Source organism: Bufo gargarizans, chromosome 3, assembly GCF_014858855.1.
Source record: "Bufo gargarizans isolate SCDJY-AF-19 chromosome 3, ASM1485885v1, whole genome shotgun sequence".
NCBI classification, from domain to species: Eukaryota; Metazoa; Chordata; class Amphibia; order Anura; family Bufonidae; genus Bufo; species Bufo gargarizans.
Genome location: NC_058082.1, coordinates 546,852,436 through 546,924,524, shown reverse-complemented (window position 1 = coordinate 546,924,524; position 72,089 = coordinate 546,852,436). Strand labels below are relative to the sequence as shown.

Below are 72,089 nucleotides of genomic sequence, written 5' to 3'. Positions count from 1 at the left end.
ACAACAGAAGTTAAACTAACTGGGCTATAATTACCTGTAGAGGACCTAGATCCCTTTTTTTAATATGGGCACCACATTTGCCTTGCACCAGTCACATGGCACTGTACCAGTACCTAGAAAATGTTTTAAAAGTATAAACAAGGGCATAGCAGTGACTCAACTGAGCTGTTTAACAACTCACGAAGTCTATTTCACATTTACGTTATTTAACTTAGCTTGGGCCATATCAACAGTTAGCCAGTTGAGTATATTACTGGGTGCACCAACATCCCTGGCACCACCGATCAGCTCATTTCTCTTATTCTGTTTAGTAACTCTGCCTTTTCCTTATCTTCAACCCCCCACTGTTATTTAGAAGACCTACCTGCTCAGAACTTGGTTTTTTATCATTTATGTATTTAAATTATTTTTTTGTATTTGTTTTGCCACATTCAATTCATTTTGTATTTTTGCAGATTTTATCTCCTTTTTACAGATTTTATTTTGCCCTTTGTGAACTTTAAAGGCTAGCATCTCAGATTTGTATTTTTTTAGATGTCCTTTTTTGTAATTTATTGACCTTTTTTTACAGTGGCTATAAAGGGGGGGGGGGGGGGTTCAGTAATTTTATCTGTGTATACTGTTACCAAAAGGAATACATTTTTAGTGCAATAACTCAATATGGATTTAACCGTTAAGCTACCAGCGCTGTACATGTACGGCGCTGGTACGATGTGTACAGCAGAGACCTGCGGCTAATTACCGTGACTGGCAATAATGCCGATTGTGGTAATTAAATGCTTTAGATGCCATGATCAAGTGAGATCATGGCACCTAAATGCTCTTCCTACCTATGCCCCGTGTGTTCAATCCGGGCATACTGTAGGTAGTTGCACTGAATACTGTTAGCCGTGATAAGTAGACTAACAGTATTCAAACTGAAAATCTTATTTTGGCCACCAGATGGCAAGCCAGGATAAGAAATGAGAAAAAGTGAGCAAAATAAGCTAATTATAAATTCCTGATAAAGAAAATAAAAAATGTAATAAGCATAAATAGGAGGCGCATAAAATAATCACAAAAAATGTATAAAAATTTTTAAAAATATATTTAAAAAATCACCCCTTTCTGTATAATAAAAAACTAAATACCTAAATAACAACAAATAGAAACATCATGGGTATCACCGCGACAAAAAATGCCCATTCTATTAAAAAAGGAAAAAAATGTCGAATGGCGTAACGGAAAAAAAGGTTCAAAATTGCCAATTTGTCATTTTTTCATTGCTTCTCTTACCCCAAAAAAGTAATAAAATGTGATAAAAAATTCATGCATACTCCAAAATGGTATCAATTAAAAGTACAGATTGTTCCGCAAAAAATGAGCCCCTAAACAGTATAAAAAAGTTATGGGGGTCAGAATATGGTGATATACACATTTTTTCAAAGTTTTAATTTCTTTTTACACTATTTAGACATATGGAACCTATACATATGGGGTATCATTGTAATCGCACTGACCCAGAGAATGGAGGGCATAGGTCAGTTTTGCCATAAACAAAACGCTGTGTGAACAAAACCCGTACAAAGGTGGAGGGATTGCATTTTTTTTCCAATTCCACCCCATTTGGAATTTATTTACCGCTCCACATAACATTTTATGCCATAAGTAATGGTGGCATTAGAAAGTACAACTTGTCCCGCAAAAAATAAGCCCTCATACAGCTATGTTTTCCCCTTTGCAGTTGAAGCAGAACCATGATCCCAGTCAATGTCTGCGAAGTTAATATCTCCTATTATAACCAATGCACCAGCCTCTTCATCCCACTCTATTTGCTTATACAGTTGAGCTTCTGTCTCCTCTGCAATGTTAGGGGGTCTATATAATATACCAAATATTTTTTTTTTGGTGTTTATATCCCTTTGTAATTCCACCCATAAGGTTTTAACATCGCCCCCTCCCCCCCACAATTGCCTCTTTCACACTGTTCTTCATATCACTCCTCGCATACAGGCACACTCCACTGCCTTTACTATTAACTCTAAATAGTGTAAAACCCTCAATATTTACAGCCCACTCATGCGAAGTGTCCAACCATGTCTCAGTCACGCCATACCAGAGCCTCTGACTCCACTATTTTGCTTGCTAGACTTCTGGCATTTGTGAAAATATGTTTTAAATTATTATCCGCAAAGTGAATATCTGTGATTTTTTTGGGGTACCTTGGTTGATATTGTTGGTATGTTACAAGCAGCTCTATTTTTCATTGGTATACAGTTCTGCCCAGTCTTCTTCCAACTTTCCTCACAAACCCCAGCCCCCACTAAATACCCACTGTCCCCTCCTATATCTCACTCTCTATTTACACAAACTACTCCCTTATTAGTATGACATCACTCACTTCCCTTAGATCCTAGTTTAAAAGCTCCTCCAGCCGTCTAAACATTCTTTCCCCCAGAGCAGCTGCACCCTCTCCATTAAGGTGGAGTTCCTACTGTAAAGCCTGTAGTCAACAAAGACGTCAGCCCAGTTCTCCATAAACCTGAACACTTCCTTCCTGCACCAGCTTCTGGGCCTCTTATTTAACACCCTAAGCTCCCGTTGTCTCTCTGGTAATGACTATGGCACTGGTAGTATTTCTAAAAAACATTACCTTGGAGGCCCTGGACTTCTCTCCTAGTTCCCTAAAATAATTTTTAAGGACCTTCCTTCTCCCCCTGACTTTGTCATTGGTACCAAAGTGTCATCTGTCTTCCCAAGCCCCAACCAGACAGATGACCCTTCCTATCTGCCTAATAATATAGTCCCTACCACCAGCACCTATATGACCTTCGCTGTACTTCTTTTCCCATCCTTCCTACAGCAGTCTGCAGCGAATTTTGTGACATTTGAAGGAAAATAAGTAAGCAGGCACACTCTAATTTGGGTCAATATATTAATTTATTTAAATATATAGTGGATGTAGGATATATTAAAATTGGTCGATAAAATAAGGCAAAGGAGTGGCATATAGTATGAAAATACGTAATGAGGAATAAAATTGGGCTAACTGTCCTTTTTGGTAGGTAAAGAGTAATGGATGTCGAGATGGGTAGGTTGTTATTAAATGGTTACCAGCTAGTATTAGGAATGTTGAAATAAAAATAGGAATAAAAATGAAAATGAAAGTGTGCGCTAAAAAAATTGTCCTTTTTTAAAAAATCGTCTTTTCATGAAATAGCAATCTCAAGAATAATGCGTTTTGTTCTTTATATAGGATAGTAATATTCTTTTGTGGTGGTAGCCTCTGAATAAGAGATAAATAATAAATGCTGCGCCTTGTGACTCCTTATATTGTTCCCGCTGTTAAATCGAGAGTACGTGATGCAGCTTTTTTATATGTAAATAGATCAGTTAGTTGTCATAGGGCCGCAGGCATATACATTAATACATTGTAGCAGTAAATAAATGTTATGCTTATTAAGCGGATGCTGTGGGAGGAAGGGGTGCTCTGTGCCTAAGTGCGGCGTCCTGCACTGTCTTTGGCTACAGAGATCACTTACCATTCACCCGACGTTGCTGTCTTTGGTCCTCTGGCGTTGATCAGTTCTCCCTGGGCGGCTGTCTTGAATCCAGGAGTCGGCGGTGTATCTCGTGCTGTCAAGGACGCCGGGAGGCGTGGTTCACACGTCTGTAAGGTGACGTGTGTAGTCACGTGATCGCGATCTTTCCCGGCTTGTGCTAAATGGTCCCGGCCTATTCTGAATGCTCTTCTAGCTTCGTTCCAAGTGATGGGTATTCCGACAATCCTCTACAGGGAGAACTGATCAACGCCAGAGGACCAAAGACAGCAACTTCGGGTGAAGGGTAAGTGATCTCTGTAGCCAAAGACAGTGCGGGACGCCGCACTTAGGCACAGAGCACCCCTTCCTCCCACAGCATCCGCTTAATAAGCATAACATTTATTTACTGCTACAATGTATTAATGTATATGGCTGCGGCCCTATGACAAGTAACTGATCTATTTACATATAAAAAAGCTGCATCACGTACTCTCGATTTAACAGCGGGAACAATATAAGGAGTCACAAGGCGCAGCATTTCTTATTTATCTCTTATTCAGAGGCTACCACCACAAAAGAATATTACTATCCTATATAAAGAACAAAACGCATTATTCTTGAGACTGCTATTTCATGAAAAGACGATTTTTTATAAAAGGACAATTTTTTAGCGCATCTTTTAGCGCACACTTTCATTTTCATTCCTATTTTCATTTCAACATTCCTAATACTAGCTGGTAAGCATTTAATAACAACCTACCCATCTCGACATCCATTACTCTTTACCTACCAAAAAGGACAGTTAGCCCAATTTTATTCCTCATTACGTATTTTCATACTATATGCCACACCTTTGCCTTATTTTATCGACCAATTTTAATATATCCTACATCCACTATATATTTAAATAAATTAATATATTGACCCAAATTAGAGTGTGCCTGCTTACTTATTTTCCTTCAAATAATCCACTCCTGACTGGGTGAGTCAGTTCTAGATCATTTGCCTGAGCAGTAGAGCCGTCTATTCCACCTGATTTTTGTGACATATTTGAAAATGTCAATCAACATCTTGTGACTTCAGAATAAGATAGAAATGGCTGAGCTGGAATAATGTGCACCAAATATCTGCAACTAGACTAATCATAAATGGAGACAAGAATTGGCTAAAACAAGAACAGGACACAAAAAGTCCAATTTCTGTCATCATGATGGTGACTAGAGCAAAGCAGAAAATATTTTTTTTTTGTTGCTCATTTATGGTAAATGAGGAGCACTTAATGTGCTCTAGCAAACCTGGCACATTATCAGCCACATTTTAGACACAAACCTATTCATACTACTGCTCCACTATTACTCATACACAGCCCAGATTACAATATCTTATATTTCCTTCCACGTACAGTTAGTTCAGTGACACTTACTAAACATGGAACCTCCACACACTCAGGACTTTATCTCTAGTCAGTGTTTTTTCCTCAGTAAGTGGGTGATCCAAGAAAATTCCCTTGGTGAATTCAAGCTTTCTGACCAATACTTGGGTCTTTTATACCCCTTTTGGTGGCTATAAGTATCTGCCCCTCCTTTTACCCTCAGAGACGCTGATGATTGGTCAAACTTTTCCTCATCACATCAGATGGTCCTTCATTTACACATTGTATTTGCAGGGTAGAGACCTATTGTTCACACTCCTATTCAGCATCTGTAAGAGATTCCTGGGATACTCCGAGACCTTTTCATATGACAATCAGTGTAAACAATGAGCATTTTACATCCTGATGAGATACATTCCATCCAGACCTACAACCACATCTCCATCTATAATTTTCATATATATGAAATATTCCATATTATGTCCTGTAGAACAGGTTATAAGACTTTTATTTTGCAAAGGACATTATTTCTTACAGATCTCATCTAGAAGAAAAAGGACTCTAAATGGAATTAACTATCTATGACAACTGTATATGGGTATTAATTGTTAATAAGGGTTTCAGGCTGATATGTTAAACAACCATCCATAGAAAGTCAAGTTCTATTTAAAAAATAAATAGTTAGAAAAAATATACCTTTTTCATTTCCAAACCATATTTTTGTAAAAAAGAAAGAAAAGTACAATACAAAATTAATATTGCTAATACATAATGAACCATAGAATAAAATGATTACATTTTCATTCCTGCCCGGTGAACTGTCTGAAAAAATACCAAAATACTGTTGTTTTTTAACTCCAACAGTAAAAGAATGCTATAGAACGTGATAAAAAGTAATGAGAGCTGCAACTGGTCCTACATAACTGGTGCTACATAAACAAGTTCTGATATAGCTCTATCTACAGAAAAACAAAAATATTGTTAGGTCTTTGAAAGGAGCAATAGAATTTTTAAAATTATTTTACATATAAAATATATACTGTGGATATAAAAAGTCTACACACCCCTGTTAAAATGTCAGGTTTATGTGATGTAAAAAAATGAAACAAAGATAAATCATTTCAGAACTTTTTCCACCTTTAATGTGACCTATAAACTGTACAACTCAATTGAATAAACAAACTGAAATCTTTTAGGTAGAGGTAAGAAAAAATATAAAAATAAAATAATGTGCTTGCATAAACCTGAAGGTTTTGTGCCAATATTGACTATTGCTATTTGGATCTGTTCATAATTCCCTCTAGCTTAATTAAGGCCCCAGTTCCAGCTAAAGAAAAACAGCCCCAAAGCATGATGCTGCCACCACCATGCTTCACTGTGGGGATGGTCTTCTTTTGGTGATTTTTGGATTGAAACACCTTTATTACAATCAGTCGTCATACATACATACGTTAGTACTGTGTCGCAGCACAGGCCATGAATCAGTACATAATAAATTACTTACAATCGTCTTTGCGAGCATGGCATTGTTATGTAAAGCACAGGCTACCCTACACTATACATCGCAATGAATGCTACACTAGCATACCTATTCAATCACAAAACCTCCCAACAAAAGCATTTAGACAGTGATGAGGGAAGAGGAAGTGGGAAGGAGGGGGTAGGGAGGGGGAATCACATGCCCAAAGCTTTATTGAGAGGACAAATACAAACGGGGGGAGAGGGGGGGGAAGGAGAGGGGTTTAGTCCTCTTCTTCTTCGTCAACGTCCGAGATGTTGTAGTCCCGCAACAGACTATGGATAAGTCTGCGGCAGTCCAGGACGGACTTGTTCTCCCTCCTGAGGATGAGCCGGTTCCTAGCAAACCAAATAGCGTCCTTAAAACAGTTCATAAGGCGCCAGGCCTCCTGGATGGCTCCAACAGTATGAATCCCAGGAAATAGTCCATACAGCACCGAAGTGCATTGCAGGCTGTTCCTGGGTACAGAGTCTTTGAGTTCATGTTCCAGGGCGTCCAACAGGCGCTGTGCAAAGGGGCACTCCCAAAACAGGTGATAAGATGTTTCCTCCACGAAAGGGCACCTGGGGCAGTACCTGGTTTTGCACAGATTGCGGGCATGCATGAATGACCGGATGGGCAGTCCGCCCTGAATGGCCATCCATGACAAGTCCTTATGCCCGTTGGTCAACCTGTTTGACGACACATTAGTCCAAACTGTCTCTACGGTGTCGTCCTGGATCCCTGGAATTGACTCCACCATGTCCTTTGCTCTGATGAGTTTGTGGATAGTTTTTGGCTTCCACAAGTTGGGTTTGAGGCCCTCCAGCTGGTGTTCCCTCACAAACCTAACGACGTCCCCGTAGAACCAGGGAGCGTGCCAGTTGTAAGGGATGGAGCTGTCCCACTTGTCCCAGCCCAGACCCCTCCAGAGGGGCAGGAGGAAAAAGCGAGACATAGCCTTGCCCGCAGAGCCGTTAGCAGTTCTCAGAGTCCGACGAACGCTGTCACAAACAAAGGCGATCCGCAGTAAAGTGGGCAGGTCCGGTATGCCCTTTCCGCCCTTGCGGGGCTCTTTGTACATGATGGCTCGTTTCACTCTGTCCATCTTAGATCCCCAGATGAAGCGAAACACTGTCCTGGTGATGGCCCTGGAAACGGTGGCAAGAGGGGGCCATGCCTGTGCGGTGAATTGGAGCACAGGCAAAACTTCATTACGCAGGACGAGTGCTTTCCCTTCAATCGTGAGGTGTCTAAGGCTCCACAGTCCGATTCTTTGGTTGACTTTGGCCAAGCGTTCTTCCCAAGACTTGAGGGCTGCGCCTTCCTTCCCGAACCAGACTCCCAGAATTTTGATGAAGCCCGATTTGATGGTAAATGGGAAGGGGGCAGAAGAGGCCAGTTGCCAGTCCCCGAAGAGCATGGCTTCTGACTTGCCGCAGTTGACTTTGGCCCCTGAAGCTTGTCCGAACTCCTCGCAGGTCTGGACGAGTGCAGTCACCGAACGCCGGTCAGCGCAGAAGACGGTCACGTCGTCCATGTACAGCGAGCACTTGACCTCGTAGTGTCCAGGTCCTGGTGCGGTGATCCCTCTGATCTCTCCATTCTGCCGGATAGACTCCGCGAAGGATTCTATAACACAAACAAAAAGGAGAGGTGAAAGAGGGCAGCCTTGTCCTGACCCCGAGAGGACAGGGAAGGGGTCAGTCTTCCAAGCCGTTCACCAACACCGTGCTGCAAATAGTCAAAGGTACATTAGGTCAACAAAAGAACAGAACCTCCTGCCTAGACCTAGCCTGCGCAGCGCCTTGCCCATAAACTCATGAGAGACCCGGTCGAATGCCTTCTCCTGGTCCAGGCTGACCAGGGCGGCATGAACACGGCGGTCCTGGATGTAGTGCACCGTGTCTCTCACAAGAGCGAGGCTGTCTGCGATCCTGCGGCCGGGAATGCCGCAGGTCTGGTCCGGGTGGACGATTCCGCCGATGACGACCTTCAGCCGGTTGGCCAGTACCTTGGCGAGGATCTTGTAGTCCACGTTCAGGAGAGAGATGGGACGCCAGTTTTTCAGGTCACATCTCTCCCCCTTCCGCTTATACAGGATCGTGATCATTCCTTCCCTCAAGGATGGGGGCATTGTACCCTCCACCACCATCTCCTCATAGAGTTCCAACAGGTCCGGACAGATCAGGTCCCCCAGCGCTACATAGAGCTCCTGCTGGGAGGCCATCACTGCCCGGGGTCCTGCCGGACCTAAAGGATCTAGCGGCAGAGAGCACCTCCCCCACCGTCAGAGGGTCATCCATGGCCTCCGCACCTGCCGGATCAAGATGGTTAGTGATACCTGACAGGAATTTATCGGCGGCCTTCTGGTCGGTGTTCCTCAGGGAGTAGAGGTCGCTGTAGTAGTCTGTGACGACTCCCATTACTTCCTCCTTCCCCGAACGCATGTTGCCGTCTTTGTCTCGAAGTTCGTTCAGGGGCGTGTGGCCGGCGTGGAGTTTCCTGAAAAAGAACGAGTTACACTTCTCATCCTTATCCAGGTTTTCCACTTTGGAACGGAAGACGATTAGCTTGGATTCCTCCTCAAAGTGCCTTTTCAAGCTCTTTTTGGCCCCCTCCAGCTCCTCTCTAACGCTCCAGCCGCACCGGTGAAGGTCTTGCAGGGACCGCAGCTCACGCTGCAGCGCTCTGAAGGCCCTCTTCTTCTCACACGCCTGGTGTTGTTGCTTGGCCTGAAAGAAACAACGAAACTGGACTTTAACATACTCCCACCAGTCACTAGTCTGTTTGAACAAGCACTTGACATTCCGCCAGGCTATGTAGACCTCCCTAAGTTCCGCAAGCACATCCTCGCGATTCAGCAGGGCGCAGTTCAGTTTCCAGGACCCTCGGCCGGGGGGAACCCGGTGCCTAGGGTGCACTGGACCTGAATGGCCCTGTGATCGGAGAAGAAGCAAGGGACCATAGAGTGCCTACACCTGCCTGACTGCCCGAGAGGTAAACACAAAGTCGATCCGAGAACGAAGTGAGCCATTGGGTCGGCTCCACGTGTAATTAATGGAGCCTTTCCCCATGGAGCCCACAACGTCCTGCAGACGCGCCTCGGTCACCATCTCAATGAGCAGTTTGGAAAGTGACATCAAGCTTGCTTGACGTCCCGGAGCTGCGTCCGTCCTCCTCGATCGGGCAGTTGAAAGTCCCCGGCCATCACTACGGTCCTAGTGGTGGCGAGTTGCAGTCGGAGGGCCTGGAAGAGCTCCAGTCGCTCACCCTTGTCAGGGGAGGCGTACACGTTGATGAGCCTAACCGGCTCTCCCGCCCAGGAGCCGTCTACGACAAGTAGTCTGCCGCAGACGAGCTCCTGGACGGAGTCAAGTGTGAACGCGTTTCCCCTGAGGAGGATGGCAACCCCGGCCGACTTACAGTCGCCACCACCGGACCAGTAGGAGGGGCCGTGGGACCACTCCCTGGCCAGATGGTTGTGTGACCTAGAGGGGGGCAAAGAACACTCCTGTAACATAAACACGTCAGCGACCTGTGCAGTAAGAAAGGTTAATACCGTCTGGCGTCTGAACCTGTCCCTGATGCTCCTAACATTGATGGTAAAAAGGTTAAAATTCGCCATCATGTGAGAGAAAGAAAGAGGTTAGCGGAAACGATACATCTTAGTTACCACTCCGGTCGTCCGGCGGCTTCTCGGTTTCTTGTCCGCTGTCTGGGGGTTGCCCCTGCAACAGCGCAAAGTTGGCTACGATCTCCTCTAGGGTTATCTGTAGCCGTATCGGGTCGGCGGTTGCTCCATTGGCCACTATTTCCTCCACCTCGGTCTCATCGAGGCTAACGGGGGGTGGAGGGTTTGCTGTTGGGGGTCCTCGTTGGTGGCCACCGGTTCTTCCGTCTGCTGCTCTGTTTCCTCTTTGTCGGGTGAGGCCCCGTCCTCTACCTCGACCATCTTCTTTTTGGAGTGGTCAGCGATGGGGCTGTCCCTCTCCTTCTCTTCCCTTTCCTGACCTCTGGGGAGACAAGAGGGGGAAAATCCTCCAAAGAGAGGGCTGCAGCAGCTGGAGGAGGGGTTAGTGCTGCTGCAGTGGTGACAATGGGGCGGGTTGGGCTTGGGGCGGTGGGGGGTGCCACTGAGGTAATGGGCAGTTGGATAAGGGAATCCTCAGTGGTGGTGACGACGGGGCGGGAGGGGGGCCGGGAGAGGGGGGAGGGGCGGGAGCGTGGCCTAGGGCAGGTGTCTGCTTACCCTCCTTCTGTTTGGACTCCTTCACTTTGGGTCTTGTTGCTGCCGGAGGTGCGGCTGCGGTGGGTTTCCCGCTGGCCGGTGCTCCAGCTGCGACCGCTGCCCAGGTGCGTTCTCTTTGTGGGCAGTCTTTGTAGATGTGTGAAGCCAGTCCGCACAGGTTGCATGCCGTCTTCTTAGGGCAGTCCCGGGTTTCGTGCCCTGCCACACGACAGATCCAGCAGGCCGCTTCCTTGCAGTCACTCAGCCTATGCCCCTTCTTGCCACATTTCCTGCAGGTCTGCGGCATGTCGGTGTAATAGATGAGCGCCTGGGAGTTGCCTAGCGAGAAGGTCGGGGGCAGGTGTTGCACTCCGTCCGGGTCTGTGGGGTCCCTGTTCAGACGGACGATGACTGACCACTTGCCGGTCCAGAAGCCGTTTCCGTCGAGGATGTGGGTGGGGTCCCTCATCATGGTGCAGAAACGCTTCAGATAGGTCACGATATCCTTGCCTGGGATGTGTGGGTTCCGCACGGCGACGGTTACTCTCCTTTCTTCTCTCTGGACTGGGCAGCTGCCCACAAAGCGTCGAAACGGGGAGTCCGGCTGTGCAGCTTTCACCTATCTCCCTGTACCTCTTGCAGATGGCCACGGAAGCGAAGGTTATCCAGAACACCCCAGCGAAGAGGGAGTGAATGCTCGTCACTTCCGGTTTGGCAAATCCCTGCTCCAGGACCATCTTCTTGCCAAACACATCTTGGCTGAGGTCCGGCGCTCTCCCGTCCACTTCCTTTAGCTTCAGGACGACCGTCTGCCTCATCCAGGGCTCCAGAGGAGGGGAGCCGGGACCGGGCTTCTGGCCTTCCTGTTGCTTCCGAGGGGTGGTCGCCACCGGGTCTGCAGCCGATGAAGTGGAGGCTGAAGGGTCCTGGAGGGCCTCTGCCGTGGCCTTCCTTCGTTCTTGCGGTCTTCTTAGTCTTCTTCTTGGAAGGCTGGCGGTTGAGGTTGAGGCCATGGCTTCCTTCCTTCTTCCTGCCTTCGTCTCCCAGGAACGTCTTCTTGCTGGGCAGAGCTTCTTCCGGGGAAGGGCGGAGCTTCTTCCGGGGGAGGGCTTCGCCTTTTCCTCGTCGGGGTTCCCCGAGGCCGGAGTCTTCAGGCCGGAGTCTTCAGTCCTCGTCGTCGGGGTTCCTCGTCGAGTCTTTCGCAAAGTCTTCTCCTGAATCACAGTCGGAGAAGTTCTTCCAGGCGCCGTATTCGGGCTGTCGAGATCCAAGTAAGTACTGTCTAACATCGTACACCAAGACTATTAAGCCACAGGCCAAGAGGAGGTCGGAGACCAGAGCACTCTTGTTCCCTGGGGAATAGCCCTACACCCAATAGCAGCAGTGAGCTGAAGCTGAATTAAATCAACGATGCTCAAAGGCAGAGTGCAGGGGGTACCCACAAGGACCTGGGCCGGCAAAAAAAGGCAGACTGATAAGAACAGATACTACACTTGATCTTAGCCAAAAGGCCGAGAAGCAGTCTTCTTTTGGTGATGTGCAGTGTTGTTTTGGGCCAAACATATCTTTTGGAATTATGGCCAAAAAGTTCAAATTTGGTTTCATCAGACCATAACACCTTTTTCCACATGCTTTTAGGAGACTTTAGATGTGTTTTTGCAAAATGTAGCCTGGCTTGGATGTTTTTCTTTGTAAGAAAAGGCTTTTGTCTTGCCACTCTACCCCTGAAATTTATTTGGGGTTAATCAGAGGCACTTTAAATAATGGCAGGTGTGTGCTGACTCATATCTAACATAATTTTGAATGTGATTGCTTAATTCTGAGCACAGATATATCCCCAGTTATAAGAGGGTTTGCACTCTTATGCAACCACATTATTTTAGTTTTTTTTTTTTTTCCCTTCACCCAAAATATTTCAGTTTTTTTCCAATTGAGTGGTACAGTTTATAGGTCACATTAAAGGTGGAAAAAGTTCTGAAATGATTTATCTTTGTCTATTTTTTCTTACAGCACAGAAACCTGACATTTTAACAGGGGTGTGTAGACTTTTTATATCCACTGTATATAAAATAGCAACAATATATGTGTTATTTTTGTTTCAAACTGACCCACTAAAAAAAATAATTGGAGGACATTTATCAATATTTTTTAAATATTAACTTGATAATCCGCCTATTTCTCTTTATTTGCAACATTTTAACACCAATAGCACCAAAATGAGACTTTTTTTCACACTGAAATACGCTATTTCAGCCACCCCCGGCCCGACCACACTTGCGACTTTTGAAACATTTTTGCAACATTTTCTGTGGTAAATCGCGACTTTTGTCTTAGACTCTGGACTTTTTTTGTTATTGTTTTGACTAAGCCCTGCTGTTTAGCTAATTTATTTCAACATGTTTCAATCCTATCTCTAGTTTTCACTATAGGTTGGTTTTTATTTTCATAAATGCAAATTTTTGACATAGAAGTGACTTTTTACACAAAACACCACCACATAAGTTGGCTTAATTGTCCGCAGCAATTTGAGCCATTTCTGGCGATAAAAGAATCATACATTTGATAGCCACGCCCACTTTGATATTTATAACTCATGTCTGGCGTGATGCATTCTTTATGGTGAAAATTGTGGAAAAAACTGTTGATATATTTGGCACTATGCCATTCTTTTTGCCACATTTTATGCCATAATTCTGGCACAACATGTTTAATAAATGTTCCCCATTATATCACTAGTACAGCATGGGGGACTCAGTAAAATCAACCCCCCCCCCCTCTAAAATGGTAAAATTGTTGTATTTTAAGCTGTCCTTTCAAAAAATGTAAAAGTAATATAAGTTATGGAAACTAAAACACTAGATAAATTATCTTTGTGAAATACATAGTTAGGGAAATTTTTTTTTTTTACACATATGTATAAATAACAGAGATAAGATTTTGAAAAAAACGCATAAAAGTATTTAGGAAAAAATCGCACCTGCGTTTTTTCAGAAAATGATGTAGATGTTCTATAAGTTGCACTATAAGTTCATTCATAATTATATGAAATATTATTTAAGATCTTTTAAGAGAGTCACCTTTGAAAAATCTGTATTTATGGATATATCTGATATACATTTTTTCCCCTTATATCACACCGGGTTATACATGCAATTGGGTGAAACAAGTTGTCAGATCCATTCCAGACTTTTTATTTTGCTTAATCATGGAGGATTTGGGGTATAAAAAGGGGTTTATTCCCCTCTGCGGGCTACCACTGAGAAAGGGGCTAGGAAAAGACTACGAAACGCGTCTGGTTTCAAAAGACCCGCACATCAGCTGATGGACGTCCTAACTCTAACAACTTAAATCGATGCTTTTACCCTGATGAACTTTCCTGGCATATAGCGAATATTCCTGACCCTTACAGTGAGAGAGTTACATCCAAAACTTCTATACCGAAGAAACTCTACACGGAGGGCTACATTGGTCACACTGCTCCTGCTGAAACCGTCACTAACAGGTACAGCCGAATCTGACTCCATCAGCCACGTGGGACGCCACCGTGTGCTATAGTCAGACGGCAATCGCAAGTGTGTCTTTTCGTTTTGCCATACAGGGGACATTAACTGAATATTGTTATAATCGATAAAATAATCGAAAGTAAATATCGGATTTCAGTCCGGACAATTATTCGAAGATCTATTCGATTTAAATTTATTCTTATACTGCCGATTATCTTAACATCGAATTGTCACCAATCTTACATTCAATCAGGACACATTTTCCTATCAAAGTTGCACAAAGTATTTCGTTTTCATGCCATTGCATATCTAGACATTTATGCTCTCAATTCGAATGATCTTAACATTGGAAAAAAATTTATTGTAAAATTTTTATTGTTTATTTTATTGTGTATTTTTGATATATTTTTATTCTTTTGGATCTATATATTGGTGTAATCAATGTAATATATTTTTGAATAGTCCTTGTGTGGTCCATTGGGAGAGTGCTCAGCCTTCCTATTTACACTTGATAAATATATCACATGATAGACCCCGTCCAATAAACACCATAAAAAAAAAAGAAAAAAAGCAATTTTTGTCACAAAACGTGCAACACCAAGCGATCACAAAGGTGTATATCAAACAAAATGGTACTAATAAAACTGTCACCTCATTTTGCAAAAAATGAGACCCTAAATAGGAAAATCGGTCAAAAAAGAAAAATATATATAGTTCTTAGAACATTGAGACACTAAAACATAATTTATTTATTTTAAATATGCTATTATTGTGTTAAAGTGAAATTAATAAAAAAATGTACATATTAGGTATTGCCGCATACGTAATAACCTGCTCGATAAAAATATCACATGATCTAACCCCTGAGGGGAACACCGTAAAAAAAATATACTGTGCCAAAAAAGCCATTTTTGTCACATTACATCACAAAAAGTGCAACAGCAAGCGATCAAACCCCCAAAATAGTACCAATCAAACCGTCACCTCATCCCTCAAAAAATGATACCCTATTTAAGACAATTGCCCAAAAAATAAAAAAGCTATGGCTCTCAGACTATGGAGACACTAAAACATCATTTTTTGGGTTTTAGAAATGCTATTATTGTGTAAAACTTAAATAAATAACGAAAAGGTATACATATTAGGTATTGCCACGTCCGTAACTATCTGCTCTATAAAACTGTTACATGACCTAACCCCTCAGATAAATGCTGTAAACATAAATAAATAAAAACTGTTCCAAAACAGCCAATTTTTTGGTCATAATGAATGTAATAATGAATAATAATGAGTGTAATAATTAATAATCAAAAAATCCTATGTACCCAAAAATTATACCAATAAAAATATCAACTCTTTCTGCAAAAAAAGAGCCCCTGCACAAGACGATCGGCAAAAAAATAAAAAACATATGGCGCTCAGAAAATGGATACACAAAAACATAATTTATTTTTCAAAAATGCTTTATTATGTAAAACTAACAAACAAACGATGAAAGTCTACGCTGTCAGATTAAACTGTGCCTGTACTGTATGGGTGCATCAGGGGGGCTTTAAATGGGACATGGTGTCTAAAACCAGTCCAGCGAAATCGGCCTTCTAAAAATCATACAGCGTTCCTTTCCTTCTGCGCCGTGCGCCCTTACATCAGTTTATGACCACATGTGGGGTGTTTCTGTAAACCTCAGAATCAGGTAATAAATATTGAGTTTTGTTTGGCTGTTAACCCTCAATGTGTTAAAGAGAAAATCTGCCAAAAAAGTGAAATTTAGAAATTTCATCCCCATTTTCCTTTTATTCTTGTGCAACACATAAAGGGTTAAAAAAAAGTTTGTAAAATCAGTTTTCAGTAACTTGAGGGGTGTAGTTTCTACAATAGGGTCATTTATGGGTGTTTTCCACTTTGTAAGCCCCACAAAGTGACTTCAGACCTGAACTGGTCCTTAAAAAGTGGGTTTTGGAAATTTTCATAAAAATTTTAAGAATTGCTTCTGAAATCTTCTAACGTCCTAAAAAATAAAATGACATTTGCAAAATGATGCCAACATAAAGTAGACATATGGGAAATGTTAGGTAATAAATATTTTATTAGGTATGACTTTCTGTTTTAGAAGCTGAGAAATTGAAATTTTAAAAATTGTGAATTTTTCAAACTTTTTGGTAAATTTGGGATTTTTTTCAATAATAAGGGTGAAATATAATGACTCAAATTTATGACTATCATGAAGTACAATATATCATGAGAAAACAATCTCAGAATGGCTTGGATAAATAAAAGTGTTCCAAAGCAATTACCACATAAAGTGACACATGTCAGATTTGTAAATTTTAACCTGGACACTGGGGAATCAATGACCCTTGGTCATGAAAGTGTTAAAGACGCACTTGGTTTTGGCTAAAAATTTATTATGGAATTCACTGAACTGACGCATGCCCACGGCGGATCTGCAAAAAACTGATTCTGGTCGCTTGTTCTCCACGTTTTATGGAACATCCGGACCACAATTAAACAGTCTTATCCTGGTCCGTGATACGGACAAATATTGGACGTGTTCTAATTTTTTTGCAGGGCCGCAGAATGGATGTGTGGGTGTGGAGAGCCCAATTGAAGTGAATTAATCTGCATCCGATCCCCAAATAGAGTAGTTATCATGAGGACTCAAACCACGGAAGTGTACATGAGGCTTTAGGCCAATTTCATCCATATTTTTTTTATCTAATTATATGTTTTCTGCAACATGTTGTTGGCAAAAAAGCTGAGTCCAAATGTTTCCTACACTATAATAAATAATAATGAAGTACACTACATTTCTTGTGATGTCCATGATGTCGCTTCCAGAATGCAGCATGCTCTAGATTTGGCTTTTTTGTGGTGTCATACCACTGGCTTCTCTTTAAAAAAAAACTGCCCAGTCAAACTGTTAAAAGTGTGTGACAAAGAAAATCCCACTAAAGAAATGCTTCTAAAAAAGTATGAATTTCATGTTTTTTTTTCTAAGTTCGCAAAAACAACTCCCAAAAATGGTGAGAAATAAAGTGCAAATGTAATAGTGCTCAGTCCTGTGGAATAGCTTGTAAATGCTATTTCTGTTTTTGCTTTATTTTTCACTAAACCCCTGAAATGTTATCTGGGCCAGCAAAATAATCATCTGAATGACTGGAGTAGTAGTCATTGTGAGTCTAATGTCCAGGTGAGGATCTCTCACTATTGTTGTATGGACAATCACACGTCTCAGTAAAAGTGGTAGACAATACACAAGGCGCGGCCTCATCTACACATTACAGGGCAGCGATGGAGGCATATCCATGGAACTTTTTTGCTTCAGTTTCACTCAATGACAAAAAGTAATCCACAATACATCTTCTTTGGACAATCATAAAAAATTAAACACAAGCAAAAATAAACAATCCCCTACCATCTGCCAGAACTTTGGCCCACCGGAGCATTATGAGGAGAGAACAATTACCCACCTAGCAATCTGAAGAATATTATTTTTTATTATTATTTGATAGTATTAAAGGGTTTATCCTGATAAATATAATGATGACCTTTCCTCAGGATAGGTCATCATTATGAGATCGGTGAGGTCTGACTTCTAGCACCCCCACCAATCAGCTGTTACAGGGACCCTCCATGCTCACTGGAGCTCTGGTGAGCTCTGACTCCCGGCATCTCTCAAAGCACGGCACCATACCTAGTACGGAGGCTGTGATTAGTAAAGCAGCTTAGCCCATTCACTTCAATGGGGCTGAGCTATAGCTAGGCCATGTGACCGATGTAAGGTGCCATCACATGGCCTAGGAAGCTGATCATCAAGGGTCCCGGGTATCGGACTCCGGCCGATCAGATATTGATGACCTATCCAGAGCATAGGTCATCAATACTAATTACTGAATAACCATTTATTGGATAAATTGACGTCACAATATTATGTATTTCTATAATAACTCTAGACCAGTAGGTATGAAGCCTGGGGCACCACCACACCATATGGATCTGACCTATATTAACACTTTTACATCTAGGACTAGAATACTCTTTAGCTGGAAAGATATTATCTAACAGTCTAGGAGTATGATGTACATTATAGAGCAAAAATATTGTATTTCTCTGGTTATATTATTCTGTGATATTCTAGGAATTATTTGCAGGGCATTCAACCATAGATCCTGGGAGATCAGAACTGACATTTTTTTCCGCATATCTGTAATATTTTCCACCATATTGCCCATATTTCTCTTGTCCATCCAAAAATAAAACTTTGTCAATAATATTTTCTAGATTTACTATTAACCGATGTATCAAATAACCCATGTTGTTCCAATCCAAAAAGTCTGATTGTGTTAAAAACGAATGTTGTACCTGTAGATACCATAAGAAACACTTATCACCCAACACTAATTCATCTGTGAAAATGACTAAAACCCTGATGTCACTAATACTATGCCCTGTATCTTCCAGAAATCAGCAGACTGTGATAAACCAGCTTCATATCTATCATTTTCCCATCATAATATAAGTCTATGTACTAGCATAACTAATCCGTCTGGTTTCTGTTATGCAGGAGGGAAAATAAAGTCCTCTGCCCCAAAGTGTCCAACCCGATCCTAGATTTATTTTACCTCCCCAAATCAAATCTTATGTTTCTCTTTCATTCCCCCCCCCCCAAAATCCCTGGACTGTTATCTGGAAGGGGGGGAGTCGTCATCTGAATGACTGGAGTAGTGGGGATCTCTCACTATTGCTATGTGGACAATCACACGTCTCTATGAATGAGGTAGACGATACACAAGGTGCAGCCTCATCTACACATTCCATGGGAGCGATGGAGGCATATCTTTGGAACTTTTATTTCAGTTTCACTCAATGATAGTTTTATTTCTTTATCATTTATTAGATTTCATGGTCATTTAAATCATCCAGAATAGGTCATCGGTATCAGATCGGCTGGGGGTAGATTCCAGGTATCCCAGCCGATCAGCTGTTTAGCTGTTTGAAGAGGGGGTGGTTATCCTTGCGTGAACCGCTTCCTCTTATTACACTGTACTTCATCTCGGAAGTGCAGTGTATTAGAAGTTTTACAATTGTCAAAGGTGACCCATTTACACATGTTGAGACACAGCAAATTTAATTATTTCCAAATGGTCACTAGGACCAATGATTGTCTCTTAGTTACATGTGCTACTTGTAATCTTAAATAAAACGTAACATTTATTACTTAAATAAATTCGGCAATTCCTTGGCATCCTCAGGGGTTTCGGGCAGTCTGAGTATGCCAAGGAATTAGCAAAACATGTTGGGGGCAGCCTGTGAAGAGTTTTTAGACAAAGTGGGAATGTGAGATGTGAGATACGATAAATTATACTAACTGCATTGATTAGGGGAGCCTGCAGTATAGTCTCCTAGTTAGTGCTGCACCACTGCTATACCTAGTAGACAGATAACAACATTTCACTAATTTGTCTGTTACATATTCGGGTGAATTTCACAAATTTTTTATTATAGGGTCCCTGCAGCAAGTTTTGGTATTCTGCCTCTGTATCTATAAATCATTCCAACTACTTGAATGTGTCCATAATAATAAACTGAGTAGCTTCTTAAATATTCTACAGTTTTTTTTATGAACTTAGGCTGGTTGAGGTGCTGTAAACAATGTTTTGAACTTTTGAATTCCAGGCTCCATATCTCATGATCCACTACATCTTCGAACGTGAGACTACCACCATTTTATAGACAATCATATTGGCTATCTCATACATAAATTGGACTTGCAATTATTTAGCATATGATAGCTATGCAGAATCTTGTACTGCTGGGAACACTATGTTGTCTTTTTAATACCCATAGTTCTTGACTGTGCCAAGTAATTTGTCTTGTAGGGTACTCACATAGAGCTGAGCATTGAGACCATTGATCCTGGTCACATTTAGCTATAAAATACACCCCAATATCATCAGGCTTCCTCCACTAAACTTGACAGTTCCTTCAATTTCTGAAGCTTTTAGCCCCCTTTTCCCTTGTTTCTTCCAGACCCATTTGCACGCATCACAGCCCAGTCTATTGACTTTTGTCTCATTGCTTAAGTACCTGTTTTACATTTTCTACTGCCAGCTGTTGGTACTATTTTGGAAACTTGAGCCGCTGCATCTTATGACGATATTGAAGTCAAGGCTTCTTCACCTTTTTTCTGGCCACCATTCCAGACTTGTGTAATGTATGTTGCATGGTGCTTGCATGGACATCTGTGATCTCACTGTTCTGAAGCATACGAGCCACCTCTACTGTAGTGTTTGTTGTGCCAGAACTGATAGACCTTGTGATGAGCCGACTTGTTGACACACTTCATTTCATATTCTTCTAACCGTCATGGCACTCACATGATGAAAGATAGTACTTTTCATGGCCGGATACCGCTATAGATGAGCTGGATGATGCTGTCTCTTTTTTCTTGGGAAATCTTCTTCATGGCTACTCCTGAATTCGAACCAGTGACTTTTTGCTCGGGAATCAACCTAATAACACACTGAGTTATTAGGGAATGTGAAAACGGGTTGTAATTTGTAGTATACAAAAAGTCCTCGGACTGGCCTGGGGACGATTCACTTGTACCATGTGGGCCAGTCAGAGTCTGACTGTGAGCACAGCAGAAACATATATAATGAAACAATGATCATAAATTATTTTGTTCTTCAAGTTGATCAGTTGTTATGAAGCATCATATATTTTTAATGACTAAAGACTATAAAATGGACTCAAAGGTGTAAGTGAATAAGTACAGTCAGATAAAATCCAAGCAGATGACCAGAAGAGGTCTACATTCTCAGAACTCATGATGAAGCAACAGATATCTGAGAGCCCAGTGAGGACAGCCTGAAAGTGTATATCATGGTGATGGCCACAGGTGAATTACATAGCAGACAGTGTGGACCTTCTAGTCATTGTGTCATACCAAAAAAAAGTATTAAAAAAAAAATTAAGTGTGATATAACATCTATAATTTGGCTGATAGAACAAACAGAAAAATAGAAATGTCTGTGAATGTAATAATTGCTACTAAATTAACTTCATGGAACAAGAACATTTATACATGATTGTGTGGTCAAGTCTCTGTCAGTAAATTATATTGTTTAGAACTGAAAAGTGTAAGCCTGACAACCTTAAAAAAAAACAAATACTCATGTAAAGTTGTCATACAGGGTTTATTCCTCTTCAAGTCATTCATTTACTAGTTGGAATCTGTAAGAAATATGAACCTTTGAATATTGAAAGTCTTCTGATCTATTATACTAGATGTAATATGAAGTATTTCATATACAGTCATGTGAAAAAATTAGGACACCCTTTGAAAGCATGTGGTTTTTTGTAACATTTTTAATAAAAGGTTATTTCATCTCCGTTTCAACAATACAGAGAGATTAAAGTAATCCGACTAAACAAAGAAAACTGAAGAAAAGTCTTTTCAAGATCTTCTGTAAATGTCATTCTACAAAAATGCCTATTCTAACTGAGGAAAAAGATAGGACACCCTTGCCCCTAATAGCGAGTGTTACCTCCTTTGGCTGAAATAACTGCAGTGAGACGGTTCTTGTAGCCATCTACCAGTCTTCGACATCGGTCTGAGGAAATTTTACCCCACTCCTCAATGCAGAACTTTTTCAGCTGTGAGATGTTTGAGGGGTTTCTTGCACGTACAGCCCTTTTCAAGTCACCCCACAGCAACTCAATGGGATTCAAATCTGGACTTTGACTTGGCCATTCCAGGACTCTCCATTTCTTCTTTTTCAGCCAATCTTTGGTTGATTTACTAGTATGTTTTGGGTCATTGTCATGTTGCATGGTCCAGTTCCGCTTCAGCTTTAATTTTCTAACTGATGGTCTCACATGTTCTTCAAGCACCTTCTGATACACAGTAGAATTCATCGTGGATTCTATGATGGTGAGCTGACCAGGTCCTGCTGCAGCAAAGCAGCCCCAAACCATGACACTTCCACCTCCATGCTTCACAGTTGGTATGAGGTTCTTTTCTTGGAATGCTGTGTTTGGTTTACGCCAAACATGTCCTCTGCTGTTGTGTCCAAATAATTCAATTTTGGACTCATCTGTCCAAAGAACATTATTCCAGAAGTCCTGGTCTTTGTCAACTTTATCTCTGGCAAATGTCAGTCTGGCCTTGATGTTTCTCTTGGAAAGCAAAGGTTTCCTCCTTGCACACCTCCCATGCAAGTTAAACTTGTACAGTCTCTTTCTGATTGTAGAGGCATGTACTTCTACATCAACAGTAGCCAGAGCCTGCTGTAGTTCTCGAGATGACACTTTAGGGTTTTTGGAGACCTCTTTTAGCATCTTGCGGTCTGCTCTTGGGGTGAACTTGCTGGGGCGACCAGTCCTGGGCATGTTGGCAGTTGTTTTGAAAGCCCTCCACTTGTAGACTATCTTCCGGACAGTGGAATGGCTGATTTCAAAATCTTTTGAGATCTTTTTAAATCCCTTCCCAGACTCATAGGCTGCTACAATCTTTTTTCTGAAGTCCTCTGACAGCTCTTTTGCTCTCACCATGGTGCTCACTCTCACTTCAACAGTCAGGAGCACACCAAACTAAATGTCTGAGGTTTAAATAGGGCAAGCCTCATTCAACATGCAGAGTAACGATCTACTAATTATGTGCACCTGGTGTGATATACCTGTGTGAGATCTGAGCCAATTTAAGAGGGAATACATGTGAGGGTGTCCTATCTTTTTCCTCAGTTAGAATAGGCATTTTTGTAGAATGACATTTACAGAAGATCTTGAAAAGACTTTTCTTCAGTTTTCTTTGTTTAGTTGGATTACTTTAATCTCTCTGTATTGTTGAAACGGAGATGAAATAACCTTTTATTAAAAATGTTACAAAAAACCACATGCTTTCAAAGGGTGTCCTAATTTTTTCACATGACTGTATGTGAATTATAGATGGAGAGTCATGTGATAATATGTCTGGATGGAATGTATCTCATCAGGATGTAAAATGCTCATTGTTTACACTGATTTTCATATGAAAAGGTCTCTGAGTATCCCAGGAATCTCTTACAGATGCTAAATAGGAGTGTGAACAATAGGTCTCCACCCTGCAAATACAATGTGTAAATGAAGGACCATCTCAGGAGGCTAGAAAATGCTAAACTGGTTGATGAGGATTAGGCACCATTATTCTGCCATTGCATATGGTAATGAGAGAAGCCGCATCTGATGATAAAAGATTGCATTGATTATGAAAGTGAGACTGGGCGTCTCCTAAGGGGAAGAGGAGGAGCTGATAGCTATAGCCACCCAAGGGGTATAAAACACCAAGCATGGCCCAAAAAGCTGGAATTCACCAAGGGAATATACTCAGATCACTGACTTGCTGAGGAGAAGACACTGAGTGTCAAGTCCTGAATCTGTGTGTAGAGTGCATGCCTGGTAAGTGTCAATGAACTGACTGTAAGTGGAAGGAATCATAAGATATTGTAATCTGTGCTGTGTATAAGAAACAGTGGGGCAGAAGTATTAACAGGTTTGTGTCTAAAATGTGGCTAATAATGTGCCAGGTTTGTTAGAGTATATGAAGTGCACCTCATTTACCAGCCTGATCGCCAAAAATAATTATTTTGTGCTCTGCTCGACTCACCGAGTCTCAAACAGTAGGAAGGAATTGTGCTGTTTTTGTCCTATAAATTTTTTCTAGTAAATTATTGTCTCCATTTATGAACATTTTAGTTGCAGATATTTGGTGCACATTATTTAATCTTCAGTCTGCTATAAATGTAGTCATTTTTATCTTGTTCTGAAATCTCGAAAGGTTGGTTAACATTTGCAAATCTGTCACAACATTCTCTGCAGACTCGTCCTGTTAGCCGCTATAACCACTTTGGTTTGATTTGATTTTACTGCACACATTTCTTTGCCATATACACATTTAGTTCCAGATTTCATTTTAAAATCTTTGGGGAAAAAATTAAAAATAGTAGGACACACAAGCTTTTTTCTTTTTGCTTCTGGTGCATTTATTATTTAGGTGACATTTTTTTCTTGCTTGTTCCTTTTAAAAGTAAGGCATGCTGAAGTAATTATTATTTTTGTGTGTGATATTTTTACACCTATTTCACTGTATGGGAAAAAGGGATCAGAAAAAATGGCACAAAAAATGCCAGAAAAGCGCATGCAGTAAAGTCTTTTTGGGTCTGTTTGGAATGGTTGTCCCACTTCCTCAAATCTGCAGAAATCAACACATTTTTAATACCGCTGTTGGATAGTAGGATAATCCTTAGATCGCCATAATGTTGGCATAAAAAGCTTGTCAGCAGATAGAAGCCAATTGCTGGATGAAGTGTGGAGTGGGAGCCCAGAACAAACATGAACATCAAGTGAGCAAATTTATTTAATTTTATTCTATACTTGGTCCCAAAAATTTACTTAAAAGGGTTTTCCAGCTTGTAATTTACTAAAATTAATTTTGAAATTAGAGACCACACCTAAATTGTGAAAAATGGCAGCCTGGCCATGTGCTATTGTAAATATGGAATGCATCAGACAGCGTAGGGTTTGTGGGCTATAGTAGTGTGAAGAAACAGATGAGATAAACGCAGGAGACAATGGAACATCTCTAATACTCTTCACATAAAAATCCCATATACTCTGTATAATGCTTCCCCAGCATCTGTTTCAAGCAGAACTGGTGGTGTCTTATGTTTCTCGGAGCAGTAGACGGAGTAATAGACACCCTCTCCTTGCTCTGAACCTATAACAGTGTCTGATGATTTAGGCAGATTGTATTTAATACACTGGGGGTAATGTGTTATTATGGGGACATTTGGGGCACGGAAATTGAAAATCAAGTTTAATATGGAAAATAAAGAAGCTTATGAATTTGCTAGAGCAAAATAATTTTTACTATTATATTTTTACTAATAAGCCACTGGATGAAGCCACAATAAAACATTGGGGATATTGGCGAAAAGTAGACATGACTTTAGCAACCAATGCCAGTCAGCTGCTGCCCATGCTGCTTCTGTTCTGTGGAACGCAAGCTTTGTATTCGATAGATAGCAGTTTATCTTAATGGCTGCCGTGTAAACTACATTTCTAGATGTCTTAGCTGTTTTCTGTGGTGCTCATAGACATATTGAGATTTAAATTTAAAAAGTGTTATATGTCTGTTCACTGTTCACCTTTGTATACAGTGTGACTTGGTTGCTGGATATTGTGGTTCTGTATCTAGGGCTATGTTTCAGTGTGGCAGTGCATAACTGCCTCCTTTCTTTACATACTGGCCTCTATGAGGAGGGACACTATGGGGGTAATTTAACAAGCTGAAATATGACAAAATTAGGCATATCTCAGACGCAAGTGGCAGCACAACGGTCAGTTGAGCCACTATCTGTGACTTAACCCCACTCACTCTAGTTCTAAAATTGTGGGCATGGCATGGGTGAGGCATCTGTTTTAGGCATAGAAAATTGTCTTAATGTTAATGCTAAGGAGCTGTCTTACATTTAGACTGGTGCTGGATGCCCCAATGTGATGACTTAGGCAGATCCACCATCAGCTTAGGGCTTTATTAAGACCTGTGTCTAAAAGACTGGGCTTAATACATTTTCCTTGTCCAAAACATGTTGGTATCTAAAGTGTTCTAGGCAAGCTATCCTGTTCTATTCAAAATATCTCCATCTTGTTCTTCAATAAAGGATGCACGACTTTTAGTCTGTGTCTGAATCTGCTCCTCTTGTCTGTGTGTTTGTTAGTCTTTTCATTTAGTTCCTCACTTCTATCAGTGATGTTCTGTCTGAATTGTGTGGCCAAAACTGAACTGTGTAACAGCTTTTATACAACACTGTTTTCTTCTGAAGTCTCTGTCAGGCTACTTTCACATTTGCATTGTTAATTCTGTTATTGAAATCCAGCAGAAGATCTTAATACCGGATTTAAATGGATCTGTTTTGATTTTTTTTTTGTCTTTTTCTGGTATTGAGATCCTCTGCCGGGTCACACTACCCAAAAAAAACATAAGTGTGGAAGTAGCCTAAGACTGTTTCAAATATCTTGAGTAGTCTGAACAAGTTCTAAGTCAATGTCTCTGTTTGTCTGGGTTTTAAAAGTCTAGATCCAACTCTGTATAAGTTTGGAGTCCATGTCTTTGTTGCTCTTGCCCTATAGATCAGCTGCTGTCAACCTAGATCCCAGCCTGGCTGTGTTTTCCAGTATAAGGCACAATGAATCCACAAAATCTGTAACACAGTGGTTTTGTTGTCAGTTTTAAGTATCTCTTTGCTTTCTGAAATTTATGAACTCACTCAAAGTAATATTATTTTTAATGCAAGTACAAGGTGGTGTACGCCCATGTCTAAAAAAGTAAAGTAAAAGTGAGTTTTTTTGGCATGAAGATTTGACCTTTTGGTCACTTTTTAAAATCAAACTAATCTGTAATTAATTCACTCCACTTTTAAAAGTGGGGACATTCACCAATTGTCTCAAAATTTGACCTAATGTCATCTGTAGGCATCACTTATGTCTTTTTTTTTTATGGAAAAAAATTGGTGTAGAAAATTTGATGTGTCCCTCATACTGTTTATACAATTTTAAGATGTTTTCTCTGATAAGAAATCCACTTTAGTAATTAGAAGAGGAAGACTCCATTTTCTATGCACCTGGAGACTCCTAACTGGCACTTTCCACCAACAGTTTAATGTGCTAAATAATATCTGGTGACAAATTTCCTTTAATTAGCATTTAGTTTTTTTTAGTTTTTTTTTAATTAACAACTAATGTTTCTAACTTTGGCAGATTTCACAGATATAAGTATAGTTGACTTTATGTTACTGAGATATTTATTACACCTTTGCATTATTTCTTTTTTCAGGTAAACACTGGATAAGAGGCTTCCATAGATGTCTAATTTTATCTACTTCTTATAAAGTAGAAGATAATCAATCACAGATTGTCAATAATAGCACTGGACATAGACTGTGTGAAATGTCTGTGAGCTCTGAATGTGGGAAACATTTTCAAAATGAATCGTACCTTTATATGCACATGGACATTCACAAAAATGAAAGAACATTTCCATGTTCAGAATATGAGACAACTTTGAATACGAAAAAAAATCACACAGGAGAAAAGCCACTTTCATGTCCTGAATGTGGGAAGTGTTATAGCTACAAATCATGTCTTGATAAACATCTGAGAACTCACACAGGAGGAAAGCAATATTCGTTTTCTGAATGTGAGAAAGGTTTTAGTCAGAAATCAAATCCTATTAAACATCAAAGAACTCACACAAGAGAGAAGGCATTTTCATGTCTTGAATGTGGGAAGTGTTTTAGTGACAAATCAAATCATAATATTCATCTGAGAACTCACACAGGAGAGAAGCCATATTCATGTCCTGAATGTGGGAAATGTTTTAGTCAGAAATCAGATCTTTGTAAACATCTGAGAATTCACACAGGAGAGAAGCCATATTCATGTCCTAAATGTGAGAAATGTTTTACTGACAAATCAAATCTTAATACACATCAGAGAACTCACACAGGAGAGAAGCCATATTCATGTCCTGAATGTGGGAATTGTTTTAGTCAGAAAGCAGATCTTTGTAAACATCTGAGAATTCACACAGGAGAGAAGCCATATTCATGTCCTAAATGTGAGAAATGTTTTACTGACAAATCAAATCTTAATACACATCAGAGAACTCACACAGGAGAGAAGGCATTTTCATGTCCTGAATGTGGGAAGTGTTTTAGCTACAAATCAAATTGTGAAACACATCTGAGAACTCACACAGGAGAGAAGCCCTATTCATGTCCTGAATGTGGGAAATGTTTTAGTCAGAAAGCAGAGCTTTGTAAACATCTGAGAACTCACACAAAAGAGAAGCCATATTCATGTCCTGAATGTGGGAAATGTTTTAGTCAGAAAAAAGATCTTAGTAAACATCTAAGAACTCACACAGGAGAAAAGCCATATTCATGTTCTGAATGTGGGAAATGTTTTAGTCAGAAAGCAGATCTTTGTAAACATCTGAGAATTCACACAGGAGAGAAGCCATATTCATGTCCTAAATGTGAAAAATGTTTTACTAACAAATCAAATCTTATTACACATCAGAGAACTCACACAGGAGAGAAGCCATTTTCATGTCCTGAATGTGAGAAGTGTTTTAGTCACAAATCAACTTATGATGCACATTTGACAACTCACTCAGGAGAGAAGACATTTTCATGTCCTGAATGTGGGAAGTGTTTTAGCTACAAAATACAAATTGATAGACATCTGAGAAATCACACAGGAGAGAAGCCATTTTCAGGTCCTGAATGTGAGAAATGTTTTACTGAGAAATCAAGTCTTATCAAACATCAGAGAACTCACACAGGACAGAAGTCATTTCCATGTCCTTAATAAGTGTTTTAGCTACAAATCACATCTTGATAAACATCTGAGAACTCACACAGGAGAGAAGCCATATTCATGTCCCGAATCTGCAAAATGTTTTAATCGTGAATCATGTCTTCATATGCATCTGAGAATTCACATGGGAGAGAAGTCATTTATATGTCCTGAATGTGGGAAGTGTTTTAGTGAGAAATTGAGTCTTATTAACCATGAAAAAACCCACACAGGATTAAAGCCATATTCATGTCCTGCATGCGAGCGATGTTTTAATCATAAATCAAATCTTGTAACACATCTAAGAATTTGCACAGGAGAGAAGCCATATTAATGTCCTGAATGTGGGAAATGTTTTAGTCACAAATCAAATTGTGATACACATCTGAGAACTTAAACACGAGAAGCCATTTTGTTGTCCTGAAAGTGAGAAGTGTTTAGTAAGAAATCAACTCTTATTAACCACCTCCCGACCGCCTAACGCACCGATGCGTCCGGGAGGTGGTTGATTTGTACCTCCTGGACGCATCGGCGCGTCATCTCGCGAGACGAGAGATCACGTCACAGCCGGCCCGCGCATGCGCATCGCGGGCCGGCATTTCGCAGTAGAGTATTTCGTCAGCAGCCTGCCGGCCACGATCGTTGGCTGGCAGGTTGCTGATTTTTAAAAAATCCAATCAGCAGCCATTTAACCCATCATATTAGTAAATATGATGGGGTTATATGGCTGCTGTGCTCCTCTGCTCCTTCTTTTGGTCGGTTGGTTCCAGCAGAGGAGCAGAGGAGCACACATCACTGTGAGTACCCACTACACCACACTTAGCCCCCAGATCACCCCAATTAACCCTTTGATCACCCCTTTGATCGCCCCTGTCAATCACTAGTGAAAGGAAAAAAGTGATCAGTGCAAACTGTCACTTTTTTTTTCCACTGGTAATGACCGTTAGGTTTCAGTATAGTTTAGGCCCCTTGTTTAGGTAGTTTAGGGATCGGTTAGCGCCCAGCCCACCGCACCACAGTCCGTTATTCGCTGATTAGCGTATCGCTAATCAGCATTTGTACTTTTATAGTATCTGGAAGTGATCAAAACTGATCACGGTCAGATCTATAATTGTATTAGTGTCACTTTAGTTCTCCCTCCACCCAAAACGCAGTGTTTGCCCGATCAGGCCTGATCGGTCGCCCACACGTGCGTTCGCCCACGCCCGCCCCACCACAACGGTCAGTTGAGCCACTATCTGTGACTTAACCCCACTCACTCTAGTTCTAAAATTGTGGGCATGGCATGGGTGAGGCATCTGTTTTAGGCATAGAAAATTGTCTTAATGTTAATGCTAAGGAGCTGTCTTACATTTAGACTGGTGCTGGATGCCCCAATGTGATGACTTAGGCAGATCCACCATCAGCTTAGGGCTTTATTAAGACCTGTGTCTAAAAGACTGGGCTTAATAAATTTTCCTTGTCCAAAACATGTTGGTATCTAAAGTGTTCTAGGCAAGCAATCCTGTTCTATTCAAAATATCTCCATCTTGTTCTTCAATAAAGGATGCACGACTTTTAGTCTGTGTCTGAATCTGCTCCTCTTGTCTGTGTGTTTGTTAGTCTTTTCATTTAGTTCCTCACTTCTATCAGTGATGTTCTGTCTGAATTGTGTGGCCAAAACTGAACTGTGTAACAGCTTTTATACAACACTGTTTTCTTCTGAAGTCTCTGTCAGGCTACTTTCACATTTGCATTGTTAATTCTGTTATTGAAATCCAGCAGAAGATCTTAATACCGGATTTAAATGGATCTGTTTTGATTTTTTTTTTGTCTTTTTCTGGTATTGAGATCCTCTGCCGGGTCACACTACCCAAAAAAAACATAAGTGTGGAAGTAGCCTAAGACTGTTTCAAATATCTTGAGTAGTCTGAACAAGTTCTAAGTCAATGTCTCTGTTTGTCTGGGTTTTAAAAGTCTAGATCCAACTCTGTATAAGTTTGGAGTCCATGTCTTTGTTGCTCTTGCCCTATAGATCAGCTGCTGTCAACCTAGATCCCAGCCTGGCTGTGTTTTCCAGTATAAGGCACAATGAATCCACAAAATCTGTAACACAGTGGTTTTGTTGTCAGTTTTAAGTATCTCTTTGCTTTCTGAAATTTATGAACTCACTCAAAGTAATATTATTTTTAATGCAAGTACAAGGTGGTGTACGCCCATGTCTAAAAAAGTAAAGTAAAAGTGAGTTTTTTTGGCATGAAGATTTGACCTTTTGGTCACTTTTTAAAATCAAACTAATCTGTAATTAATTCACTCCACTTTTAAAAGTGGGGACATTCACCAATTGTCTCAAAATTTGACCTAATGTCATCTGTAGGCATCACTTATGTCTTTTTTTTTTATGGAAAAAAATTGGTGTAGAAAATTTGATGTGTCCCTCATACTGTTTATACAATTTTAAGATGTTTTCTCTGATAAGAAATCCACTTTAGTAATTAGAAGAGGAAGACTCCATTTTCTATGCACCTGGAGACTCCTAACTGGCACTTTCCACCAACAGTTTAATGTGCTAAATAATATCTGGTGACAAATTTCCTTTAATTAGCATTTAGTTTTTTTTAGTTTTTTTTAAATTAACAACTAATGTTTCTAACTTTGGCAGATTTCACAGATATAAGTATAGTTGACTTTATGTTACTGAGATATTTATTACACCTTTGCATTATTTCTTTTTTCAGGTAAACACTGGATAAGAGGCTTCCATAGATGTCTAATTTTATCTACTTCTTATAAAGTAGAAGATAATCAATCACAGATTGTCAATAATAGCACTGGACATAGACTGTGTGAAATGTCTGTGAGCTCTGAATGTGGGAAACATTTTCAAAATGAATCGTACCTTTATATGCACATGGACATTCACAAAAATGAAAGAACATTTCCATGTTCAGAATATGAGACAACTTTGAATACGAAAAAAAATCACACAGGAGAAAAGCCACTTTCATGTCCTGAATGTGGGAAGTGTTATAGCTACAAATCATGTCTTGATAAACATCTGAGAACTCACACAGGAGGAAAGCAATATTCGTTTTCTGAATGTGAGAAAGGTTTTAGTCAGAAATCAAATCCTATTAAACATCAAAGAACTCACACAAGAGAGAAGGCATTTTCATGTCTTGAATGTGGGAAGTGTTTTAGTGACAAATCAAATCATAATATTCATCTGAGAACTCACACAGGAGAGAAGCCATATTCATGTCCTGAATGTGGGAAATGTTTTAGTCAGAAATCAGATCTTTGTAAACATCTGAGAATTCACACAGGAGAGAAGCCATATTCATGTCCTAAATGTGAGAAATGTTTTACTGACAAATCAAATCTTAATACACATCAGAGAACTCACACAGGAGAGAAGCCATATTCATGTCCTGAATGTGGGAAATGTTTTAGTCAGAAAGCAGATCTTTGTAAACATCTGAGAATTCACACAGGAGAGAAGCCATATTCATGTCCTGAATGTGAGAAATGTTTTACTGACAAATCAAATCTTAATACACATCAGAGAACTCACACAGGAGAGAAGGCATTTTCATGTCCTGAATGTGGGAAGTGTTTTAGCTACAAATCAAATTGTGAAACACATCTGAGAACTCACACAGGAGAGAAGCCCTATTCATGTCCTGAATGTGGGAAATGTTTTAGTCAGAAAGCAGAGCTTTGTAAACATCTGAGAACTCACACAAAAGAGAAGCCATATTCATGTCCTGAATGTGGGAAATGTTTTAGTCAGAAAAAAGATCTTAGTAAACATCTAAGAACTCACACAGGAGAAAAGCCATATTCATGTCCTGAATGTGGGAAATGTTTTAGTCAGAAAGCAGATCTTTGTAAACATCTGAGAATTCACACAGGAGAGAAGCCATATTCATGTCCTAAATGTGAAAAATGTTTTACTAACAAATCAAATCTTATTACACATCAGAGAACTCACACAGGAGAGAAGCCATTTTCATGTCCTGAATGTGAGAAGTGTTTTAGTCACAAATCAACTTATGATGCACATTTGACAACTCACTCAGGAGAGAAGACATTTTCATGTCCTGAATGTGGGAAGTGTTTTAGCTACAAAATACAAATTGATAGACATCTGAGAAATCACACAGGAGAGAAGCCATTTTCAGGTCCTGAATGTGAGAAATGTTTTACTGAGAAATCAAGTCTTATCGAACATCAGAGAACTCACACAGGACAGAAGTCATTTCCATGTCCTTAATAAGTGTTTTAGCTACAAATCACATCTTGATAAACATCTGAGAACTCACACAGGAGAGAAGCCATATTCATGTCCCGAATCTGCAAAATGTTTTAATCGTGAATCATGTCTTCATATGCATCTGAGAATTCACATGGGAGAGAAGTCATTTATATGTCCTGAATGTGGGAAGTGTTTTAGTGAGAAATTGAGTCTTATTAACCATGAAAAAACCCACACAGGATTAAAGCCATATTCATGTCCTGCATGCGAGCGATGTTTTAATCATAAATCAAATCTTGTAACACATCTAAGAATTTGCACAGGAGAGAAGCCATATTAATGTCCTGAATGTGGGAAATGTTTTAGTCACAAATCAAATTGTGATACACATCTGAGAACTTAAACACGAGAAGCCATTTTGTTGTCCTGAAAGTGAGAAGTGTTTAGTAAGAAATCAACTCTTATTAACCACCTCCCGACCGCCTAACGCACCGATGCGTCCGGGAGGTGGTTGATTTGTACCTCCTGGACGCATCGGCGCGTCATCTCGCGAGACGAGAGATTCACGTCACAGCCGGCCCGCGCATGCGCATCGCGGGCCGGCATTTCGCAGTAGAGTATTTCGTCAGCAGCCTGCCGGCCACGATCAGTTGGCTGGCAGGTTGCTGATTTTTAAAAAATCCAATCAGCAGCCATTTAACCCATCATATTAGTAAATATGATGGGGTTATATGGCTGCTGTGCTCCTCTGCTCCTTCTTTTGGTCGGTTGGTTCCAGCAGAGGAGCAGAGGAGCACACATCACTGTGAGTACCCACTACACCACACTTAGCCCCCAGATCACCCCAATTAACCCTTTGATCACCCCTTTGATCGCCCCTGTCAATCACTAGTGAAAGGAAAAAAGTGATCAGTGCAAACTGTCACTTTTTTTTTCACTGGTAATGACCGTTAGGTTTCAGTATAGTTTAGGCCCCTTGGTTAGGTAGTTTAGGGATCGGTTAGCGCCCAGCCCACCGCACCAGCAGTCCGTTATTCGCTGATTAGCGTATCGCTAATCAGCATTTGTACTTTTATAGTATCTGGAAGTGATCAAAACTGATCACGGTCAGATCTATAATTGTATTAGTGTCACTTTAGTTCTCTCCTCCACCCAAAACGCAGTGTTTGCCCGATCAGGCCTGATCGGTCGCCCACACATGCGTTCGCCCACGCCCGCCCCACCGCAGTGACAAAAAATATTATTTTTTTTGATCGCTGCACATTCACTTTACACGCACTGCGGCGATAAAAAAATCAGTTTTGATATTTTTTATCAACCGCAGCAGCCTCCGGTACTTCGCTAGCCTCCCATTTGTAAGACAGGCTTGCTTTTTTTTTCTTGGGTAGTCTCAGGGAATACCCCTAAATTTAGTTGCCCACATGTCAAACAGGGGGTATTCCTCTGAAGAGGCCTACAGGCTTCTGACCCAGTCGGATGAGGAGTGGGAACCCTCATCTGATGAATCCAGCGGGTCAGAATACGAACCTGTAGAAAGCAGTGGCTCTCTGACCCAAAGTTCGGACGAGGAGGCTGAGGTCCCTGATAGCAGCAGGCGTACCCGGCCCCATGTAGCTAGACCGCAGGTTGCGCAGGATCCGCTTCAAGAGCAGCAGAGTGGGGCTGGTGCTGTCGGATTACGTGGTGAGGCATACACCAGCAGCCCAGCCCTTCCTGGACCTAGTACCAGCACTGTCGTAGAACATGGTGAAGTAGCGAGCACCAGAAGGGCAGTTGAAGCTGGTACGGTGGCACGTGCAGTAGTGACCCTGTCGCAGCCACCGCAAAGACGTGCCCGTAGAGCCCCTAGAATCCCAGAGGTGCTGGCAAACCCTGATTGGCAGTCCCCAACTTCAGCCGCACCTGTAGTTCCCCCTTTCACCGCCCAGTCTGGAGTTCGGGTTGAGACAGCTCAGATCAGTTCGGCCCTGGGATTTTTTGAGCTGTTCTTGACTGCGGAGCTCTTAGACTTAGTTGTGGCAGAGACAAACCGGTATGCCACACAATTTATAACCGCTAACCCGGGAAGCTTTTATGCCCAGCCTTTCCGGTGGAAACCAGTCCAAGTTTCCGAAATTAAAACTTTTCTGGGCCTCCTCCTCAACATGGGCCTGACAAAAAAGCATGAATTGCGGTCATATTGGTCCATGAACCCGATTCATCACATGCCCATGTTCTCTGCTGCTATGTCCAGGACACGATTTGAGACCATCCTGCGTTTCCTGCACTTTAGTGATAACAGCACCTCCCGTCCCAGAGGCCACCCTGCTTTTGACCGGCTCCACAAAATTCGGCCCCTCATAGACCATTTCAACCTGAAATTTGCAGATATGTATACCCCAGAGCAAAACATCTGCGTAGACGAGTCCCTTATACATTTTACCGGGCGCCTTGGCTTCAAACAATACATCCCAAGCAAGCGCGCCCGGTATGGGGTCAAATTGTATAAGCTCTGTGAAAGGGCCACAGGCTATACACACAAATTTCGTGTCTATGAGGGAAAAGATCAGACCCTGGAGCCGGTCGGTTGCCCTGACTACCTGGGGAGCAGTGGGAAGATAGTCTGGGACTTGGTGTCACCCTTATTCGGCAAGGGGTACCATCTTTATGTGGACAATTTTTACACAAGTGTGGCCCTCTTTAGGCATTTGTTTCTAGAACGGATTGGCGCCTGTGGTACCGAGCGAACTAGTCGCGCGGGCTTCCCCCAACGGCTCGTTAGCACCCGTCTTGCAAGGGGGCAGAGGGCCGCACTGTGTAACGAAGAACTGTTCGCGGTGAAATGGAGAGACAAGCGTGACGTTTACATGCTCTCCTCCATTCACGCAGACACGACAATACTAATTGAGCGAGCAACCCGTGTCATTGAAAAGCCCCTCTCAGTCCACGACTATAACCTTCACATGGGAGGGGTGGACTTCAATGACCAGATGTTGTCTCCGTATTTAGTTTCCCGCAGAACCAGACGCTGGTATAAGAAGGTGTCTGTATATTTAATTCAATTGGCTCTGTACAATAGTTTTGTTCTCTACAGTAAGGCTGGGAGAACTGGATCCTTCCTCAAATTTCAGGAAGAGATCATCGAGAACCTCCTGTATCCAGGAGGTTCCGTGGCCCCATCCACCAGTGTAGTTAGCCGTCTACACGAGCGACATTTCCCCAATGTCGTTGCTGGTACCTCAACCCACCCGTCACCCCGAAAAAGACGTCGTGTCTGTAGCAGGAGTGGAATAAGGCGTGACACCCGCTATTTCTGTCCTGACTGTCCTGACCACCCTGCCCTATGCTTAGGGGAGTGTTTCCTCGAAAGTACCACACACAGGTACACCTAGCATAGGGATCATCTCACCAGGATAGGCACACAGGGCTATTAGGGCCCATTCACTCACAGCTGCTGCAAACGTCTCCTTTCACATGGGACAAAGTGCATAACGCACTTCGCCACATCTTTGGGCGATTTGCGCTTTGCACATTGACCCATGGGGAAGGAGAGGTTTGTTCTATAAAGGTAAAAAAAAAACAAAAAAAACACCAGTAAGCAAACACGTTAATGTTTAGTTCAAAAAGTTAAAGTTTACATGTTCTGTTCCAAAGTTAATAAAATTATTGCGTTGTGGCCTGGTTTTTTCTTTTTTTTTTTTTTTTTTACCTTCCAGGTGGACCAACCGATCTACTAGCTGCAGCACCGATGTGCATTCTGACAGAAGCATTGCGCTGCTGTCAGATTACACGCAAGTCGGTGTATGCGGCGCTGCAAGACGGGATTTTCTCCTCTGCAGTGACAGATACGTTTGCCAAGGCATACGAGCTGAGGAGGAGGCGGCGTTCCTATGCTTTGGCAAACACTTTGTATATATATATATATAAAATAAAAAAAATCCCGGCAATGATTTATTCATCCACATCGATTGATGCGAATGGAGAAATCTGGTTTGCCAGGGCATACGAGCTAAGTGGGTATGGATGTAGGGCGGAGCTCCTATGTCCTGGCAGACGCCTTTCCCCTCCATTTTTTTTTTTTTGGCAGAGATTTTTTCATCCACATTGATCGATGCGAATGAAGAAATCTGTGCCGTTCATTTTTTTCTTTCAGCCCAGAGGCTGAACGGAAAAAAAAATCTCATTACCTGTATGCTCAATATAAGGAGAATAGCAGAAACTCCTAATGCTGGCCATACATGTAATGATTGCGGAGACCCTCAAATGCCAGGGCAGTACAAACACCCCACAACTGACCCCATTTTGGAAAGAAGACACCCCAAGGTATTTGCTGAGGGGCATATTGAGTCCATGAAAGATTTAAATTTTTGTCCTAAGTTAGCGGAAAGTGAGACTTTGTGAGAAAAAACTAAAAAAAAATCAATTTCCGCTAACTTATGCGGAAAAAAAATTTTTCTATGAACTTGCCAGGCCCCTCATTGGATACCTTGGGGTGTCTTCTTTCCAAAGTGGGGTCACATGTGGGGTATTTATACTGCCCTGGCTTTTTAGGGGCCCTAAAGCGTGAGAAGAAGTCTGGGATCCAAATGTCTAAAAATGCCCTCCTAAAAGGAATTTGGGCACCTTTGCGCATCTAGGCTGCAAAAAAGTGTGACACATCTGGTATCGCCGTACTCAGAAGAAGTTGGGGAATGTGTTTTGGGGTGTCATTTTACATATACCCATGCTGGGTGAGATAAATATCTTGGTCAAATGCCAACTTTGTATAAAAAAATGGGAAAAGTTGTCTTTTGCCAAGATATTTCTCTCACCCAGCATGGGTATATGTAAAATGACACCCCAAAACACATTCCCCAACTTCTCCTGAGTACGGTGATACCAGATGTGTGACACTTTTTTGATGCCAAGGTGGGCAAAGGGGCACATATTCCAAAGTGCACCTTTCGGATTTCGCAGGCCATTTTTTACACACTTTGATTGCAAAGTACTTCTCACACATATGGGCCCCTAAATTGCCAGGGCAGTATAACTACGCCACAAGTGACCCCATTTTGGAAAGAAGACACCCCAAGGTATTCCGTGAGGGGCATGGCGAGTTCCTAGAATTTTTTATTTTTTGTCGCAAGTTAGTGGAATATGAGACTTTGTAAGGAAAAAAGAGAAAAAAAAAAATCATCATTTTCCGCTAACTTGTGACAAAAAAAAAAAATTCTAGGAACTCGCAGTGCCCCTCACGGAATACCTTGGGGTGTCTTCTTTCCAAAATGGGGTCACTTGTGGCGTAGTTATACTGCCCTGGCAATTTAGGGGCCCAAATGTGTGAGAAGTACCTTGCAATCAAAATGTGTAAAAAATGGCCTGCGAAACCCGAAAGGTGCACTTTGGAATATGTGCCCCTTTGCCCACCTTGGCAGCAAAAAAGTGTGACACATCTGGTATCGCCGTACTCAGGAGAAGTTGGGGAATGTGTTTTGGGGTGTCATTTTACATATACCCATGCTGGGTGAGAAAAATATCTTGGTCAAATGCCAACTTTGTATAAAAAAATGGGAAAAGTTGTCTTTTGCCAAGATATTTCTCTCACCCAGCATGGGTATATGTAAAATGACACCCCAAAACACATTCCCCAACTTCTCCTGAGTACGGCGATACCAGATGTGTGACACTTTTTTGATGCCAAGGTGGGCAAAGGGGCACATATTCCAAAGTGCACCTTTCGGATTTCACCGGTCATTTTTTACACATTTTGATTGCAAAGTTCTTCTCACACATTTGGGCCCCTAAATTGCCAGGGCAGTATAACTACCCCACAAGTGACCCCATTTTGGAAAGAAGACACCCCAAGGTATTCTGTGAGGGGCATGGTGAGTTCCTAGAATTTTTTATTTTTTGTCACAAGTTAGTGGAATATGAGACTTTGTAAGAAAAAAATAAAAATAAAATCATCATCATTTTCCGCTAACTTGTGACAAAAAATAAAAAGTTCTATGAACTCACTATGCCCATCAGCGAATACCTTAGGGTGTCTACTTTCCGAAATGGGGTCATTTGTGGGGTTTTTCTACTGTTTGGGCATTGTAGAACCTCAGGAATCATGACAGGTGCTCAGAAAATCAGAGCTGTTTCAAAAAGCGGAAATTCACATTTTTGTACCATAGTTTGTAAACGCTATAACTTTTACCCAAACCATTTTTTTTTGCCCAAACATTTTTTTTTATCAAAGACATGTAGAACAATAAATTTGGCGAAAAATTTATATATGGATGTCGTTTTTTTTGCAAAATTTTACAGCTGAAAGTGAAAAATGTCATTTTTTTGCAAAAAAATCGTTACATTTTGATTAATAACACAAAAAGTTAAAATGTCAGCAGTAATAAAATACCACCAAATTAAAGCTCCATTAGTGAGAAGAAAAGGAGGTAAAATTCATTTGGGTGGTAAGTTGCATGACCGAGCGATAAACGGTGAAAGAGTGTAGTGCCGAAGTGTAAAAAGTGCTCTGGTCATGAAGGGGGTTTCAGCTAGCGGGGCTGAAGTGGTTAAACATCAGAAAACCCACACAGGAGAGAATCCATATTCATGCTCAATTTGTGTCTAATGTCTAAAAAAAAAGCTACAGATCAAATGGCATATGAGAGAACTCACTATGGTTTCAATCCATTGAAATGTTAAGATTGTAGGAAATGTGGCAGACATGGATCTCCATTTTATGATGTGTTATATCAGGCTGTATTCTGAAATATAATTCCCTATAGATTGGGGCAATTTTCATATTTGCATTGCACATATTCCAGGTCAACCAAATAGAAGTCAGCAATGTTGCTGTAAGGGCTCTGAAGACAAAGAAAACACAATGCCTCCCCGACTAACCATTCAGATTTCATGGATGTTTTTGACTGTTGCATTTAAGGTGTGAAATGACCAGGCTGGGAGTTATTTCTGATCTCTGACATTATGACCGGGTTCAGTTATATTTCAGAGCTAGCATCTGCCTTGTATGGAGCAAGCTCAGATCTTCAGCTCGCACCGTACATTCACCATAAGGAAGTTAGCAGAAATTTTTTTAATTATTTTTTTTTACAAAGTCTACTAACTTGTGACAATTTTTTTTTTTTTTTACATGAACTCACCATACCCCTCACGGAATACCTTGGGGTGTCTTTTTTTTCTAAAATGGGGTCACTTGTGGGGTATTTATACTGCCCTGGCATTTTAGAAGTAGTTTGGAATCCAAATGCGTAAAAATGCCCTGTGAAATTCTAAAAGTACTTATTGGAATTTGGGCCCCTTTGCACACCTAAGCTGCAAAAAAGTGTTACACATATGGTATCGCCGTACTCAGAAAAAGTTTGGGGTGTATTTTTACATATATCCATGCTGTGTGTGAAAAATGTCTCTGTAAATGACAACTTACATTTTTTTATACAAAGTTGTCAATTTAAAGAGATATTTCTCTCGCCCAGCATGGGTATATGTAAAAATACACCCCAAAACACATTGCCCTACTTCTCCTGAGTACGGCGATACCACATGAGTGACACTTTTTTGCAGCCAAGATGCGCAAAGGGGCCCAAATTCCAATGAGTACCTTTTAGGAGGGCATTTTTAGGCATTTGGATTCCAGACTTCTTCTCATGCTTTAGGGCCCCTAAAATGCCAGGGCAGTATAAATACCCCACACGTGACCCCATTTTAGAAAGAAGACACCCAAAGGTATTCCGTGAGGGGCATAGCGAGTTCATAGAAGTATTTTTTTTTTTGGCACAAGTTAGCGGAAAAAATTTTTTTTACTTTTTTCTCACAAAGTCTCCCTTTGCGCTAACTTGTGACAAAAAGTTCAATCTTTCATGGACTCAATATGCCCCTCAGCGAATACCTTGGGGTGTCTTCTTTCCAAAATGGGGTCATTTGTGGGGTGTTTGTACTGCCCTGGCATTTGAGGGTCTCCACCATCATTACATGTATGGCCAGCATTAGGAGTTCCTGTTATTCTCCTTATATTGAGCATACGGGTAATGAGATTTTCTTTTTTCGTTCAGCCTCTGGGCTGAAAGAAAAAATGAACGGCACAGATTTCTTCATTCGCATTGATCAATGTGGATGAAAAAATCTCTGGGAGGCTAGCGAAGTACAGGAAGCCGCTCCGATTGATAAAAAATATCAAAACAGATTTTTTTTATCGCCGCAGCGCTTGTGTAGTGATTGTGCAGTGATAAAAATAAAAAGAAAATTGTCACTGCGGCAGGGTGGGCGTGGGTGCGCGCACGTGTGGGCGACTGATCAGGCCTGATCGGGCAAACACTGCGTTTTGGGTGGAGGGCAAGCTAAGGTAACACTAATACTATTATAGATCTGACTGTGATCAGTTCTGATCACTTACAGATACTATAAAGTACCAAAGCTGATAAGGGATACGCTAATCAGCAAATCAGTGACTGTGGTGCGGTGGGCTGGGCGCTAACTGAAGCTAACTACCTACCAAAGGGGCCTAAACTAACCTAAACCTAACAGTCAATACTGGGGAAGAAAAAAATGTGACAGTTTACACTGCTCACTTTTTTCCCTTTCACTAGTGATTGACAGGGGTAATCAATGGGTTAATTGGGGTGATGGGGGGTGATCTGGGGCTAAATATGTTGTGCTTGGTGTACTCACTGTGATCTGTGCTCTCTGCTGGGACCACCCGACGAAAAGGACCCAGCAGAGAGCACAGAAGCCATTTAACACATTGTCTAAATGCCTTTAATAATGTTTGTTTATCGCTATAATCCATCAACTTGGCTATCACTTGGCCGTTTTCTGTCTTGGATACCTCTTAATAGGCTTAATTTATAAACTCGCTCAAGAACCATGTCCAATCCCAATTTCTTGGGAATCTGAACAGCAACCAAATCCTTCAGGGCATTATTATTATATATTTCTGGAATACCTATTCTTACATTATTTCTCCTTGTCCAATTTTCCAAATTATCTACTTTTTCTTTCATCCCCTTATTTGCTTTATTGACTTCTTGAATTTTACATGTAAGGATTCCAGTTTTTACGTTCTGTTTAATCTTTTCTTGCAATAACTTTTCTACCATTTCTGGTAAGGAAGGCACTAAGTCTTTTGTTACGGCTTTAGCCAAATAGGAAATATCAAAAGGAGGGTTTATCTTCATCTCATTCATCTCCATCTCCAGCACGTCCACACACAAAGGGGGCATGACTGGAAGATGGTTTAGTTCTTGTCTATTTCCCATAGACTTTCAGCTGACACTGATGATGCAAAAACAGCAGCAAAAATTATAGGTGCAGAAGCAACATTTTAACTGCAACAGTTTACAAAAAGGTCATTGAAACCCTGTGATTTCATCCACAGTGTTTCTATCTAATTATTCATTTTTCTTAAGCATTTTGTTGGTGCTTTTGACATTTTATGGCAAGAAATACTGTTGCCAAATGTTTGCTACTCAATAATAAAAAATTATGAAGTATACTGCATTTTTTGTGATGCTTTTCCTCATTTTTGCTGTGTATTTTGAGTTCATGGTATCATTTCTAGAATACAGCTTGCTCTGGATATCTTGTTCTACTCCACAGATCAACTAGAGCTTCACATCCTTCACATCCTCGCTACACCAAATGAGCCTCCCCTATTCTGCCAATGGCATTAGATAGGCGGTTAGCCCTGTGGGGCAGCCTTCCTAAATATCTTATATGTGGGCATGTCTCTTCTATCAAACTACAAAAACAGTGCAGCCATGTAACAGTATGGATTATAGTACAGTATCAAAGCACACAACTATAACTTGCAATGCCACAGGTTGTGATTGTAATCTATTATATAACTTAATAGATCGTTAAAGGTAACTGTAATAGAAAATGTATCTACTTCTGGGTAGAGCTCTTGTTCCAGGACAATGACTACAGTCTATGTATAGAATTGTCCTTGCTCAAACAAAATTATTTAGTTTAATTAGAACTAATGGTAATAATGTAAAGGCATCAGCTATTTCCAATACACAAAATACCCAGGACAACCCAACATGCAGGTCCCTTTGTATGTTGCCCCAATGGTCTACTTTCATAGACAATGGTGGAATCCACAGCTGACATACACCAACAGCATAGCTGCATACACCCGATGACACATACACTAAAGATAAGTAAACCATTTTATCATGAACCGGGTTTGTTACAAACTTTGCAAAGTTTGGCTGACAGATTAATCAAAACTTTTTCAGGTTTGTTTTGGACAAATCCAGTAAAACGGTGCATAGCACCATTTTACTGAACAGGTTGGTGGGAAAAAGCACTAGGAAAAAAGAAGAAGGATGCTCACATGATCCTGAGAAGATGAGTCAATCAGTGCTGCAGCGGGCAGAGAGGTGCCCTAGCAGAACAAGCACAATGCCATTCTATGTTCGGCTGTGAAAGATGGTGGTTGGGTCTTACAGTGTCTGCCAGAAATACAATATTTGGTAGTCAGGGACAGTGAAAAGTCCAAATCAAGGTGGTATTCTACTGCCAGGGGACAGTAAAAGTCTCCTAATGATGCTGTCACATCATCATTCTTAGGGCGTCTCATGCTGCTGCCAACTTATCACTCTGTGGTCTCCAAATGCTGCTACCACCTCAACACTATGTCACTGGGCCAATCTTTAGTCTCCTCATGCTGCTGCCACCTCACCACTATGTGGTCTCCTCCTGGTGCTGCCACCTCACCACTATGTCACTGGGCCACTCTGTGGTCTCCTCATGCTGCTGCCGCCTCCCTGCTCTGTCACTTGGCCACTCTGTGTTCTCCTGTTGCTGCCACCTTATCACTCTGTGGTTTCTTCATGTTGCTGCCACCTCAACAATATGTCACTGAGCAACTTGGTGGTCTTCTCATGCTGCTGCCACATTACCACTCTGTTAACTCCTCATGCTGCTGCCACATCAACACTATGTCACTGGACCACTCTGTGGTCTCCTCATGCTGCTGCCTCCTCACCACTCTGTGGTTTCCTCCTTGTGCTGTCACCTCACCACTATGTCACTGGGCCACTCTGTGGTCTCCACATGCTGCTGATGCCTTCCCACTCTGTCACTGGGCCAATATGTGTTCTCCTGTTGCTGACACCTTATCACTCAGTGGTCTCCTCATGCTGCTGCCACCTTATCACTCTGTGGTTTCCTCATGCTACTTCCACCTCAACACTATGTCACTGGGCCACTTGGTGGTATTCTCATGCTGCTGCCACATCACCACTCTGTTATATCCTCATGCTGTTGCTACATCAACACTATGTCACTGGGCCACTCCGTGGTCAACTGATGCTGCTGCTAACTCATCACTCTGTGTTCTCCTCCTGCTGCTGCCACCTCAACACTATGTCACTGGGCCACTCTGAGGTCTTCTCATGCTGCTGCCACATTTCCACTCTGTCAATGGGCCATCTATGGACTTCTCATGCTGCCCTCTCCCCCAACTTCATGACTGGGCCACTATTTTGCCTTTTGGCCTGGCTGACATCATCATTTTTTTTACTCTTCTTCTGATGGAAAGGAAGAAAAAATAAAATGCATGATGGATCTTATCTATGTAGCAACTGTAAGGCCTGTATGATTAGGTAGTCAAAAGGAAGAGTGGGTACAAAACACAGAAGACATGCAAATATTCCATTCACGTTTCATCTCTGTTTTGGAGCCACTCTTGTTTTTTTGTTTGTTTTTTTTTGCTTTAACAACACTGATGGATTATTGACCAAATGCTGACAGAGTGAAGGCGGATGCTCAACAGACAGGATCCATTTTTGGGGGTTATTGTTCTGACAGATCAGATAAAGGGCAAAATAATCAGTGACGTCAACACAAACTTACTCCTGACACCCTTTCCACTCTGTCAGGGGGGCTCTACTTGTATAAGCGTTTATTAGAACAGGTTCCCTAGATATCTATGTGGAATCAGCTGATGACGGTGTAAAAGGAGTGCGCTCTTTCACTCTGTAGTAGGATCTTGGGCCTTTGCACAATTCTTTATACCTGGTGCTAACATTGACCTGTAAGGCTGAGTTCACACTTGAGCTATTTGGTCAATTTTGGCCCCATAACTGTCCAAATAAGTGAAGTGTGCAGTAATTCTACGAGTGAAGCCTGTCACCTGAGTGTCATACTGACTTACAGTATTGTTTTACTACCACAGCAGACTCCCTATGCGTGTTACTGCAAGGCACAGCATTCTACACCACTATATAGGCTCTCTGCAGCCAGGAAATAACTGTTTTTTTAACGTGATTCACCACAAATAAATTTTGATCGAATAGAATCTTTGTGGAAAGTGTGTCAAACCGACAGAATCAATTTTTTTAGAAATTCGCTCATCTCTATAAGGCTGAAAAAAAGACATCTGTCCAACCAGTTCAGCCTGTTATCCTGCAAATTGATCCAGAGGAAGGCAAACAAACCCTGTGAGGTTGAAGCTAATTTTCCCCACTTTTGGGCAAAAATTCTTTCCCTACTCCAATCAGGCAATCAGAATAACTCCCTGGATCGACGACCTATCTCTAGTAGCTATAGTCTGTAATATTATTACACTCCAGAAATACATCCAGGCCCCTCTTGGACTATTTTAGTGAACTCTCGATCTTCTATGTTTGTGTACAAACCTTCTTTCCTCCAGATGCAGAGGATGTACCCTTGTCACAGTCCGGGGGATAAATAAATGATGGGAGAGATCTCTGTACTGACCCCTGATATATTTATACAGTTTTTACATCTTCCCTCAATCGTCTTTTTTCTAAACTGAATAACCCTAATATTGATAATCTTTTTGGGTTATTTAGTCCACCCATTCCAGTTATTACTTTAGTTGCCCCTCCTCTGAATCCTCTCCAGCTCTGCTATATCTGCCTTGTTCACAGGAGCCCAGGACTGTACACAGTACTCCATGTGTGGTCTGACTAGTGATTTGTAAAGTGGAGGAAAAAGGGAGTTAGATAAATAAATAAGTAGGTAGAAAAAATGGCAGATGAGTAACTCAGCTATCTGGAATAGGGTTGAGTTCCTACCGAACTTTAGAATTTTTGGACTCTGGACCCGATCATTTTAGTAAAAGTTTGGGTTTGGTGTTCGGATCTTTCTTGGCGCTTTTTGAAAGCCTGTCAAGCCAATCAACAAGCCAATCAGACCTTAGAAGCCATCACAGCCATTGCTACTAATGGCATGGCTGTGATTGGCCAGTGCAGCATGTGACCCAGCCTCTATATAAGCTGGAGTCACGTAACGCTGCACGTCACTCTGCTGTTACTAGTGTAGGGAGAGAAAAAAAAACAACTTTATCCGTCTGTTAGTTAGGTGGGCAGCGGCGACCATTTTATGCAAGCTCAGTGCACCAGCACTGCATCTGAGCTTTTGTGAGATTGAAATCCAATATTTGAAAACTGCACTAATATTCTGTTTGTAAAATAAAATCACCCTTTTTTGGCTATATACAATAGTGATGAGCGGCAGGTGCCATACTCGATTTCAACCAAATTTGCGAATATTTGATAAAATATTAGTTTTATATTCGTCGAAATCGAATATTCGTCATTATTCTAGTTATCGCGATTAATATGCGATTTAAATAATCGCGTATTGCGATTTTAACTTAAAGGCTACTCTCCTATTGAAATAGCAATGCGATTAATTCAAGTTATAATAATCGAATTTCGATTTCAACTTAGCACTGCTATATTCCATATTCGTTAATTCTAGCCTAATATGGAATATGGCAGTGCTTAGCTGAAATCGAAATTCGATCAATTCAAGTTATAATAATCAAATTGCGATTTCAACTTGGACCTGATTTACTATGGTTGGCTTGGTAGAATTAGCGAATATGACGAATGTATTCCACAAAACGAAGATAACGAAGTATTCTGCATCTTCGTTTTATCTACCTATTCATCAACTTCGCTAATTCTAGCAATCATATAGGAAAGTTTACTATAGAGACAGCTAAGTTTAATTCGCTATGCGATTATATTACTTTGCTTTTTTTTTATAAATAGAATAATTATAATAATTATCAGGCATTATAATTATTCAATTTATTTTAAAAAAAAAGCTAAGTAATATAATCGCATAGCGAATTAAACTTAGCTGTCTCTATAGTAAACTTTACTATATGATTGCTAGAATTAGCGAAGTTGATGGATAGATAGCTAAAACGAAGATGCAGAATACTTTGCTAACTTCGTTTTGTGGAATACAATGAATACATTCGCCATATTCGTTTTGTGGAATATGACGAATACATTCGTCATATTCGGTAATTCTACTAAGCCAACCATAGTAAACCAGGTCCAAGTTGAAATCGCAATGCAATTAATATAACTCGAAGTAATCGCATGGCGATTTCAACTTAGTAATGCTATATTCCATATTCGTTAATTCTAGCCTAATATGGAATACAGCAGTGCTAAGTTGAAATCGCAATTAGATTAATTCAAGTTATAATAATCGAATTGCGATTTCAACTTGGACCTGGTTTACTATGGTTGGCTTGGTAGAATTAGCGAATAGCCTATATTCCATATTAGGCTAGAATTAATGAATATGGAATATAGCAGTGCTGTTGAAAACGAAAGTCGATTATTATAACTTGAATTAATCGCATTGCTATTTACTATGGCGAAATATTCTATATCTTCCTCAATCTAAGTTACAATCGCATTACGCGATAATGACAACTACGTGATTATCGAGTAATGCGATTTTTCTTTGTATGTATAATGCTCCACAAAAGTTAGCTTAACACCATATTAAAGTTACAATCGCATTACGCGATAATGACAACTACGTAATTATCGAGTAAGGCGATTTTATTTTCCTCCCTTATCGAGTATAGCGTGTTGAATCTTTCAATCCTAAAATTCGCTTCACATACAATTTATTAAACAGTGTTGGATATAGTTGGTATACTAGACATGCGTTAAAATAAGCTAAAATGTCAAAAGAAAAATAAATGGCGGGACATTTACCTCAGCAGTGGCCATGAAAAACGAAATGCGATTTTAAATAAACGTGATAAAATCGCATTTTTTTTTTCAACTGACAGAGTAGAATCGTGAACCCTCCCTTCTCCTAGCTTGAATAGCCAATGGGAATGGCCTGTCACACCTTAGCAACATCCATAGCAACAAATCGGTTAGTAGCCTGCCCCTTCACTATATAAATAAAGACAGATAGATATGGATTAGGGAAGTGAATAATTAGATAGTTTGTAGGGTGCAGGGTAGGTGTCAGGGATCAAACCGGGAGACTCCGGCATCCTGAGCCTTGCTCACTAGACCACAGAGCTTCCTGGACAGTTTCAGTTACTTTTTTGAACCACCTCCTTGACCTGAATGTTCCTGCTTTTGGTTTGACCAATCATATCTGTGTACGCCCTATTTGAGGAAGACCATGTCACTTCCTCCCTTGCCAGATTATTGAGCTATCTCAGCCGTAGTCTTGCTTCAGCCTCTCAGTATTTGTCTGCTAACCTGCTCGTGTACCGAACTCTGCCTCCTTCGACTACTCTCCTGCCTCATCCTGAATCCTTGTACCTGCCATCCCGTGTACCGACCCAGGACTGCCTGACTACTCTCTTCCTGCATATCGGGATCATTAATCCATTCCGTTTCTGTGCTCCTCTGTTCCTGTGTCGCTGCCATTGGACTCCTTCCCCTCTTCGAGTAACCTCTACAAGCAATCGTGCAGGTAACCTCTAACAGTAGGTCAGAAAGTTAGTTTAGGCAGTGTTAGGGCTCAGTTTATTATATAAAGTTCAGTGTAGAGTAGGGACTAGTTAGTTTGAATTGATTAAATACAGATAGGGAATTAGATAGTACTCTCAGTATCAATTAGCTTACTTCTTAGGGTTTAGTGTAGGGTCAACTATATTATTTACAGTTATAGTTAGGGTTTAGTGTTAGGATCAACTATATTATTTACAGATAGAGTTAGGGTTTAGATTAACTTTGGATATAATAGCTTAGTGTAGGGTTTTAGTTTAGTGTCCTTCTGTGTAAATTTGTAGTTTTTCATTGTCTGTTCCGAGTTTGTTCATTTTGTACTAGTCCGTCCATCCATCTTTGTCTTTAAATAAAATAAAAAAAAGTTTTACTGTTACTTGTGTTCATTTTGTCTTAGTCTGTCCGTCTTTGTCTTTGTGCCGTTGTAGGTAGTTAGGATACAAAAAACAAAAAAAAGTTTTACTGTTACATGGGTATGTTTTGTCTTAGTCCGTCCGTCCGTCTTTGTCTTTGTGCCGTTGTTTTGTCTTAGTCTTTGTTAGTAGTAGGGAAAAAAAAAAGTTTTAGTGTTACTTGTGTTTGTTTTGTCTTAGTTAGTCCGTGTCTTTGTAGGTAGTAGAAAAAAACAACAACTTTTAGTTACTAGTGCAAAATAATAAAAAAAAAACATATATTAATAATTAATTAGTCTTTAATTTCTTTTTGGTTTCTATAACTTTTATTTTATTATTTAATATCACTTGTTTTTTTGGGGGTTTTTTTGCCACCGCCCCAATAAAGTTTATTCTATATATTTATATATATTTTATTTTTGGTTGGTACTTCAAAAAATGAGCCACAAAGGCGAGGCACGCAGCCAGAGCAGTAGGGGCAGGAGAAGGAACGCCGCTGGACAGCAGCCAGCAGTCAGTGGAGCACGCCTGATCCCAGATTTTTTTGGGCATTGCAGCCGCCCAATTGGTTCGGACGAGGCGGATGCAATTGTGGCATATGTGGCACAATCCAGCGCCACCGATTTATCCGCCCTGGCTCGCAGCAGGAGCAGCAGCATCAGCAGCGGGGCAACTCCTCCTCCTGCTTCACCACCCCCCAGTCCCCAAGATGCTACTCTGCTCCTGTTTAGCGAGAGTGAGAGGGACATCTTGGGGGACTTAATGCAGGAGGGTGAAATTGAATTTAGTCCACCCAATTGTCAGGACCTTATGGAAGGGATAGAGGAGGAGGAGGGGGTACCTCGTGTGAGTACCTCAGTGACATCCCTTCTAACGAGTGCGGGTGGGGTCAGCCACACTACTCCCGCACCTAGTCAGATTCAGGTGTCAGTGAGGGGACAGCAGAGCCATGGCAGGGGCTCCATGTTAGCTGGTCCTCTCAGTCCATCACATGGGGGCCTTGAGTCTGAGGAGGAGGGTGACACAGAGTGCATGCCACCTCCTTCGTCACGTTATAGCAGCACTGACAAAGGTAGGCAGGCGAGGCAAATGGTGCGCCAGGTCACCAGGGAGCCAAGTGTCAGGGGCTCCACTGGTAAGAGCGGCAGGCAGCAGCAGCCAGCTCCCACTGTGCGCACCGAGCCTGAATAAGCGCAGGTATCCTTAGCCACATCTGGCCAGAGGTTTGGGCGTAAGTCGCCTGTTTGGGCCTATTTCACCCTGGCAGCAGATGATGTCACAATTGGCATCTGTCAGCTATGCCATGCCAGGGTGAGGAGAGGGAGGTGTTTGGCTCGGCTGGGTACAACTGCCTTGACCCAGCACCTTAGAGTCAAACACTGGTGGGAGTGGGAAGAGATGCGTGGTGGTCGTAGCAGCAGCGCCACCACCAGTGTGCAGGGGACAGCACCTCCTGCCACTGTTCAGCCTCAGCAGCAACCGCACACTCAAATTCAGTCCCACTCCACCACTCCCTCTCCTAGAGGTAATGGTACCGACAGCCATACCTCTGCCTCCACTGCACCCTCCTCCAGGTCCTCCTCGTCTTCCGTCCGGCGCCAGCCCTCAATTGCTGAGGCTTTGGAACGCACTGCGCCCTACACCCCCGGGGACAGACGCGTGCGTTCTCTCAATGGGCTCCTGGCAAGGGTTATTGTCCAACATCTGCTGCCCTTCAACCTTGTGGATAGCAATCTATTCAGGCAGATGTTGGAGCAGGCCCAACCTAGATGGCGTATCCCCAGCCGCCATTTCTTTGCCAGGAGCGGCGTCCCTGCCCTCCACCAGCATGTGGTGCACAATGTATCCCTGTCGCTTGCTCACGCTGTCAGCGACAGGGTGCATCTGACCATGGATGCCTGGACCAGCAGGCATGGGCAGGGGCGCTACATTAGTTTTACCGCCCCATTGGGTGTCCCTCTGAGGCGCCGGGGAGGGAACAGAGGCATCAGACTTTGTGGTGCCGCCACGTGGTGTCCAGGGTGGAAACACTAGCCTTCCTCAAGTCACTGTCTCCACAGCTGCTGAGCCCCCCAGCAAGCATCCCCGTAGATATGCAAGTGTGGGGCACGTCCGCTGCCAGGCCATGCTCCAGCTTGTTAGCTTAGGGGAACGGAGACACACTGGACCTGATGTTCTATCAACACTACAGGATCAGGTCCAGAAGTGGCTGACACTCCGAAGACTCCAGGCAGGTATGGTTGTATGTGACAATGGCAGCAACCTCCTCACCGCCCTCCATGCTGGCAGTCTGACACACGTCCCCTGCATGGCACATGTCCTCAACCTGGTTGTCCAGAAATACCTACGCACATTTCCAGGGTTGAGTGACATTATGCAACGTGTCCGTCGGATTGCCAGACACTTCCGACGCTCCCCAACTGCCTCCGCGTCCCTGTCCAGACTGCAGCGAACAACAGCCTGCCCCCTCACAGGCTGCTTGTCGACAGCGTGACGCGGTGGAACTCCACCCTCCACATGCTGGAGAGGTTGTGGGAGCAGAGAAGGGCGGTGAGGGAATACCTGCTTGACCAGGGCCAACCAACCCACTCCCATACATCACTAATGCAGAGTGGGGGCAGATACAGCAGGTCTTTGAGCAGGCGACCAAGATGGTCAGCGGGGAGCATGTCTGCCTCAATGACGTGCTCCCCTTAGTGTTCCTGCTGGACAGGACACTAGATCGCCTGCTCGAGGCTGGGGAGAGTGCCTTGGTGGAGCAAGATGAGGCGGCCTTGCTCCACCAGAACCAGGCCCAGGACGACTTGGAGGAGGAGGAAGACATTCACGACGTCCAGGAGTCTGCGCCTGGTCAGGAGGGAGAGACGGTGTTGGGAGCACCGTTAGTCCGGGGGTGGGGCAGCAGCAACAGGGACCATTATGAACAGCAGCGTGAGGACCAGGATGTCATGGTCCCTGGCAGCCATGAGGAGGCACAGCGGGCTGTCCTCTTCCCTATGGCTGCCCACATGCTGCGCTGTCTTAGGAGGGACCCCCGGATAAGGAAACTGAAGGAGAGTGACGATTTCTGGTTGGCCACCCTTTTAGACCCTAGATGCAAGGGGAAGCTGGAGCAGTTCATCCCAGCCAGCCGGAGACAGGCCCAGATGGAAAAACTGCGGGCCTGTCTCATCAAACGGCTGGAGGAGGCTAACCCGCGGCCTCAGGCTCCAGTTCTCCCCAACCATCTCACCCAGCCGATGGCTTGTCCCAGCAGCACCAGCCGAGTTGGTGACCTTATGGGTGAGATGAGGCAGTTCTACTAGTCTGCGCGACCCAGCAGCAGTAACCACCAGCGGCTGGCCCGCATGGTGGCTGACTACATGGGGTCAGTCGGTGCTTCCGACAGCATGAGCACCGACGACCCCATGGAGTACTGGGTCGCCAGGCTGGACACCTGCCGTGAGCTCGCTCAGTATGCACTGTAGCTACTGTCTTGCCCACCCTCCAGCGTACTGTCTGAGCGGACTTTCAGCGTGGCAGGTGGGGTGGTCACGGACAAGAAGACCCGTCTGTCCACTGACTCAAGATGAACGAGTCCTGGATCGGCAGTGACTTCTTGGCCCCCGCTGTCGGTTCAGGCCGTTGAGAGGTCCCTTGTCCATCACTCTCCTTTTCTCTCCCTCCTAAAATCCATTGTTTTTTAATCTTTTTAACTTATTTATTGATATTTTTAATTACTTATTAAATTATTTATTTATATTTAAATATGAATTGAATTCTTTATTAATTAAAATCAATTTCTTTTTAATAAATTTAGTTATGAATTTATTGATGCATTATTTATTTATTTTTTATATTTATTATATATAAAGAATAAATTACTACAAAATAACAGAAAAAAAATGTAAAATGTTAAAGCATAACAAATTTTTAGGTCAGAAAATTTGTATATGATGGGTTCTGGATAGAATAATTATTATATCAATGTTTCATTGTGCTTGTTTAGGATTAAAAACAAATTACAAAACAAGGGTTAAAGATGGTTTAAAATAGACTAACTTAATATTTTTTTTGGAGAAGGTACTATTGCTGTTAATGTCTGGATGATTTAAATTTAGAAAAAAAATAAAAAATTATTAGAAAATAGGTTAAATCATATATCTTTAACGATGTGAGTGTATATATAGAACTAAATAAATATATATATATTATATATATATATGATATTTTATATATATATATATATATATATATATATAGTTATATATAGATATATCTATATATATTTACTCTAGAAGAAGGACCATGATTTGCGCGGGTATATTTCATGTGTTTTTATTTTTCATGTTTTAATGGGTCATTAAATGAAATAAACAGTATCCTATTAATAGTGAATGGCGAACAGGCTAATTTTCTATAATTTGACCAAGATGGGCCATATCTTTGACTGTGCAATAGTTATGGAAAATCCTGCACTTGTGCTGGGTCCCCCATGAATTTATGAACAATTACACGCCACCCCTCTGCCTTACAGGAGACCGTCACCACATTTCTCGTGCGAGTGAGGCTCCAGCATTTTCATTTCTAGGTTCTATCTCCTATCCTCAATACAGGCTTCATTTTAGGGTGGGTATCATACCGGTACCATAATTCCGGCCTGAGTTCTTGAAAAATTTATTTTCCTGGGTGGCTAAGAGACTGGCCCTACATGTCTCATTATGCTAATCCTCCCTCCCAGGTCTCTGCATTTCTGAGGTGTAAATTAACCAGGCATAAAGGTAGGGTCAATTAGCATGTGTTTAGTTTGGGTGCCTAACAATATCCCCAGGAGACCTACCGTCTGAGGTTTCCTTATGAAGCTGCATGAGGTGTGAGGTGATCTCAGCAGATGGTTATTAGGGTCTGTTGTCTTCAGAGGCTACATGTACGGCCATATGAACGTCCTGCTTCCTGGCTTAATATTCTTAATATTCTTATTTTACATTAACAGCCTGATTATACTCCTCAAAATATTTATGAATAAGATCCGGATAGGGACATGACATTGTGTAAGACCTAACTCATAGCATATCACTGTGTGGTTGTGCCATCATCCGTCATATGACTGAATATTTCAGGAGCTGAAAAGTGGTCAAAACTTGTGATCAGTGCTACTTGCAACCGGGGATAGGACCAGCGAGTTTGTATTAACTGATGAGACAACATGTCTATGGCTGTTAGGCTTGTATTGGCTAGCATACTGTAATTTATTTGGGTATGTATCGGGATAGTACATCCAAGAGAGCATAGAACACCGCAACAATTCTTTCCCGTTAGCAATGGATCTGTGTTAAAAGTTTCATTGAAATCAATGGTTGCTTTTGTGAGTTTTTGATGGACGTACATACATACGGTACATTTGATATATATATATATATATATATATATATGTAAAAGGAATTATTTGCTACGTTTCTAACCATGTAGAAAGTAAACATTTTGAGACGAATATAAATAATGACGTTCATAAGAGAACATGTACATTACTGAGTGTTGGCGATGTTATGTCAGCATTGTACCGGGACATTATTTTGTCTCGGATCTACAAGATCTATTGACATGGTCCAGCATATGGTTGGACCAATTCTTCACTATGACTATTTTCTTGTGCCGGTGGTCATGTGTGTGCCACAATTCAAACAGAATACTGTGGACTGTGGCGCTTTTAGCAGCACACGTGACGGGACCAGGTCCAATCATAGACATTGTACAACATGTATACATGTAATGCAAAAAAATTGAAATACAAGTATTAGTAATTAATGTGATCATGTCACCAAAATAAGATAAAAATTAGTTCTATTAATGTAAAATGTTTGATTTTAGGTTACCGTTAGAATATTTCATTTAATTTAAATTGTATGTTTGTGGTGTATGAGGAATGGTGTATTAGCCATCTGAGGAGAGATGTACCTGTCTAGTGAATTGACGGTACGGTATGGGGTGTACAGCTGGTTCGCCTCCACGTGGTGCACCCTGGGTAACTCTAAATGAACCAGCAAATACTAAAATACTGCAGGTCGATCATTACTTCTCCTAAACTGTGTATGTGTGTGTGAGTGAGCAGGTGGGGGGGATGAGTTGAAAGAGGGGGGTTTAAGGTGGTGATGAAGTGTTTAAGGGGGAAGGTGGGGTTGGTGTGGCTTTTATAGCGTGGGATATACAGTGTGTGGCACGTAAATAGAGGTGCGATGTGCATATGAGAGATTTGTCTGCTATCCATACATAAATGTTACAGACATTGTAGTGTGATGTAACTACTTTAATTTGTGCCATAATCAAACAGCTTCACACCCAATGACGTAGCTATACTTCTGCGTCTGTCTGTGACCGCCAGTAATACTGATGTTGGACATTTAACCCATAAGATGCTGTGGTAACTTGTTAACTGTAACATTACACGCAATAGGGAACTTTAAGCAATACTGTTGGATTCACAATGCGACCAAAATTCTATCATTGCCATTCCAGCTTTGGCAAATTTGGTATAGGAGGTATTGGTAGACTTAACCTCTTCAGGACACATGACGTACCAGTACGGCATGTTGTCCTGTTACTTAATTTTACTGCTTTACCTGCGATTTGCGGCGGCAATCTGCAGTTCCATCGGGTCTCCATGCGGCTGTCGGGGGTACCAGATGGCATGGAAGGCACAGGCAGCACGATGCCTAAGGAAGGCATTGCGCTGCCTTCCGGTGATGAGCCTGTGAGATCCAGCCCTCTGGATCTCACAGGCCCCGGGAACTGTATGAGTAATACACACAGTATTACTCATAAAGCCAATGCATTCCAATGCTGAAGTATTGGAATGCATTGTAAAGGGGATTAGACCCCCAAAAGTTGAAGTTCAAAAGTGGTAAAAAAAAAATTAGGTTAAAAATAAAGCTGAAAAACTATATTTTTCTACCATAAAAAATAAAAAATTAATGTAAAAATAACGTATTTCTCACCAAATAAATTTAAACAAAAAAGCTAAAAAATACTGGGGGAAAAAAGTATACATATTAGGTATAGAGCCAATTCAAGTGCCAATAAAACCGTCATCTCATCCCGCAAAAATCATACCTATAAGGGACTCTGCGGTTTTGGTTCCCTTGCGGGCAGATACGGTGGGGCGTCCGCATGGGTGCCGGAGGGGAGGGCCGCGGGGATCTCGGAGGCAGAATTGGCTGATGGCAATACGTTGCGGCCGGTCCTGCCTCCGGTGTCTCCTTCGGGTTCCGTTCCGGCGTCCATGCTGGCACAATCCAGTGCCCGTGCCGAGTCTGTTGGGCGTCCGCGTGCACGCCCGAGGGGTTATTCGCAAAGGAATGCGCTGCCGAGTGTGCGTGCATCTTATGCGCTACGTCGGCCACTGGCAGGTAAAGCATCTCAGTACAAATTCAAAGTTGATTAGGGATTTGCTGCACAGGTGCTAATGAGTAGAATCATTGCATGACCTATGAGGTTCTGACAAGCAGCACTCTGTGATTGGCCAGCAGGTGTTTAAAAGGTGATCTCACTGGCTGACCAGTGCTCACTGTTGTCTCTACAACCTGGGAGTATGCTGGTTCAGATTCACTAAGTTTGTTCCATGCATGAACTCTGAGTGTCTCCATTTAGTGAATGCCTCTGGAAACCTCGTCTCTGCTCTACAGTTGCACCGTGTGTGGCCTCGGATTGGACCTTGGATACTTCAGTCTCATCCTTAGGTATTCGGTTTCACTGACTATTCTGTATGAACTTTAGCCTGGTCAGGCTTTTCTGACGTTTTTCCACAGAGGTTTTTATTTGGACTACGTTATTTCTGTATGATTTCTGGCTTGGACTTTACTGCTGTGTTTTCAATAAATCCACGTTTGTTCAGATCTTTGCCTGGTTGCTTGGGGTTCTGCAGCATTACAATACCCAACCAAAAATCATATTTACCCTAAACTATTGCCAACAATACTGCCACCCTATCCCGTAGTTTGTAAAATGGGGCCATTTTTTCCAGTTTCTACTCTAGGGGTGCATCAGGGGGGCTTCAAATGGGACACGGTGTAAAATAAAAAAAAGTCCAGCAAAATGTGCCTTCCAAAAAACGTAGATGGGTAGAGACCTCTGTCTATCCCATCCTGAAGGAATTGTAAGATCGCTGAGAGGGGCGGATCTGCAGACGCCACCTGGTTGGAGTTACACCAAGAGGTGAAGATCCTCATGATCCGGGAGTAGGCCTTCTTAGTAGACTCTGCTCTGGAATGCGACAAAGTTCTCAGGACCGACTCAGAGAGCCCATCCACTCTGGGAAGGGACTGATCAACCTCAAATTGAAAATGCCTGCGCACTCCTGAAATCTGGACCGTGATCCTGAGAAATTTCTGGGAGGAAGGATGGATCGGGATGTGGAGGTAAGCGTCCTTGAGGTCCAGAGTGGCCATCACATCCCCAGGATTGAGGAGGTGGCTGACTGACCTTATGGTTTCCATGCGGAACCTGGTTCTCCTTACGAAACGATTGAGGAATCTCAAATCTATGAAGATCTCCTGTCTTTTTGGGTACCAGAAATACTGGAGAGTAAATCCCTAGACCCCTCTCCCCTGCCGGTACCTCTTCCAGGGCTCCCTTGGAAAGGTAGTCCTGGATATAGGATTCTATGACCCTTTGTCTGTCCTGCGAAAAACTGCGCGTAACAATGAATCTTTCTGGGGGGAGAGAAACGAGGTCTATTAGATAGCCTGTAGCTACTATACTTTGGACCCAGGGATCTGAGACTTCCTGGGCCCATACGTGTTTGAAGAAGGAAAGACGCCCCCCTACGGGGAGGTGAGGGAGGGGTACGGGAAAATCTAGAGGCGTAACGACAGGGGTAGCAGGGTTTATCCAAGAGCCTCTGGGAGGCCCATAGTCAGGAGGGCTTCGCCTCCCTGGTGGGTTTGAGGGAGTGTCTAGAAAACTTTCTAGACGCCCCCCCCCCAGTCTCTACGTCCAGCCTGCTGTCCTGGTCGACCCCCGCGAGCTTGTCTACCCCTACCCCGAAAGGGCTGTTGGGGGAGACTCTTCCCCTTTTTATCTGAGAGACCCTCCATGATGGTGTCTAATTCTGAACCGAATAGACGGTTTGGTTCAAAGGGAAGCCCACAGAGGTTGCACTTGGATGCATTGTCTGCATTCCAGGGCTTTAGCCACAGAGGTCTCCAAGCGGCAGACACTAGAGCCATAGTTTTGGCCGCCAACTTCAGCTGGAGCTGGGATGTGTCGCATAGGAAGTCCATGGCCAGATTGACGGCTTTGAAGGCGGCGAGGATATCGTCCCGGGAGACACTTTGGTCGACATCCGTCTGGATCTGGTTCAATCTAGACCTAAGAAAGGAAGAGACCTCTGTGGCTGCAATGGATGTCGAGGCCGAGGCTGCGGTCGCCGAATAACTCCTTCTTAGGGTACACTCTGCCCTCCTATCTAGAGGGTCCTGCAGACTAGACCCATCATCTGCAAAAAACAGAGTACGTCTGGACAGTTTGGCTATCGCCATGTCCACCTTAGGAATGGAACCCCATGATTCCACTAAGGGTTTAGCCATCGGAAACATTAATTTAAATTTCCGGGTAAGGACTGGACCTTTCTCCGGCTTTTTTCACTCTGTGCGCATCACAGAGAGAAGGGTCTCATCTGCCTTAAAGACCCGCTGGGTCTGGCAGGCGGGATTGGAAGACTCCCCTACGTCAACATCATGGTCCCCCGACCTGATGGACTTTAGTAGCTTTTGTGTCTTTTCTGGTGGAAAGAAACAAGAAGTTGATTCTTCCTCATCAGAGGAAGATTACCCCACAGAAAGCGGCATTGGTCTATCAGTGGGGGCGACCACCTCCATCGGAGTTTGAGAGGGAATTGGTAACCTCTCATTTAGAAGACGTACAACCCCCTTAATGGAGTCGTCTACGTAAGTCTTTGCCCACTGGTACATGTCCTGCATAGTAGGTTCTGTAGCAGTGGCGGTACGGCAGCTGTCACACCTGGAAAAGGGGCAATTGTCGACCAAAAGCGTGTTGCAGTCGTAACAGGCCAGGTGTTTCCTCTTGGCCGCTGACTTCCGTTGCTGGTCTGACTCTCTAGGAGAAGCCATAGCTGAAACGAAGGAAGAAAATTTAAAAGCTTCCCTAAAAATAAGGGAGAGAAATACATTAACTAGCGGCACGAACCAGAGGAGAAGTCAAGCACAATGATAAAGCTGAAATAGAAAGCAATCGGATGATAGCAAAATCTCTCACTAAACGCAGGAGACTCTGGTAGCTAGCTTGTTAAAGCAGTGCAGCCAGAGACAGAATGAAGCTACTGTGGAGCTTAAGAAGGTGAACGGCTCCACCCAGGGGTGGGGCCAGTAATCAGCCCTCCCTCAGGAGACCATGTGAAGCCACTCTGCATTAACCACTTGGCGCCACGCTAACGCCGAAAGGCGTCATCTCCGCGGCGCTCCCAGGCTACGCTAACGCCGATTGGCGTCATCTCGCGTGAGCCGAGATTTCCTGTGAACGCGCGCACACAGGCGCGCGCGCTCACAGGAACGGAAGGTAAGCGAGTGGATCTCCAGCCTGCCAGTGGCGATCGCTCGCTGGCAGGCTGGAGATCCGAATTTTTTAACCCCTAACAGGTATATTAGACGCTGTTTTCATAACAGCGTCTAATATAAATCCTACCTGGTCCTCTGGTGGTCCCTTTTGTTAGGATCGACCACCAGAGGACTCAGGTAGGTCAGTACAGTCGCACCAAACACCACACTACACTACACCCCCCCCCCGTCACTTATTAACCCCTTATAAACCCCTGATCACCCATGATCACCCCATATAAACTCCCTGATCACCCCCCTGTCATTGATCACCGCCCTGTCATTGATCACCGCCCTGTCATTGATCACCCCCCTGTCAGGCTCCGTTCAGACGTCCGTATGATTTTTACGGATCCACGGATACATGGATCGGATCCGCAAAAAGCATACGGACGTCTGAATGGAGCCTTACAGGGGGGTGATCAATTACAGGCGGGTGATCACCAATATACACTCCCTGATCACCCCCCTGTCATTGATAACCCCCCTGTAAGGCTCCATTCAGACGTCAGCATGCGTTTTGTGGATCCGATCCATGTATCCATGGATCCGTAAAAAATCATGCGGATGTCTGAATGGAGCCTTACAGAGGGGGTGATCAGTGACAGGGGGGTGATCACCCTGATTACCCTGATCACCCCTGTCATTGATAACCCCCCTGTAAGGCTCCATTCAGACATCCGCATGCGTTTTGTGGATCCGATCCATGTATCCATGGATCCGTAAAAAATCAGGCGGATGTCTGAATGGAGCCTTACAGGGGGGGGTGATCAGTGACAGGGGGGTGATCACCCTGATTACCCTGATCACCCCCTGTCATTGATAACCCCCCTGTAAGGCTCCATTCAGACGTCCGCATGCGTTCTGTGGATCCGATCCATGTATCCATGGATCCGTAAAAAATCATACGGACGTCTGAATGGAGCCTTACAGGGGGGTGATCAATGACAGGCGGGTGATCACCCATATACACTCCCTGATCACCCCCTGTCATTGATCACCCCCCTGTCATTGATCACTCCCCTGTAAGGCTCCATTCAGACGTCCGCATGATTTTTACGGATCCATGGATACATGGATCGGATCCGCAAAACACATGCGGACGTCTGAATGGAGCCTTACAGGGGGTGATCAATGACAGGCGGGTGATCACCCATATACACTCCCTGATCACCCCCCTGTCATTGATAACCCCCCTGTAAGGCTCCATTCAGACGTCAGCATGCGTTTTGTGGATCCGATCCATGTATCCATGGATCCGTAAAAAATCATGCGGATGTCTGAATGGAGCCTTACAGGGGGGTGATCAGTGACAGGGGGGTGATTACCCTGATCACCCCCTGTCATTGATAACCCCCCTGTAAGGCTCCATTCAGACGTCCGCATGCGTTTTATGGATCCGATCCATGTATCCATGGATCCGTAAAAAATCATGCGGATGTCTGAATGGAGCCTTACAGGGGGGGTGATCAGTGACAGGGGGGTGATTACCCTGATCACCCCTGTCATTGATAACCCCCCTGTAAGGCTCCATTCAGACGTCCGCATGCGTTTTGTGGATCCGATCCATGGATCCGTAAAAAATCATGCGGATGTCTGAATGGAGCCTTACAGGGGGGGTGATCAGTGACAGGGGGGTGATTACCCTGCTCACCCCCTGTCATTGATAACCCCCCTGTAAGGCTCCATTCAGACGTCCGCATGCGTTTTGTGGATCCGATCCATGGATCCGTAAAAAATCATGCGGATGTCTGAATGGAGCCTTACAGGGGGGTGATCAGTGACAGGGGGGTGATCACCCTGATCACCCCCTGTCATTGATAACCCCCCTGTAAGGCTCCATTCAGACGTCCGCATGCGTTTTGTGGATCCGATACATGTATCCATGGATCCGTAAAAAATCATGCGGATGTCTGAATGGAGCCTTACAGGGGGGGTGATCAGTGACAGGGGGTGATTACCCTGATCACCCCCTGTCATTGATAACCCCCCTGTAAGGCTCCATTCAGACGTCCGCATGCGTTTTGTGGATCCGATACATGTATCCATGGATCTGTAAAAAATCATGCGGATGTCTGAATGGAGCCTTACAGGGGGGGTGATCAGTGACAGGGGGGTGATCACCCTGATTACCCTGATCACCCCCTGTCATTGATAACCCCCCTGTAAGGCTCCATTCAGACGTCCGCATGCGTTCTGTGGATCCGATCCATGTATCCATGGATCCGTAAAAAATCATGCGGATGTCTGAATGGAGCCTTACAGGGGGGTGATCAATGACAGGGGGGTGATCAGGGAGTCTATATGGGTGATCACCCCCCTGTCATTGATCACCCCCCTGTCATTGATCACCCCCCCCCCCCTGGTAAGGCTCCATTCAGACATTTTTTTTGGCACAAGTTAGCGGAAATTTTTTGTTTGTTTTTGTTTTTGTTTTTTCTTACTAAGTCTCATATTCCACTAACTTGTGTCAAAAAATAAAATCTCACATGGACGCACCATACCCCTCACGGAATCCAAATGCGTAAACATTTTTAGACATTTATATTCCAGACTTCTTCTCACGCTTTAGGGCCCCTAAAAAGCCAGGGCAGTATAAATACCCCACATGTGACCCCATTTCGGAAAGAAGACACCCCAAGGTATTCCGTGAGGGGCGTATTGAGTCCATGAAAGATTGACATTTTTGTCCTAAGTTAGCGGAAAGTGAGACTTTGTGAGAAAAAAACAAAAAAAAAATCAATATCCGCTAACTTATGCAAAAAAAAAAAAAAATTCTAGGAACTTGCCAGGCCCCTCATTGAATACCTTGGGGTGTCTTCTTTCCAAAGTGGGGTCACATGTGGGGTATTTATACTGCCCTGGCTTTTTAGGGGCCCGAAAGTGTGAGAAGAAGTCTGGGATCCAAATGTCTAAAAATGCCCTCCTAAAAGGAATTTGGGCCCCTTTGCGCATCTAGGCTGCAAAAAAGTGTCACACATGTGGTATCGCCGTACTCAGGAGAAGTTGGGGAATGTGTTTTGGGGTGTCATTTTACATATACCCATGCTGGGTGAGAGAAATATCTTGGTCAAATGCCAACTTTGTATAAATAAAATGGGAAAAGTTGTCTTTTGCCAAGATATTTCTCTCACCCAGCATGGGTATATGTAAAATGACACCCCAAAACACATTCCCCAACTTCTCCTGAGTACGGCGATACCAGATGTGTGACACTTTTTTGCAGCCAAGGTGGGCAAAGGGGCACATATTCCAAAGTGCACCTTTCGGATTTCCCCGGCCATTTTTTACACATTTTGATTGCAAGGTACTTCTTACACATTTGGGCCCCTAAATTGCCAGGGCAGTATAACTACGCCACAAGTGACCCCATTTTGGAAAGAAGACACCCCAAGGTATTCCGTGAGGGGCACGGCGAGTTCCTAGAATGTTTTATTTTTTGTCACAAGTTAGCGGAAAATGATGATTTTTCTTTTTTTTTCTTTTTTCCTTACAAAGTCTCATATTCCACTAACTTGCGACAAAAAATAAAAAATTCTAGGAACTCGCCATGCCCCTCACGGAATACCTTGGGGTGTCTTCTTTCCAAAATGGGGTCACTTGTGGCGTAGTTATACTGCCCTGGCAATTTAGGGGCCCAAATGTGTGAGAAGTACTTTGCAATCAAAATCTGTAAAAAATGCCCTGCAAAATCCGAAAGGTGCACTTTGGAATATGTGCCCCTTTGCCCACCTTGGCAGCAAAAAAGTGTGACACATCTGGTATCGCCGTACTCAGGAGAAGTTGGGGAATGTGTTTTGGGGTGTCATTTTACATATACCCATGCTGGGTGAGAAAAATATCTTGGTCAAATGCCAACTTTGTATAAAAAAATGGGAAAAGTTGTCTTTTGCCAAGATATTTCTCTCACCCAGCATGGGTATATGTAAAATGACACCCCAAAACACATTCCCCAACTTCTCCTGAGTACGGCGATACCAGATGTGTGACACTTTTTTGATGCCAAGGTGGGCAAAGGGGCACATATTCCAAAGTGCACCTTTCGGATTTCACCGGTCATTTTTTTACAGATTTTGATTGCAAAGTACTTCTCACACATTTGGGCCCCTAAATTGCCAGGGCAGTATAACTACGCCACAAGTGACCCCATTTTGGAAAGAAGACACCCCAAGGTATTCCGTGAGGGGCATGGCGAGTTCCTAGAATTTTTTATTTTTTGTCGCAAGTTAGTGGAATATGAGACTTTGTAAGGAAAAAAGAGAAAAAAAAAAATCATCATTTTCCGCTAACTTGTGACAAAAAATAAAAAATTCTAGGAACTCGCCATGCCCCTCACGGAATACCTTGGGGTGTCTTCTTTCCAAAATGGGGTCACTTGTGGCGTAGTTATACTGCCCTGGCAATTTAGGGGCCCAAATGTGTGAGAAGTACCTTGCAATCAAAATGTGTAAAAAATGGCCTGCAAAATCTGAAAGGTGCACTTTGGAATATGTGCCCCTTTGCCCACCTTGGCAGCAAAAAAGTGTGACACATCTGGTATCGCCGTACTCAGGAGAAGTTGGGGAATGTGTTTTGGGGTGTCATTTTACATATACCCATGCTGGGTGAGAGAAATATCTTGGCAAAAGACAACTTTTCCCATTTTTTTATACAAAGTTGGCATTTGACCAAGATATTTTTCTCACCCAGCATGGGTATATGTAAAATGACACCCCAAAACACATTCCCCAACTTCTCCTGAGTACGGCGATACCAGATGTGTCACACTTTTTTGCTGCCAAGGTGGGCAAAGGGGCACATATTCCAAAGTGCACCTTTCGGATTTCACCGGTCATTTTTTACACATTTTGATTGCAAAGTTCTTCTCACACATTTGGGCCCCTAAATTGCCAGGGCAGTATAACTACCCCACAAGTGACCCCATTTTGGAAAGAAGACACCCCAAGGTATTCCGTGAGGGGCATGGCAAGTTTTTAGAATTTTTTATTTTTTGTCGCAAGTTAGTGGAATATGAGACTTTGTAAGAAAAAATAAAAAAAATAAAATCATCATCATTTTCCGCTAACTTGTGACAAAAAATAAAAAGTTCTATGAACTCACTATGCCCATCAGCGAATACCTTAGGGTGTCTACTTTCCGAAATGGGGTCATTTGTGGGGGTTTTCTACTGTTTGGGCATTGTAGAACCTCAGGAATCATGACAGGTGCTCAGAAAGTCAGAGCTGTTTCAAAAAGCGGAAATTCACATTTTTGTACCATAGTTTGTAAATGCTATAACTTTTACCCAAACCATTTTTTTTTTGCCCAAACATTTTTTTTTTATCAAAGACATGTAGAACAATAAATTTGGCGAAAAATGTATATATGGATGTCGTTTTTTTTGCAAAATTTTACAGCTGAAAGTGAAAAATGTCATTTTTTTGCAAAAAAATCGTTAAATTTCGATTAATAACAAAAAAAGTAAAAATGTCAGCGGCAATGAAATACCACCAAATGAAAGCTCTATTAGTGAGAAGAAAAGGAGGTAAAATTCATTTGGGTGGTAAGTTGCATGACCGAGCAATAAACCGCTAAAGTTGTGGAGTGCCGATTTGTAAAAAAGGGCCTGGTCACTAGGGGGGTATAAACCTGTGGTCCTTAAGTGGTTAAAACCTTGCAGAGGTAAAGAAAGGCATTTAATCTGCCATAAAATGGCCTCCACTCCCTGTGGGAACAAGCCCTTCGGCTGCCAGACTGATTTGCTTAAAGCGACAAAATCGAGATTAGCCGGAAAAACCGGAAGTGACGCCGTCAGTAACCGCCCCTTTAAGAGTGACTTGGAACAGTGGCTGCACCTATAACAGTGACTAGAACAGGGGCCGCCCCATTAAGAGTGACTTGGAACAGTGGCCGCACCTATAACAGTGACTAGAACAGGGGCCGCCCCTTTAAGAGTGACTTGGAACAGTGGCCGCACCTTGGACTTGGACAACAGCTTTAACAGTGACATACTTTTTCCTGTAGAATTACTTACAGTGATGAAATATTCCAGCTCTTCCGCATCGAAATTGCTTCTTGCCATTTTCGTTCGTCTGTAGAATCGGTCTCTCTCCACTCTTCTTGCGATCCCAGCAACGCCTGTACAGACGCATGCACGCACAGACGGCGCCCATACCACGCCGGAGATCCGGCGAACCGAAGCATACAGGAGGGGAGCCAGTGCACAAAAGGGAACACATTGCCCCCAGGTAACGCTTATGAAAGCTGACTGGGGGGAAAAAATTGAAAGGAATAAGTGCAAATATAAGCGCAAGATGAAAAGGTGACAAAGAAGAGAGACCAAACATAGTGATAATGGTCTCCAGATCCCAAAAAAGGGAGAGCTTCGCCAGTCCACCTGTCCAAAGGACAGAAAAAAACACGGTGGGCTGGGGGGCGAACCCCTCCCCTTAAGGGTGCTGGAGTTCTTCTATTGGTTATTTTTTGGGCTCATTAAAAATTACGCCGGTCCTACCAATCCACGGGGGGAAGTTAACCCCATCTGTGCTGCTGGTAGGACGTAAGGGAATATGTATTATATAAGTAGATAAATTGAAACTTGTAAAATAGTTAATTTAAAAAAAATTTGTTAAATTTGGTATTTTATAAATAAAAATTAATTATTTATACTTCATTTTAACAGTATCACAAAGTACAATATGTGAGGTGAAAAAAAAATCTCAGAATGGCCTGGATAAATCAAAGCGTTTTAAAGTTATCTCCACTTAAAGTGACACTGTTCAGATATGCCAAAAATGGCATGGTCCTTATGGTGAAAATTTGTTAAGGGGTTAACAAATCGAACGGATATATGACTATATGTATGAATAGTGCATTATAGCAGTTGGATTAGCAATGCGAATACTAGTAACTATTATCACATTGCGATTAAAACTTTCGATTCACCCTATAGGTTGAATTGATATCTGCGTTAATCCTGCCAATACTAAGCTGTTTTCGCAATTCGATTATTTGAACTTAAATTAATCGCATTGCTATTTTAACTTACAGCTGTCCAGATTGAACCTAACCAACCAATAAAGTGAATCCTGCTCTATTTTCTTATTTGTTAAATCTAATAGTCAATTGTTCACATTAGTCAACTTTCCAATTAGTCCCCCACTATAAGTTTTGATCGCGTTCGAATTGAACATTAGAGCTATTAGTCTGATTTACTATTGGTTGGCTCAATAGAATTATTCTGCTCTTGGATTTTTACGCCCCAGGTGCATTATCTTGCACTTATCAACATAAAATTTTAGTTGACAGATTTTTGACCATTCCTCTAGTTTTCCCAAATCCTTTTCCATTTCGTGTATCCCTCCAGGAACATCAACCCTGTTACAAATCTTTGTATTATCAGCAAAAAAACACACTTTACCATTGAGGCCTTCTGCAATTTCGCTGATAAAGATATTAAACAATATGGGTCCCAGAACAGATCCCTGAGGTACCCCACTGATAACAAGACCATGGTCTTAATATACACCATTGAATACAACCCTTTGTTGTCTGTCCCTCAGCCACTACCTAATCCATTCAACAATATGGGAGTACAAGCACAAAGACTGCAATTTATTGATAAGCCTTCTATGTGGGACAGTATCAAAGCCTTACTAAAGTCTAGATAAGCGATGTCGACTGCACCTCCACCATCTATTATCTTGGTCACTCAATCAAAAAAATCAGTAAGATTAGTTTGACATGATCTCCCTAAAGTAAACCCATGCTGTTTTTCATTTTTCAATCCATGTGATTTTAGATGTTCCACAATCCTCTCCTTAAGTATGGTTTACATTAATTTCCCTACTATTGATGTCAGGCTTACTGGCCTATAGTTGCCCGATTCCTCTCTACAACCTTACTTGTGAATAGGCACAACATTTGCTAATTTCCAATCTTCTGGGACGACTCCTGTTTCCAGTGATTGTTTAAATAAATCTGTTAATGGTTTTGCTAATTCATCGCTAAGCTCTGTTAATAGCTTTGGGTGTATCCCATCAGGCCCCTGTGACTTATTTGTATTCATTTTAGACAGCTGACTTAGAACCTCTTCCTCTGTAAAGACACATGCATCAAAAGATTTATTAGTCTTCTTTCCTAACTGAGGTCCTTCTCCTTCATTTTCCTTTGTAAAAACTGAACAGAGGTATTCATTGATGCAGTCAGCTAGTTCTTTATCTTCTTTCATTTACCTTCTTTCTTTTGTTTTTAATTTGGTAATTCCTTGTTTTAGTTTCCTCTTTTTATTTATGTATCTGAAGAATGTCTTATCACCTTTTTTCACTGACAGAGCAAATTTCTCTTCTGCCTGTGCTTTAGAAGCTCTTATAACTTGTTTAGCCTCTCTCTGCCTATTCCTATAAATTTGCCTGTCATCCTCATATTTTTTTTATTACTAAATGCTATCTTTTTGTTTTAATGATTTTGGCCACTTCTGCTGAGTACCACAGTGGTCTCTTCCTTTTTTTGCTTTTACTGACAAGCCTAATGCAATTATCTGTTGCCTTCAATAGTGCCACTTTTAAGTAGTCCCATTTATCCTGGACTCCATTGAAACTGTTCTAATCTGATAGGGACTTGTATACCACTAATCTAATTTTAGAAAAGTCTGTTTTTCTAAAATCTAAAACTTTGGTTTTTGTGTGGTGTGACTCTGTCAGTGACTGTACTTATAGTAAGTCAGTGTACTTATAGTAAACCACACTGACTGGTGATGACTAGATCTCAAGCTTTCCCCTACAGTAATATCAGATACCAAATTCCCATTTGTGAATACTAAATCTAAAATGGCCTCCTTCCAGGTTGGCTTCTCAACTACCTGCTGTAGAGAAAATCCCAGTAGTGAATTTAGAATATCTGTACTCCTGGAAGAACTAGCTATTTTGGTTTTCCAGTTTACATCAGGAAGATTAAAGTCTCCCATAATGATAAATTCGCCTTTCAAATGTCATGTTATCTTTTTTCCTCAACTAGTAGGTCATTTAATTATTTGACTTAGCTAGGTGGTCTACATATCACACCTACACAAGTTACCTTATGAATATCAAGCTGCAAGGTAACCCAAACTGACTCTAAATTGGTCTTGCTAACTTGTATTAAATTAGATGTTATGCTATCTTTCACATAAAGTGCCACCCCTCCCCCTTTCTTGCCTTCTCTGCCTTTCCTATATAGAGAGAACCATGGTATTGTTATATCCCACTCATTACTCCCATTGAATCATGTCTCACTAACAGCCACTAAATCTATATTCTCAGATTCCATTATAGACTCAAGTTCATTAATCCTTTTTCCTAAACTGCGAGCATTTGTAGACAAGACTCTGAGCATGTCATTTCTTAACCTATGTGCTACTGGCATCTGAAACAGAAGTCTCCATCTAGTGTGTAGTGATTGTGTTGGGTTCCAATAAAGTGAATGGGACGTGAATAACAGTATGCCAGAATGACCACTTCACACTTCGCTGACCTAGTATTGATGACCTATCTATTATATAAATATATAAGAAACCTCCTCTTTCCTCGTCCAATAAATGAACAACAGGAAGAAAATGGCGGTGCGTTCCACAGTGGAACGCATCGCAACTATGAACACTTAATATTCCATTAAAGATGTCTGTATTTTTAATCCCAATGCAACAGAACTATAGACCGTCTCCTAGTATTACCCAGACAGTAGAAAAAGCTAAAATAAAAATACAAATACCCCAGGAAAACAACCCATTTCCAAGTATACAAACAGGAAGTGGGAGGAGCCCTAGACACCAAGACACGCGTGGAAATTAGCAGGCCCCCTACAAATATCCCATGAAAACAATTCACTCCAAACATTCCATACTGGTCTTAGAAACTTGTTCCAAGCACTCCTGAAGGTATGGATTATTCCAATCACTTTTTCAATACTTATTTGGAGTTTTTTCCTTTATGTTTGTGTGTATGTGTATATATATATATATATATATATATATATGTATATATATATATATATATATATATGTATGTGTATGTATATGTGTGTTATTTCTTTTATATGTACTCAGGCCAAGAGAGGTTTTTTGGTTACACAATATATGTTTTTATTCTTGTATGCACGTATATTCATCTTCTACTAATGGTCCACTGGAGTTCTAACTTTCTCATTTTCTTTTACATAGTCAGCACTTTGAAGCCGGTTGCATTGTAAATTCTGGTTCTGTATATTTATGTTTATGATGCACTATGAATTTTATATATATTTTTATATTCATTACATTTATTTATATTTTTTATAATTAAATTTTTATTTTTCTCCTGAAGAAGATGGCTTTAGACCCTCGAAACGCGTTGAGTCACGTACCAATTAAAATGATTGACCAGAAGCAACTTGTATATGCGTTGTTCAATTATTTACATTTCTGCATGTGATCCTGACCGGGGGGAAAAGTAGTCCCAGGGGTCTCTGTATTCATCCAGGTGACTGCCTCCCCCCCCCCTCCCCCGTGAAGTGAGTGCATTTGATTTTATCATTCTTATTTTATATTTACTATCTGTCGATATCACCACCATAAGGATATTGATAGTCCTAAACCTCTGGCTCTTTTATTAGACCTTGGTGAAGGTCCTTTTATTTAAACCTACCTTGTTATATACATAATTAACAACTGATTCGAATTATCATCACGTGTAGTGACTGAGGGTATTTGGCGCCTATTACGTGTTTTCTTTTTAATGGGTGTGAAGGGTTTCTCCTCCCCCTTTTTTTCCTTTCTACACCACCTCTACCTCTCCTCAGTGGGCAAGGATATCCTTGACCCACCGAAACACCTGTGCGGCCTACCCTATTTTATAGTTGGAAACAAGCATAACGTATATATACCACTCGTTGGAAGTTTCACCTCCACCCCTTGGTGCCTCTGTTAACCTCTACCTCAGGTACTCTTCTCTGTGTTACCTGGTCCACTTTCAAGACCAGATAACTTCAATTGTACTCTAATCCTCTCTTTTTTATATTTCTACATTTGCTTTACGGATCGACGAGGGGAAAAAAACGGAAAAAAAAAACCTCAACGGTCAGAGGAAAGATGGCTGACTCGGGATGGAGTTATTTGGAAGATGATATCCCTGATCTTCAGAACAGACTAAGACGGGAACTGAACCAACTATTAACAAGCATGAGAAAAACGTTCCCGAAAAAAATACCAACGGGTTCCTGGAATACAATTCCGGAGGGGACCAATGATTCTACCAATGGAACTGATCTGAACGTTACCACTTTGATTAAGGACTACGTACACAATGAAATAGACTGGTATTTTCTTTCGATTTATTTAGCCCTAGAGATTATACCACGAGGTTTACGGCTCTCACTTAAACCCACCTTTCTGGAAGATATTGCATTTAAGAACCATTGGCTATCTATCAGTGATAATTGTTCTAGGGATTACATGAAAGCTCTGATACATAAACGCTGAAGGATCTGCTCCGACCTGGCCACGAAAATACAGGGATACACATCCTCATTTAGGAGAAATAAACAGCTGGGTCCCTTAATGACTCTAAAACAGAGGATGTTTAGAACATTTGAGTATAATGAAGTTTTGAACAAATGTTTAAAACTCCATAGAGACCTGTTGGATTATAAAAAACAAGAAGAAAGATCTTGGGATAGAAAACATAGGGCCCCCTTTCAAACAGTAGGTCACCTTTCAGACACTCAATAATAGAAGACCGGACATTCCATATCCTATGGCTGAGGCGGTCTCAGATAAATTCAATAGGGGGAGAACCTTCTACAATAGTACTAATAATTACCCCCCGCCCATACCTATGAAACAATTAAAACCCCTCATCCAAAAGAAAAAAACACTGATTGTCCACTCTCCCTCTTTCCCTTCTGTCTCAATGGATCCATCTAGGGCCACCACATATGCAGGGATTGTTGATAAAAATGTACGACCTGCCACTAGATAGAATCTCCCAAGGACTCATCCTGTTACATACCCCTCAGCACCACCCTCTAAGGCCCCTAGTGGAACATCGAAACAATCAGTATCAGTAATAAATAATACACCAAGTGACCCTAACAGATCCATCTATGGTACCCCTGTGGGGAACCTTACATCATGTAAACAACACTCGCCGACCCTACCGGTGAGATCCCCAGTCCATAAATTACATATGCATGAAACCAATTCCATTCCTCAATCCACACCTCAGTCCACTCATTTATCCACATCTTTCGATATCGCCACACATTCAGTGTCTACTAGTAGTCCAGAGAATTTTCTGGCATTACCGTCCAGCCTTGCGGAAAGTCCTTTTTTAGACCGGGTCTCACCAACAGCACCAAGAGTCCAGAGTCCTCAAATCCCTTTACGAAAAAAAGAAACAGCACAACTCATAAGTCCCTTACTAACACACATCAGCCCGAATATGACAAACACCCACCAGAATCTTCGATCCATGAAGATCACACAATTTTACCTACCGGTGATATCAACCCGAAAAAGACCCATTTCCGGCCAAGAGGCCGTAGAGGAGGAAAATACAGAAACACTGCTAAAAAAGAAATCAAGGGCCCAAAACATGGAGAGGAGTCCCATATAACTGAACCATTATCCTCAAG

The 72,089-nt window shown here is 42.1% G+C and overlaps 2 protein-coding genes and 1 pseudogene across 2 annotated transcripts; 2 read left to right on the top strand and 1 right to left on the bottom strand.

Moving 5' to 3' along the window:
* Positions 1-11,999: 11,999 nt before the first annotated feature.
* Positions 12,000-12,145, bottom strand: LOC122933576 (annotated as a pseudogene).
* Positions 12,146-23,556: 11,411 nt separating this feature from the next.
* LOC122931779 (gastrula zinc finger protein XlCGF17.1-like) lies at positions 23,557-28,237 on the top strand (the record flags this gene model as incomplete). The annotated part of the gene is made up of 2 exons (XM_044285839.1): positions 23,557-23,563; positions 27,336-28,237. Coding segments are annotated over exons 1-2 (909 nt in total), but the record flags the coding sequence as incomplete, so codon positions are not given.
* Positions 28,238-31,829: 3,592 nt separating this feature from the next.
* Positions 31,830-39,691, top strand: LOC122931778 (gastrula zinc finger protein XlCGF71.1-like; the record flags this gene model as incomplete). The annotated part of the gene is made up of 2 exons (XM_044285838.1): positions 31,830-32,425; positions 39,652-39,691. Coding segments are annotated over 2 exons (636 nt in total), but the record flags the coding sequence as incomplete, so codon positions are not given.
* Positions 39,692-72,089: the final 32,398 nt, after the last annotated feature.